At 40.4% G+C, this 72,089-nt stretch overlaps 5 protein-coding genes across 5 annotated transcripts; all 5 read right to left on the reverse strand.

Annotated features, from left to right (window-relative positions):
- Window positions 1-171: 171 nt before the first annotated feature.
- Window positions 172-2,587, reverse strand: LOC308374416 (cathepsin L-like peptidase; the record flags this gene model as incomplete). Its single annotated transcript, XM_080850193.1, has 7 exons — window positions 172-271; window positions 412-517; window positions 723-888; window positions 1,367-1,558; window positions 1,820-2,026; window positions 2,170-2,312; window positions 2,488-2,587. 7 exons carry the CDS (start codon window positions 2,585-2,587, stop codon window positions 172-174), a joined length of 1,014 nt encoding a protein of 337 aa, XP_080706319.1.
- Window positions 2,588-4,470: 1,883 nt separating this feature from the next.
- On the reverse strand, window positions 4,471-9,289 carry LOC308373943 (digestive cysteine proteinase 1-like; the record flags this gene model as incomplete). Its single annotated transcript, XM_080849618.1, has 7 exons — window positions 4,471-4,570; window positions 4,683-4,788; window positions 5,001-5,163; window positions 8,200-8,391; window positions 8,533-8,739; window positions 8,854-8,996; window positions 9,190-9,289. The coding sequence occupies 7 exons, from the start codon at window positions 9,287-9,289 to the stop codon at window positions 4,471-4,473; spliced, it is 1,011 nt and encodes a 336-aa protein (XP_080705744.1).
- A 21,944-nt stretch (window positions 9,290-31,233) lies between these two features.
- On the reverse strand, window positions 31,234-37,494 carry LOC308373944 (cathepsin L-like peptidase; the record flags this gene model as incomplete). The annotated part of the gene is made up of 7 exons (XM_080849619.1): window positions 31,234-31,333; window positions 31,451-31,556; window positions 31,752-31,914; window positions 36,428-36,619; window positions 36,740-36,946; window positions 37,061-37,203; window positions 37,395-37,494. The coding sequence occupies 7 exons, from the start codon at window positions 37,492-37,494 to the stop codon at window positions 31,234-31,236; spliced, it is 1,011 nt and encodes a 336-aa protein (XP_080705745.1).
- A 6,391-nt stretch (window positions 37,495-43,885) lies between these two features.
- Window positions 43,886-46,817, reverse strand: LOC308373942 (digestive cysteine proteinase 1-like; the record flags this gene model as incomplete). Its single annotated transcript, XM_080849617.1, has 8 exons — window positions 43,886-43,897; window positions 44,397-44,498; window positions 44,615-44,720; window positions 44,888-45,050; window positions 45,555-45,746; window positions 46,026-46,235; window positions 46,384-46,526; window positions 46,718-46,817. 7 exons carry the CDS (start codon window positions 46,815-46,817, stop codon window positions 44,399-44,401), a joined length of 1,014 nt encoding a protein of 337 aa, XP_080705743.1. The 3' UTR covers window positions 43,886-43,897; window positions 44,397-44,398.
- A 17,615-nt stretch (window positions 46,818-64,432) lies between these two features.
- LOC308373945 (procathepsin L-like) lies at window positions 64,433-67,644 on the reverse strand (the record flags this gene model as incomplete). Its single annotated transcript, XM_080849620.1, has 7 exons — window positions 64,433-64,532; window positions 64,967-65,072; window positions 65,282-65,447; window positions 65,785-65,976; window positions 66,410-66,598; window positions 66,847-66,989; window positions 67,545-67,644. 7 exons carry the CDS (start codon window positions 67,642-67,644, stop codon window positions 64,433-64,435), a joined length of 996 nt encoding a protein of 331 aa, XP_080705746.1.
- Between the last annotated feature and the right edge of the window lie 4,445 nt (window positions 67,645-72,089).

Genomic DNA, 72,089 nt, shown 5'->3' on the forward strand with positions numbered 1-72,089 from the left:
TGGACTAGTCGTTGAACAATGTACATCATCTTCACGTGTCTCAGACTTACCCAAAGACATTCTCATAACCAGAATCTAAATTATTCTTCCAGTGTATTCAGTGGGTTTCTCCTCTTGTGATTTGACAACACGACAACAACCTCCAAGATGCAAATCCTTATCTGCTCACCATCAGAGCTTAGGATAGAAGGCATAGGAAGCAATGCCACACTGGTTGTCCCGATTCCGGGACATCTTGATGTAGCCTTCCTCTCCCCAAGAAGCACTCCAGCTATACAAACCAATATAAGACAGCAAATATTATTGCCACCGGTTTATTACAGTAACAGGTTTATTACAGTAACACAGGAATGAAGCACTCCATCTTGTATGGATGATTGAAATATGCGGATTAGTGTGGTTCCTGCTCACCTGTTTTTCACCAGCCAGTAGTCTTGGCCATCTTCAGTTCCGTAGCCCACCACCAACATTGCATGATTCAGTCTAGTTCTGCTGCAGGATGGCTCATCATAGACACCTTTGCAAATCAGTCAATTAGTGAGATGGACAGTCAGTCAGTCAGTCTATCACCAATCAATCTATTACTACTATTTCTATCACAGACAGACAGGTAGATAGATACTATGCATAGATAGTCGATAGGTTGTCAAAGCCTTTACATCAGTCAGACCTTTACCATTTCAATATGATCTACATGGACAAAAATGTACCCCAGAACCCACCAGACTCATAGGACCGGAAGTCCCGCTCAGCATCAATGGCCACAGACACGGGCCCCTCATGGGCCACAGCCTCCTCAAGGGCAGATTCATCTCCTGGAGGTCTCACCTTGGTGTATGTCTTACATAAGGCGCCAACATCAGAGCGTTTGAAGCGACAATTGTCATCCTGAGAGGCATTTATATTTGTGTCATTAGCACATTGTCCTGTCTTAAGATTGTCTGCACTTGCACTGTCTATGAAAAAATATTTAGCTGTGAAAAGAATAGCATTACTTACTAAAATAATACAATTACTTTTAAAACTTTTACATGTTTATAATGTATTGTTTATCCAAACCTACTCACACTTCAGACAAGGTATACTTTTCATTAGTATAGGACCCTGATTTAGGGAAATGCATGTTAATGAACAGTTGAAGAGATACGCGGGATTAGAGAGATGGGCATTATTCTGTATTGGCTCTTCATCAGCATTTTACTTAATTGTTTTTCTTACTCAAACAGATGGATACTACAGAGTTGGATAGACTGAAAATCAACTTCGATCTCACCTTACCTACAGCTGTCCAAAATAACACAGCCATCTACATTACGTCTGTCTATAGAAGAGGATTGTCTAAGTGTCCAAGTTAAATGTAAAGCACCTCTGCCTGATAAGGATATGAGTCCTCAGTGTCCACTCCTCCACTCTCGATGACGTACAGATAGGCCCGGTCTATGTAGCCTCCATTGCAGCCCTGGTTTCCATAGGACCCAGAGCAGTCAACCAGCTGCTGTTCACTCAGAGAGGGGAGACGTCCATATTTGATACAGGTGTGAGACTCCAGTGCACCTGTCTGAAGAAGAACAGACAAGACAGACTCTGAGCTGTTGAGGCATTGTATAAATAATCAGGTACATTTCCTCTTTACACAAACACAGTTGGAGTGGCTCATTCAATAGTGCAAGCGCTAAAAAACCCAAGGTCATGGGTTCAGTACCCAAGGAACATTCATACTGATGGTAATGTATATCTGCACTGGATAAAGTTGTCTCAGCATGAATAAATGTAAGCTCACACACATACAAACTGTGACTCCTCTATGCCTGTAACCTACTGTACTGAATGCCCAGCAGGATCCACAGTGCTGGGTCTGGTCTTTGACGGGGGTCACACACGCCTTTTTTCTCCAGTCCACCGAGTCAGGAAGTTTAGCGCCCCCTTTCTGTCTGGAGTTGTTTATACCTCGCTGGTCCAAAGTTTTGGTGTCGTTGGAAAGGAATGTGCTTCTGAGGAGGACAGTGTTACGGTATTCCTCATTGTCCTGTAAAAGAAGAAGAAAACTGTTTGGAAAACACTCCAAAAGATAGGAATATACTACATGGAATGTAGTGTTAAGGTAGATGTTGCCTTGGTAGGCATTTTTTGTCATGTGCATTACATTCTACAATTAGTCAGTGATCCTACCATGTCAGAGAACTGGTTCATGCCCATGCGGTAGGTCTTGATGCCCTGATCAGCCAGGATGTTGTGGGCCAGGACCCTGAGGCGGGTTGAGAGCCAGGTAAGTTTGCGCTGGGCCTCCTCCTTAGGGGAACTGTAGGACTTACCTATGGGGTAAACACAAGGAGAGAAACATCACAGTCTTTCTTTGTAGTTTTGTGTGTCTACAAGTAACAACAAGCAGTAATTAGGAACAAATGCTGTGACAACCAATTACACCTAATTAATTGTAATTTCCATGTCGTACTATAGAGAATAGAAAAGTAACGAGAGTCCCCTTGCCAAACTTGAGTTTCCATGCGTTGAACTCCAGGTCCTCCAGAGAGAGGCTGGCACAGCTCACCACTGCCAGAGAGGCAGCTGCAATGATCAGCAACCTCATGCTGCCACAGAATAACACCTTCAGCAACGAGAGTTTAAACTTTCCTGTAATTTATCACAACATTATATGAATCTGTGCATGGGTGTGTGTAAGAGAGAGAAAATCTGAAACCCTTTACCTTTTTGAGAGTAAAACGTTCTGTAGACAATGAGGTGTGGTTAGATTGACAAAGGAGCAAACTTACTTCCTCCTCTACCTAGAGAAAAGAGAAGCTCTAAATCATCTGCATTCACGTGACCACAACTTTCAGTTCTGGAGGGAAGATCCAACAGTGCCAGAAAGGGCTGAAATGACCATATAAGTTGATATCTCCTCCTCCTCTGCTTACGTTTTGGTAAAGATATAATAGGCAACACTGTATGTCAGGTTTTTATGTGTACTTGATACGTGATCAATGTACAGATCATTACAATTTATACTTGGTGTTTTGCTAAGGGTAAGGTTTAGAGTTTGGGTTCGCAACATACAGTGTATGTAAACAATATATACATATCATTTATTATGTTAAATTATAACAGCTTATTGAAATACATTCATTTTAGAGCACATTTTGGGAAGCGGTTCCATGTTCTGATGTCAACATGAGCAAGAATTTATGGCTGAAAAAATCATGAGATACAAAACAAAACACAAATTCATGTTCTGAAGATGATATTTTTATTTAGGTAAAATATATAAACATCACCTTAAATCATAAGTCATCTATGCTGTATTTTGGTCAATTGTATACATGGCTGCATGAAGAGGAAACTGGACGCCACGTATCAAACATGTGAGCACTGTGGTTTTGTATGTGGTGCTGAGATCACATGGAATACATAGCCTGACATGAAAAAGACAAGGATATACTTTAAGTCAGCATTTGTGACGATATTCATATATTTGTACAGATATACAATCAGTGAATGTCTAACCCTCAGGGAAGACCTCTCAGCTGAGAAAAACTGTGCTAGGACAGGTGAAGAAAGACTTTTATCACAAATCTCATGATTTTCTTCATGTCAAATATGAATAAGATAAGTGTGAAGTTTATCTAGAAGAACCTTATCTAGTATCTGGCTCCCCTCAACATTAGATCAGCTGGTAGGTTAGATAATGATATTTAACTCCCAATGATGTCAGTCATTGAAATTACAGATAATTTGCAGATCAAATATCAGGGTCACATATTGCTTCCATAACAGGCTACAGACCTAGAGAAAAGCTATTGCTAAGTTATGGGAAAACTTCTTTTACTACATGTTTACTACACTACACGTCTTTTAAAACATTTTCAGACAACATCATTTGAGAGCTGAAATTTGAAGATATAAATGATAAATTATAACAGTAACCATACTCTGGTCTAATTAACTATCTTGTCTTGTTTTGTTTTGGTCTCTCTTGTCCAAGGGCGTCTAATGTCTAATTGAGGCAAGATGAAAGTTGACATTTGTTATTTTCATTTGCATAGTAAGACAAGATCAGTGAGGTTTCTTGTCGTATTGTCGTCTTGTTGTCTCTGATTGACCTCTGTGGGATAACCAGACAGTGAAATATTAGGATTGTCACAGAAGACTCTCACTATGAGCCGCCACCTAATACTTTTTTTTTGCCGCCACCTAATACTTTTCAAGTGTTACTTATATGAAATAAAGAACATTTTATAAACTTTTGACTTGTTAGATTTTGGTGGCCTCATACTGAATTACTCATGTAATAGGCGCTATGTCCTACTTCCTTGGCCAGAAAAGTTTCATTGAAGGGAAGGAGTATAAATCTGGAAATTAAATCAATAATGTGTGCATTAAATCAATACTGTCCCTAATAACCTCTAAATATAACCTGGAGTGTTTCAAATCTTATGTGATCCGAGTCATACAGTACGTGTCACCAACTCACCATCAGACTGAAGGATAAGAGGCATAAGATGCAATGCCACACTGGTTGCCCTGATTCCTGGACATCTTGATGTAGCCTTCCTCTCCCCAGTAAACGCCCCAGCTATACAAATACATTCAAAAAAGACTGTCACCACTACTGTTCAGACGTTTATTTAGTGCACCACCATTAGATAGACAAATCTTATTTGAGTTATGATGTGATGTCAGCCTACCTGTTCTTCACCAACCAGTAATCTTGACCACCTTCAGTTCCATAGCCCACCACCAACACAGCATGGTTGACATAACTGCTACTGCAGTAAGGGTCATAGAAGACACCTTTGCAAAACAATTACGAAAAAACACTAAATGAAGCAATGAGTAATTCTGTGTATCCACTATCCAACTATATATCCCAACATTCTTCTCTCGGACTCATAGTGGTCCCTTTACATCCAGTCAATCAATCAATCAATCAATCAATCAATCAATCAATCAGTCAACTGATCAATAAATGCAAAAAAAGTACCATAGGTGTAAGAAAAACCCACCAGATCCATAGTTCTGGAAGTGTGCTGAATCAATGCTCACAGACACGGGTCCCATATTGGCCACGATCCACTGTAGTGCAGATTCATCACCTCTGGGCGTCACATCATAATATCCACTGCAGGTGGCACCAACACCAGAGGGATTGAAGCGGCATGATCCATCCTGATAGATATTGAAATGAGGGCCATTAGAACATGCTTCTGTCGCTACTTTTCCCATGGTCAACAATCACCAGGTCTAAAGTAAAATAAAACTACATTTCTTGATACCATCTCAGTACATACCGTACTGTTTCTTTCCTGTGTGTATACTGGCATGACATTATTCATCAAAGCATCAGTTGGAATATTTAAGTCTCAGGCCTTGTAATGAAGTTTGCACACCTAAACCTATGGTTAGATGTAAATGCTGAACAAGCACTGTATTTAAATTTAAATACTTTTTTAAAAAAGGATAAGCCAAAGCCATTTTTCAGTTCCCTCCTAGAGTCAAAGTACTGCACTTTGAGTCAATGTGTGTAAACGGCCAGCTGTGACCACAAGCATGGCTGCAATACAAACATGGCTGCAAAAAAGAGAAAGTATAATCAAAATGTGAGTATATTCTTAATCATGTAAGGATGGTCATCATGGCACAGTGATGGTTTGGAGAAGGCAGCCCAGTGATGGCTTTATACTTCCTCAGTACTGTCATTACTTCATCACATTCTGGGCCTCATTTATAAAACGTTGCGTAGAAACCATCCTACATTTTGTCTAAGACATTTCCTGAAATGAGCGTAAGTGAGATCCACAGTAAACAGACGTACACACAAAAAACACGTGTACTCCAATCCTTCGGTTATAAATCACAAATGGTCGTGAAATTGTGCGCAACTGAATCTCCGCCCTCAAAACGCCCCTATTTAATCTAATCAGCATATTATCAATGCACAAACAGAGCGCATCCTCAATGCACAAACTCTCTGTGACAGTGGCAAGCAAGAAAGAAACATGTAAACAGAAGAATTAAAGTGAGGCTGACATCGACGTTCTGCTGATGGAACAGCAGATGCAGGCCAAAACATCGTTAGAAAAGCCTGTCTGGTGGCGTAATGGCAAAAGCAAAGTATTTGACATGTAGAAGGCACGTCTCCGAAGCACCAGCGGCCGCAACTGTCGCACTGCTGCTCCAGCATCGGAGTCTCGCTGGCTATCGCCACCTTCCCTTAGGCATGCCTTTGCTGTGCTCCACTACCAACCGCGCACGGGCATGTGCTGTATTAAAGTGGTCTTCCTAGGCTGTTTGAGTGTGCGCAATCTGGATGAAAATACATTGGGAACCTTGTTTTACGCAGGAAATCCTCTTACACATTTTGCTTTTCCTGGGCACTGTATGGAAATCTAATACATTACGGGCATATAAAGTGATAATACTGCGAAGAACATCGGGCAAAATTCTGCTAAATGAATTCCAATTTCTCATCGGAACGTTCCTGTAGCCAGGAATCCAAGAACAGACAAAACCTGAACGTGTATGGCCTGGTTGCATCTGGTGCGCCTCTGTAGACGAGAGTCTATTTGGGCACAACGCTCTCGACAAGCTGTAGGCCTACCTGCTTATCAGCCATACATCATCCTGTGTCAAAAAGTGTGCGCGATCACGAAAAAACCCTTTCTCTCCTTATTGCGCAGTTGGCAATATCCTCTAACAACGCCAATGCAGCTATATCTCCTAATGAAAACTAAGCCACTATTAGACTTTCTATAGGCTATAGATTGAGCGAAATGTTTTACACTTGTGAAATAAAAACGGAATACCTATTAGACGTGAATCTCATTCATGTGTGAATTGTTCTAATAGTTTAATTGATTTTATTGAGCGAAACATAAGCCCTAATAGTGACGGTGGTGCACGATGATGATAATGAAACTGCGTGTCGGCGCTTTGAGTTCTAAATTCCTGCAGTACTCCAGTATTGCCACAAGGAAATGTACTTACACGAACTAAAACCAGACGTAGAGATACGTCCTTTTCTACGTCTAAGACGGTTTTTATAAATCTGTACTTAGACGTGGATTTGATCGCACGCACAGTCTAAGATCAATTCTGTGCGTAAGTACGTTTTATAAATGAGGCCCTCTGTCACATTTCAAATTGGCCTTAGATTTAGAATAGGCCAAAATAACACCACCATTAAAGTCATTTTTCTCGCCATTTGGCAGCCATCTTGGCAGCCATCTTGGCAACGCTTCCAGAGAGTTAGGCCCAATCTCAATACTTCCGCTTACCCCTTATCTTTCCCCTTACCCTTGAAATTGCGCGTTCATGTGAGAGCTAGTGGTGTCTCAATACCCAATTTGATTAAGATTAAGGGATAAGTTTGAGGGCTATGTACCCCTTGGTTTTAAGATTTTTGGAGAGCTCACTTGCTCCTCCAAGGGCAATCCCAGAGCACACAGCGAAACCAGCTCGGGAATTTTCAAAAAAACATGGCCGCTTGAAGCGAGGAATATTTTACATGAATAAAGCTATCTACACAACTTTTTATATGTTTATAATGACTCGGTTTGATCTGAAATGTTCTACACGAACGATGCATAGTATTGTAGGTCTTAACTGAAGCTTTCAAACGGTAGTTTTAGGGTACAATTAGCGCTTATACCACCACTCCATTGGCTTATATGGTAGCTTGCCAGCTAGATGCTACATATACTACATGTAAGTATTTTTGGCTTATAATTAATTTAAAAATGACGACAGTCTTGTTTCGTGCTCTACACAGTTGTAAACATATAGATTTGCAACCATGTTCTTCATTGAAACTTTTTTTAAATCGCTAGTTTCATAGCTCATACAATCACGCATGACGTACCCGAAACCGAGTGGCGTCTCATTTCATAGGGGAACGTTTTCAGCCCTTGGCCCTTACACTTGCAAGTGCTATGGTTAAGACAAAGACAAAGACAAAGCAAAAGGGGCAAGGGGAAGAATCGAGATTCGGCCTTATTCTGGGTTGTTAAAGATCAAACTCCCAGATGAATGAATGTGGAGAGACACATAACCCCACATACCACGGCCAAAGAGACTTTATAAGTACATAGCTACACAGTTACAGATCCACCATTTGAGTTTCCACTCATTGGTTTGTCTCTTTCTATAATATTTCTACTGCCTCATGATGCCTGCTGAAGAGATGATTTGAATAGTTTACAGTACCTTTCCCTCATAGGGGTAATAGTCCTCTGTCTCTATCCCCCCGTTATCAATGACATACTGAAATGATGGATCCATCCAGCCTCCTCCGCAGCCGTAGTTTCCATAGGACCCAGTGCAGTCCACCAGCTGCTGTTCACTCAGAGAGGGCAGGTACCCATAGTTTATGCAGGTGTGGGACTCCAGTGCACCTGTCTGAAATGCATGGTAATATGAGAAGGTAGATTATTTACACACAAATGCACACACACACACACACACACACACACACACACACACACACACACACACACACACACACACACACACAAAATGATTCCTCTTTCAGTAACTAACCGTGCTGAAGGCCCAGCAGGATCCACAGTTCCCCTGGTTTTTAACAGGTGTGACACAGCCATTATCCCTCCAGTCCACAGAGGCTGGCAGCTTAGCAGCGCCCCCTTTAGGTTTGGAGGTTATTGTGCCTCGGTGGGGCATGGCTTTGGTCTCATTGGAGGGGATCATGCTTCTGAGGAGGACAGTCTGACTGTATTCCTCACTGTTCTGTAAAAGAAGAGGAATTGTTTCTTTTAAAACATGCAAAACACCTTGAAACCCACCACAGTCAAGAAGACAGCCATATTGAATACACCTAGTAATTCAGCTAGACCCTCATACCATGTCAGAGAACTGGTTCATGCCCATGCGGTAGGTCTTGATGCCCTGATCAGCCAGGATGTTGTGGGTCACGACCCTGCGGCGGGTGGAGAGCCAGAGGTTTTTACGATGGGCCTCCTCCTCAAGTGAGCTATAGGATTTCTCTGCAGGACAAATAGGACAAACATGGAGAGAGAAACCTCAACATCCTTTTGTCAGGAAACGTTTTAGGCAGAAGGAAAGATATCCTGGTGTATTTTGTTAAATACATAATTTTACTTATTTTTTGTTATATGAAGACTTCACAGAAATATTGATTTCAAGAATATACAATGACATTTTTGTGAGCCTCCTCACCAAACTTGAGTTTCCATGCGTGGAACTCCAGATCCTCCAGAGAGAGGCTGGCACAGCTCACCACTGCCAGAGAGGCAGCTGCAATGATCAGCAACCTCATGCTGCCACACACAAGAACAAATAGGTTTTGACAATCACTGTCTCTGACTTTTTTAAATGGTGCAAAAAACACAGGATGTGTGTGTGTGTGTGTGTCATATGAACATATGAAAGTTGGACATCATTCTGCAAATGTCTGATATATTAATAGGCCAGTGTGTTGGCTATGAAGACTTACTGCATGCCCAGTCTGAGGGAAAAGAGCTGCCCCTTATAATCTTATAGACACTGTGTGGTGTCCTCGCTGGCTTTTGGTCAAATAGATTATTTCATTCTTTCTTTCAAAGATTTTGTGTAAAGGTACATAACCTTCATAGACAAGATTATCAATTCATTTATTATAAAATACATTACTTTATTTCCTTTTTTCCCTTTAAGTGATATGATGTCATCCTCTTTATTTGCAGTATATGTACTTACACACAGATGAGCATTTGTGTCGCTTTTCAACAGTAGTGCATATGGACAATCATTTTTGAATAACAGATAGTTCACATTCTAAAGCACAGCGGGTATATGTGTGTATTTCAGAGAGAGAGTTTGAATATTTTTTACCTGTTTGAGAGTTCCTTGTAAGATCCTATGGATGGAGATGAGAAGCAGTTTGACGGATAAGTGTTCAAACACTGACTCTTCTGCCCTTAGGTGAAGGATGCAGATGCTCTTTTAAGCTCTCCGCTCTCCTTAATCATCTTTGTCCACGTGACCTCAAGTTCCTGTTCTGGTTCTCAATTAGTTCCTGTTCTGGCTGTGATGATCACACTTCACAGAGACAGTTCACGTCAGTATTTCTCATTACACCCGTGCTTCGGGTAAGGTGACCAGATCTCTGAAATTATAACGGGACATTTTCAGTTTGGCAGTCAATATTTCATTGAAATATCAAATGTTTTATCTATGTAATAACAAGGGGAACAGTTCCAGTTTCATGTATTTTGACCACGGTAACTGTTGCACTGTAATAAACTACTACTAAGGCCAAGTCATATTCCACAACTTGAGTTGGTAAAAAACACAGCTTGGCTAGCTCTAGTTCTGGAGAAACATGTCTGAAAAAGGGAAGCAGTGAAAATAATTAAGCCCTGGACTACATCCAAGTAGATTGTATGCCTACACAAATCAGCTATCTTTCACCTGGTAGTACGATTCCTAAATCACGTTAGCCTGTCCCTGTTTTAATCCATGGGTAACCTCCTTCCTTGAAAAGATGGTTGATGCTATGGTGATGTTGTGGATTCACTTGACACTTGCTAGCTTCTGGTGGAGTTTTACATCTACAGTGATGTGGTTAGTAACATGGAATCACATGTCCAATGCATTGTGTTATGTATAACCTACTTTAGTGTAATAAGACTAATATATCAAGTAGGCTAGTTAAATAAAAATAATCAAGAATCCATTGCAGACAAAATCACACCAAAAGTTTTCTGACCAATATCTGAGGGTGAATGAACAGCCCTTGTGGAGGAGGGTCCTGCATGTAATGATTAATTTGGACAATTTTCGAAGTGTTGGTGGACTGGGTCAAAATATTCAGCATAGATTGCCATCATGGACTTCTGGTAAATTATCAGAATGGCTAAGGAAGTGGAGATTCGATGTCAGCATTGGTGATTTGTGTGTTTGCGATAGGAATTGCATGGCTTTCATGTGATCATTAGGTTTAGGGGAAGCAGAGTTAGCATGCCTGTACTCAGTGTTGCATGCGTGAACATTGGATTTCAACTCAAATTCTCAATGGATCATAAACCAAAGACAATCACAACAAATAGTAATCCCACAGTTAAAGAGTCCCTTACTGCTACACCATAATAAGGTGTTTCTTAAATACCTACTATATCCACATCATGATATGAACACTGTTTCTTTAACAAGTAATGACATCTACAGTGGCATATGACATATACAAAATATCAGGGTATAACAAGATGTCTGTATGATACCTTTATTATTCTATTATTTATGTTTTCTATTTATTTATATTTTCTATTATATATGTTTGGGGGGGGGGGGGGGGGTGGTGGGGGAGGGAGGGGGGGGGTGATATGGATAGATGGGTAATGTATACAAATGTCACAAATGAAATGTGTCCACAGGCATAGGCTATACAGTATGCTATTTTATTTATTGACCCTTAAGAATAAGGTGCAGAAACAATACTGCCTCAATAGACTATTGGCCTTAGCAATAGTGGCCAGTATAGGCCTACTTTGTACTTTTCCACTGAATCTTTAAATAGTAAAAAAAAAAAAATCCCCTTTTTCAAATTTTCTCACCAGGCTCCTCACTGACTTCTTCATACCAGTCAAGGCCCTGTGATGTGCTGCAGTGTCATTCTTCATGCCCTCCATGTCAGTCTCAGTGTGGATGCCAGTCTCTCAGTAACTGACCTCAGATCATCTGTCTGTGCTGCAGCTTCCCTCCTTAAATTCACCAACTTCAGTCTCACTAGCAGCCAGTCTGGTCTCCACAGTGGCAGCTCTATAATGAAATCCTCCTTGTTAGCCACCATTTTGTACAGCTCCATCTTGGTGTTCTGTAGTTCATTCTGGGTGTCTGTCAACAGCCCTCTCAGCTCCAGCACTATGTCTCTGAGTTCCCTGAGCTCAGCAGAGACGTCCAGCTGGGTAGGGACTGCAGCAGCCCCAGTGCTCTGGCTCTCTGCGTGAACTTTAGTCAGGTTGCTCCAAATCTGAGCTCCACACATTGAAAGCAGCAGCAGTGTAATAATAACCATCTTTGACATTCGTCCTTGTCTCACTCTGTAGAAACTGTAGCAGTAGTTTCTGAGCCTCAGTCAAAGTGCGCGCAAGGTGAGAAAAACATTGTCTAAAATTTGGGGACAGAGTTTCGGATATTGTAAGGAGGATTATATTTGGAAGCAAAAAAGTCGAAGATGATTGCCTGTCGAAGCGTCCTTGAGCAAGACACTGAACCCCTAATTGCTCCTGATGTGCAGTGTAAAATGTAAAAAAAATGTGTTTACATCCTTGTAAGTCGCTCTGAATAAAAGCGTCTGCTAAATGACAAAATGTAAAATGTAAAATGCAATCAATAAGCAGTGGTGCTGGGACACTTGCCTACCTGTAACCTGTCATTCTTGTATCCTAGCTAAGGCAGGCAGCAGCACCTGTGTGTCCGGGGATAACACTAGAGGGAGAGTTTCAAAACATCCAAATGCTGCCAAACCACTGGTTATACTTTGATATGTGTGTGTTTAACTTTGATGGTTAATTGTACAAGATACATGAAAACATTGCATACATGTCAATGTCAAATGATAAACACATAGAAATAAAAAACAAAACAACGAGGACCACAGAGGTATCAGAGAGCTAAACAGATGATTTGATTGAGAAAGTAAGAGAGAGCCAACCCATCACATCACAGTATGGACTTCAAGTGGGTTGTTAGTAAGACAGGAGAAGACAGAAGACAAAGACTAATGAAAAAAAAACTTTTCCCTTTTTTAAAGTTTTGTTATATTTTGTTACACAAATCATTGACAAAGACATACAAACTTCACAAGGACATACATAGAAAAAAAGGCCTGGCCAGGCAAATCAGGCACCTTTTGTCAGTATTTGGACTCTGTTTCTGTTTTGACATGCCATGTGTTTTTGTTTCGGTAGCCATGTGCCTGTGTTGTGGTAGCCATGTGCTAGGCCCCTTGTCCTGTCCTTGATCTGTTTCCACCTGTGCTGCTCCTCACCTGTGCCCAATGATTACCCTGCCTATTTTAACCTGTCTTGCCTCATGTTCCCTGCTGGATTGTCGCTTCTGTTGTGTTACCCTGTTCCGTGAGTTGTCTGTATTTTGAAAACGTTACCTGCCTGCTTAAGTCTTTTTGATAGAATACTTTTTGAACTATTAGCTTTGAGAAGCTTTTTGTGTTTTTCGGCGTGGAAGCCTACAGGTGTCGTGTGCCCTGTTTTTGTGTTACCTTTTTGATCCTCTGAGTTTTTTGTAAAATAAATCCTGCTTTAATCGATTTGCGCTTGGGTCCTCGTTTGCATTCCCGACACCTTTAGTTTGTTGCTAGGTTGAGCTTGTGATATTTATCACTTAGCCTAAACAAGAGACCATCGCCACAGAAGCTTCAGTGAAGACAATGTTTATCTAATTATTCCCTGTACACCTCCCCTACCTCCTGCAGTCTTTCTGTTGCTGAGAGGAACGATGACCAGCACTGACCACCTGTTAATTACTATGGTTGAACTAATAAGTGTTCATTGTCTTGTTATCCCCTTCTTTTCGAATACAAAGGGACATTGGAGATTAGGAAGAGAACATGTCAATCAACTGAAGGAAAGTTACACTGATGTTTGGCAATAAATATGTTTTGAGTTGTTCCTCATTTGACCTCAGTGCTATACTGATTCATTAATGCTCAATATGTTTCAATAATTCTCTGCAGGACTACAGTTAGAAGTGGTGTATTTGCTTTGCCTTGCTTCCATTAAGAGAACAAAGACTAGGATGCCACTGAAGGTGCTGTGGTTACTAGAGCTATCATCTACCTGGAGCCTGCAGGGAGTCATATGTTTCTCCACCTCAGTCTCACTGGCTGCTCAGTCTGCCCTTCACAGTCCAGCTGGGTAGTAAATGCAGCAGCAGCAGCAGCCCCAGTGCTCTGGCTCTCTGTGTGAACTGTCTCTGTTTATTATGAGGCTTACAGCACTGTTATGTTTGTTATCTTGCCATGGGTTAAGACCCATTTTGAGGCCCATCTGACAGTGAATGTGCAGCCCCTGTGAAGGAGGGTCCTGCATGAGATGATTCATATGGACTGGTGGACTGTGTCACAATATTCATCATAAATTTGCCATCATGGACTTCTGGTTAATGATCAGAATAGCTAAGGTAGTGGAGATTCGATGTCAGCATTGATGATTCATGTGTTTGTGGTAGGAATTACTGCACATGGCTTTCATGCAATCATCAGGCTTAGAGGAAGCAGAGTTAGAATGCCTGAACTTACTCAGTGTTGCATGCATAGAGATTGGATTTAGAATTTGTATACATCCACCTCCTTATCATGAATACTCCTAATGTGTGTCCTGTTCCTGTAACAAAAAAGGAATGACATCTCCAGTGGGCATGTACAAAATATCAGGGTATAATCAGTATGCCACCTTTATTAAGGTAACATATTACACAAGCGTAGACTAGTGTAATATGTCTGTCACATGGCGCCGCCTCGAGTGGCAGCCTGTCTTAGCAGCACTCCGTTTTTTCTTCTCTTTTCCCCTTTATTTTCACGACTTTTTTCGTGACTTTAATTTTTCTACGTTTATTAGTTGTTTGTATTGGGGTATTGCGCAGCTCCCTGTACACCTCCCCTACCTCCTGCAGTCTTTCTGTTGCTGAGAGAGGAACGATGACCAGCACTGACCACCTGATAATTATTACGGTTGAACTAATAAGCGTTCACTTTCTTGTTATCCCTTTCTTTTCAAAAACAAAGGGACATTGGAGATTGGGAAGAAAACATTTCAATCAACTGAAGGAAAGTTACACTGATGTTGTTTGGCAATAAATATGTTTGGAGTTGTTCCTCATTTGACCTCAGTCTCATACTGATTCATTAATGCTCAATATTTTCCATGATTCTCTGCAGGACTACAGTTTAGAAGTGGTTTATTTGCTTTGCCTTGCTTCTATCCAGAGAACAACGACTAGGAAGCCACTGAAGGTGCTGTGGTTACTAGAGCTCTCCTATACCTGGAGCCTGCAGGGAGTTGTATGTTAACTACATCTCCCACCTCCAGCTGCAGAGTCACACCACTAGAGAGATAGCTAAGGCAGAACAAACAAAAAAAGATAGGCATTATTCCCATCACTACTTCAGTCTCAGTGGCTGCTAGTCTGGTCTTCACTGCTGTCAGCTCTGCTTCTTGCACTGTATGCTCCATTTTGAGTTTCTCCACCTCAGTCTCCCTGGCAGACAGTCTGCTCTTCACATTAACCACCTCTGTATTGCCAACATCATTGTCAGCCTCCATTTTGTTAACTACATCTCCCACCTCCAGCTATAGAGTCACACCACTAGCTCACTAGCACTAGCTTCCCTCTCAGCTCCAGCACCTTGTCTCTGAGTTCCCTGAGCTCAGCAGAGACGTCCAGCTGGGTAGTGAATGCAGCAGCAGCAGCAGCCCCAGTGCTCTGGCTCTCTGTGTGAACTTCAGTTTCACACCAATGTGGGCTTCTACGGCAATACACAGGGTCGAAGATTGTCGTAAATCCCACATTTCATGCAGTGTTTGTTGTTTATTATGAGGCTTACAGCACTGTTATGTTTGTTATCTTGCCATGGGTTAAGACCCATTTTGAAGCCCATCTGACAGTGAATGTGCAGCTCCTGTGGAGGAGGGTCCTGCACGTAATGATTCATTTGGACTGGTGGACTGTGTCACAATATTCATCATAAATTTGCCATCATGGACTTCTGGTTAATGATCAGAATAGCTAAGGTAGTGGAGATTCGATGTCAGCATCGATGATTCATGTGTTAGGACTTAGAGGAAGCAGAGGAAGCAGAGTTAGAATGCCTGAACTTACTCAGTGTTGCATGCGTAGAGATTGGATTTAGAATTTGTATACATCCACCTCCTGATCATGTTCCTGTAACAAAAAAGGAATGACATCTACAGTGGACATATACGAATTATCAGGGTATAATTAGTATGCCACCTTTATTAAGGCAACATATTACACAAGCTTAGACTAGAAGGTGAGAGTATAGATGATGACAGGAAGACCAATCTTATATTTTGTGGTGGCACCGTTGGCTGTCCATGGCCGTGTCTATTACAGCGCACTTTACGAAGTACACTGCAATACATTGAGTAGTGGACACTAAGCACTTACATCTGTAGTGCGTTCTGTTGCTGATTAGTGTTGTCTCAAATGGAACACTGACGGACACAAATGTGTGTGCCTTTTACCCATAAATCTGTGCGCCAGCTTCCTCTGGCCAACCGGAAATTTTAAACAAAGATGGCAGACCAAACTCCGCTGACGGCCGTGTTTTGTATAAAAATGTACATCTTTTGGCGTTGTCTCGCCTATATTTTTCAAAAGTTACAAATAGACACTGTACTATCAGATAACACAGGTATTGTAACTAGCAATAATGGTTAAAGTGATTTGCGAGGCGTCAGTCAGCCAACTTTCCAAACTGAAAAGCTGCCGAAAGGGCTCCTCCTCTTCCGCTATATAGCCAAGATGGCGCCCGTTTAGGGCGAGTAGTGTCCATCGTTTCACACTGCAATTTTTGACTGTTTGCAGTGCGCCATCTGGGTACTTTCAGTGCCCTGAATTCTGCTGATTCTGTCAGTGTGAACGCTCTAAGCAAAGTCAGTGTTTGAAGTGTGCAAGTGCTCGTTAATAGACACAACCCATGTGAGATGAGGTACATTCCATCATGTGAAGAGGGGAAACCAGAAATATTTTTAGTTTGTTTGGTTTTGATTTGTTTATTTGTTGTTGCTGTTTTTCAGTTTTACAAAAACAGCTTATGTACAATCCTAGGCTATCTGTATCAGTTGGAAAAAACTTTTTCAAGCTTCTTCCTCTGGGTGTTAACATCCAGACTATTGGAGTAAGAGTGATGTGAGGTTAATGAATACGGCCAAGCAACAGAATAGAATAAGGACAAAAACAAGTCTCAATACAAGGAGTTTTGAATAGAACCAAAACCAAGAATAGACTTTCTTCTGATCTCCAGTTTGGTGGATTTAGGAAAACATTTGCCATTCTCGATAGTTTTCTCATCTGGAATTTCTTCTGCACTTCAGAAGACTTTCAGAACGCAAAATAGCAGTCGTAAGTTTGCCGGAGTCTTCTCAAATGCGATTCCTCAATGCGATTCCTCAAATAACCACAAGATGGCCCACGGCCCATTAGTGCTTGACTTGCACTTACAGCAGTTGCATTCCTGCACTTCTTTTTTCTTTTCTACCCCGTTTTTCTATTTCTTATGTAAAGTAGTATTTATTGTTACACTAGGTCTCTATTGCTCGTAGCTTGACTTTTCTCTCCCTTGTACGTCGCTTTGGACAAAGGCGTCTGCTAAATGACTGAATGTGAATGTAAATGTACACGAACACTGCAAATGTAAGTGAATAAATAAATAAATAAGTACTAAACCCAATCGCGTTAAAATAGCCATTGTGGAAAAGAATGGACACATATACATCCTGCAGTACCTCCACGTCTGCACCGTTTAAGTTAGATCTGCGGTTTTTGCTCGCTTTCCGCTTAGACATGACTCGCCTTACAAGGTGCTTTCGTGTGGATTCGGGAGATTCCGAACACCATTGGGGCTCATTCTCGTTCAATTTCGGAAATTCTTCTAAAATGTATGTATGCAAATCCACTTTCACGAAAACGCGCATCAATTTAAGAAACTAATCTGGGGGAACACAGCTGAGAAGACTTCAGCTGCTTATGAATGCCTTTTCAAGTGTGCAGGAATGTGGCGGAAGTGTTTCCCTTACGTTGTTTTTACAAAGTCGTGTAAGAAGAATTTCAGAAAATGATCATGACTGAGATAAGTTTGCCTTTTCATGTGGATATATAGCACTTGGCACTGCAATGTTCAAAAGCAGCTCATATCTAAACATAAGCATATCCGAGAACATTTGAAGCTGTACTGAGACTGAGAGTAGGCCGTCGAACGATACCTGTCACAGTACTTACATCCCACGGGCCTCAGCTTTACACTAGGGGGTAGCTGGAGGCTGTGGCGATGCCGGTTGTTCTTGTTCCTGGTCATCTTGATGTAGCCCTTATCACCCCAGTCCAGACCCCAGCTGGAAACAAGACAAGAAGACAGTGGAATAAATAAGTAAATAACATTTACATATTTTTAGGTATACACAGGAGAGGGGTTTGGTAGCTGTGCATCAGGTTTTCTATTCAGTGTAAAACAATGACTTGGCTGTGCGATAATAAAAAGAGTCAGGTAGTCCATGCACCTCTCCCTACCTCAGTACAGTAGTCTGATTTTACATAAGAGATACATCAGTTTTAAGGGTCTCTTCTGAAGTATACGAAGCGCAGATCGTGTCCATCATGTACATGCTAAGGTGGATTACTTCTACTACTACTACCCCCCCCCCCCCCACACACACACACACACACACACACACCCCAACACACACACACTAGCGTTTATGTTGACTTTGTCCGGGAAAATAAATAAATGTCCGAATTCACACACACACACACACACAACTAATTTCTGATCTGTCCACTACCTGTTCTTTACCAGCCAGTAGCCCTTTCCGTCCTCTGACCCATAGCCTACAGCCAGAACACTATGGTCAAGGTCCTCACTACGGCACTCAGGCTCATCATTTACCCCTAAAGCCATAGGCACCACTAACCAATACATCAACGGATCACTGTAGTAAGTTAAGACAAATCACACAGCATTAATCAGCTCTTAAGGAAATAAAGCTCTTACTCTGTGACTGAGCTGCTCCTGTCTGTGTTTGAATATTTTTTTGCACGATAGCTAGTACTGTTTGTTTGTTTTTACTGTCGAAATATGGATCAGTTTCTGTGTCAAACCTACCGATGTCACTTTATTTGCGTCTGTGCAGGCACTGTCTAAAACTGAGATAAGGTAAACTGGCTATGCGCTACCTGATTCATAAAGCAGAGCGTTCTCATCACCGCTGGTCATATCCATGTAGCCGGTGCATATGGCGCTGATGCTGTCAGCCTTGAAGCAGCTTTTCTCGTCCTCTGGTGATGAAAAGATATCCGGTGTTAGGTGTGTTAAAGGTGCATTATGCAACAATTAGCTATTCGCTAAAGGTATGCTAGCAGCTAAAACTAACTAAATCTCTTGAAATGTCCTGACTTTGACATTATGACAAACTAGTTACTCAACGACTGTCCTTACATATTCAAACATCAAGCAAGTGCAACACAAGACTAAGCAAGACGGCAAATAAGCTACTTACTAGATCGGCAGAAGGTAAACAAGTCAGGTCGGCGGGCTGCGGCAGACAAAACTACAGAACGCAGTTATATGCCTATCGACCCTGTTATGCCAATGGCACGGACGCGATTCTCCATATTAAATGTCATTGTAGCGCCCCAATTTTTTTTGAGCTGTTATTTTAAGGTTAAACTGCTTATCCTAACCCTAATCCTGAAGCATAATTGTGGCATAATGCACCTTTAATTGGCTGCTGACTTGAATTCTGTTCAGAATTTTACTACAATATGTTATAGCTCTTTATATTTAATGCAGTCATACATTATTCTTATGTCATATATCTATAATTATAATTATTATTCTTAATTTATATTTATTGTGCACCTTTGGTCCTTGGCCTACTTCACACAAGAAATCGCCAGAAATCAATTGCTTTTTCAATCGGATGGCAGTAACAAACATTGTCCACTAGAGGTAAGTGTTGTTCTGTCTTTTAATCCTAACTGTATCCACAGTGCTGCTGCTTACCTGAGCCTCATAGGGATAGGAGTCCTCAGTGTCGATTCCTCCCTTTGCCTTGATGTACTGGAAGGCCTGGTCCAACAGGCCGCCCATGCAGCCCATGTTGCCAAATTTACCGGAGCAGTCCATCAGCTGCTGTTCGCTCAGACCAGTTTAATGTAATGGGTCATGGGACGTAATACACTCATGTATCCATCTTGATTTTTAATGACAACAATTAGTCTGGTGATCTAAGTTCCAGTTTTTTACCAAGTGTGGCATCATCAATCACACTGACAATTAGATATTTATTAGATATTAGATAAAATGAGATATTTTCCAGGCGCTATATTAAAGCATCAGGGGCCGTATTCACAAAGCCTTTTATCTTACCACTAGGAGTGCTCCTAACTCGCGCAAAAACCTTTTACGTAGGAGTAATTTCTTAAAAGTGATTCACAACGGCTCTGAGACCTACTCATACTAAGGATAATACCAACTCCTAAGCTTAAGATAAAAACTCCGTGGCTATGGATGACGACGATTCTCATGCACGAGTTTAGAAGGGGTGAGGACGGTGATTGGTTGTTGACAGGCTCTCTCATTAAAAACTCATTTGTGACGTCCCTCTAACAATCCCACTATATCAACTGAAAATAAGAGAATAATCTAGGCTTCAAATTAAGTCATATTAAATAGTTATGGACAGTGCAGTTAGCAGAATGCACACGCATGATGACAAGTTTGTGCATCCAACGGGAATGACAATTTGCACGATAAGATAAATAGAAAGCGATCAATATATAATATGGCAATTGCATGTAATCAAGGCAGTAATAATTAAAGCACCCAGCAAACTGTTAGGCTATTATATTTCCAGCCCTTGACCACTTCAAATATCAGCACATACGGCCCTTCAAGCCCTCCAATCTTAATTGATCAAAGCGAAACGAACGTGAACCGTAGCCTAGGCGAAAGCCTACTGGTCCCAGGACCAATAGCCACTGTCACCCCAGTGGCATCCAGCTGGTAAGTTCTCAAAAACCTGCGACCGCTCTCCGTTGAAATGCACGAGTCATCGGTACATCCAGGCCACGGTGGACGAATTATTGTAATGTGTGTCCCGTCACTGGACATTCCTGCGATCGCCATGGAATTTACTTTGATATTGTGTAATAGGCGATTGTCCAAAAGCAACTGGATAAACTGTTGGATGATGTGGGGTCTACAGTGCGTTGATAGTTTGATGAATTAAACGGCTGACTGATGATTCCCAGTGTCGTCAGTTGCGTTTTCCGCGAAGCCAAATAGGCCATCTTTATGTTTCCAAACATTTCACTTCGGGACACATCGTTGTTTAAAGGCGTCATTGCATCCCGCGCTAATTCTACGACAATATTAATACCTTCGCGGTTTAAGCAATGTCTTTTATCAATTCCAAGTCGGCTGCAGCCATCTTACGATTTTTGTGAATAGGTCTTAGTGATTTAGGAGTCCTCATGAGGAGTTTTAAGCTGTCCTAGACTTAGGTGCTACTTTTAGGGATAAAATATTTTGTGAATTGCTCTTAGTAAAAAAAAATAGGAGTCCTACATTTAAGACTGACACGCCCATTATTTTTAGGAGTTTCTCCTAAATTCGCCACTTATGACCTACTTTTAGCCCTAAGATTCTTTGTGAATACGGCCCCAGATGTGCAGTATGTAACTTCTGAATGGTGTGACACTAGACTGGATTCTGGAAATTACCATAATCCAGACCCCCCAGGATTTCGCGATGTTGCGATCACAACAAGTAACGCAAATTCAACCAATCCCTGTCAATTCAACGCGGCGTTGCAATTTTAACCAATCACCGCAACTTTCCGCAAATTTCACCAATCATCGTCAATTCCCACAAGTCCTTCCCTACTGCCTTACTTCCATATTATGTTCAAGAGCAGCAGCATTTTGTTACCAAAATAACAGCAAAAGCAGCACCCTGGCTTTCTACACGAAAGCGTTGGGAAAATATTTTGCACCGGATGCCACATTGTGGTCGAACATAAAAGGAAATCGTCAATTGATAAGCACTTTGTCACCGCAAAACATAGAATGAGAACAGAGGAAATGCAGGCAGGACGTCAGACGACAAGACAGATTACAGGCTGTTGCATCCAACAACTAAACTAAACCCAACTAAATAAAATCGTTTTGTATCATTCAAACAAATATAAATGTATTGACACCTTTTGAATTTCGATTCAGTGTATACATAGGCTTAAGTTCTGTGCACTGTTAATGAAGGTGTGTTGTGTTTCCAGTGAAGAACTGTGCACTTTACATTATGTTTACATTAATTTATGTATTCAAGACATTAATGGATTCAAAAAAAGAGTACTTGATTTTGCATTGTTTAGGCGTCCTCAGCATAAATTATGCTTAATTTTGCTGTGATGTTCTGTGCACTTTAAATTTTTATATGTGATGGCTGAGACATTTATAACATTGTATTCAGTCTTACTGAGGGTCCCTTTGTAATATCAACAGTTGCACCTCGTTGTGGATAAGTAAAGCCTAGTTTGCCCCATACGCGCATTAATTACTTATTCTTCAACAAATTACTCAATTATAATTACACCTAAAAAACACAGCAACTTTCATCACAATTTTGGGAAAAGCTCCCACAAAATCAGGCATTTTAAGCCGCAACTATCTCAAAAAATGCCCGTGAAATCCTGGGGGTACTGATAATTTTGGAGAAAGTGCGAGCAACATAAAAGATAAGCTCATGACAGTCGACTTTGTGTCAAGTTAGTAAGTGATGTGAGTTACTGCCTGGAACCGTACTGAACACATAGTGTATAACCGCATGGATTAGTGTCGACACCAGTATTGGGCACTTCTAAGCTCTGAATCTTTCATTGTTTCTTCAAATACTCATTCTAACTTATTTCATGACAATCACTCAATCTTGGCCATTTCAAACACAGTCTATAGGCCTACTGTGATTGCGGACATAGGCTGTGGTCAAACAAGGGTGGCCTTTTCAAAGCAGTATTATTATCTGTACAGATATTTGGATAGGGAGAAACTATGTCACATTTGTTTGATGCAAAATTCGTGCTGGAATATAATGAAACTCATTGGGGTACTGAGTGGATTTTCCAGAGAACTTATCTATGCAATACAGGGTTTACTTATCCCTTTTAAACACCTTTTTGAATTGAAATTTGTTCAAATGTATTTCAGTATCCCATTAACAGGTGTACAAACCTGTAGAGCAGCATTTATTAATGCAAGGGGAATTCCACACAGCCAGCCATAGTAAACCTTTATAGCACACTATTATGTAAGGGATAACGGCCGACGAGCTGTCCAGTTCTACGAAGTTAATGGACGCTGCGGGGCAAAGAACACCACGACGCGGAGTGGTGTTGGTCCGCAGAAGTCCATTAACTTCGTAGAACTGGACAGCTCGGAGGCCGTTATCCCGCTTATCTCCCGTTTACAACATCCCAAAAAGTTTTTATTATTATTATTATTATTTAGAATTTCCTTTATCTTTAGGAAATTTAATATGGATAATAACCTGATGAATTCTTGATTTGAAGCCTAGTGCTCCCGTTAGAGAAAGTAGTGAGAAAGTAGTGCGTGGAACTGGACCTTTAGTTTCCCCGGGCGTTGCTGCAAAGTGACACTCATGAGCTCACTTCTGTAAAGTAAACGGACACACGGACACAGGTATTGTTCATAAGGTTTTACTATTTACAGTTGAACTCCACGTTTCCGTTGATGGTGAAGTTGGACAGAGCAACAGGGAGGTCAAGTTTAGTAATTTTGGTCGAAGGCTCACAATCGAGCCGGCTAGTTAGCCGTGAGCTACCATCTGTTTTAATGGGGGTTTTTTCTAAGCGCTAACAGCCGCCTACAAATAATATTCGAGACTTTCAGTTAAGAATTACAATATTATACAACATTCGTGTAGAACATAAACAACTAACCGAGTCAATTTAGACATATAAAAAGTCGTGTAGACAGCTTAATTGACATAAAACATTGCCCACTAACTTGTCCTAACACGCCGCCATCTTGGTTCAAATTATCCTAGCTGTCAAAAAATAAACGTTACGTTGGTTGTCAATGGTAACCATTCAAGAGCATTGATATGGAACGGCGATTTAACGTTTCTACTGGGACTACGTCCAAGGTGTCCGGTTATACGAACTTAATGTACACCCCATTAGCCAATCAGAAAACATTATTACGTTCCAGAGGGAGATAATCATGTGTTAAAGAAGCTACATTGAAAACATTTTAGAATAATCAACATTTTCAGTAACTATCAGTTCCCCATATGTTCATAAAGGTTTAAAGTTAAAATTCTTCTTTTCATGTCTAGTACAAGCCAGATACAAATTTGACAGATAAAGCTGATATTGAAAATAACAGTAATAATTGCTCTCAGACACACAGACAGAGAGTTAGATAGATGCATAGATAGATAAATAGATGGATAGAACGGTTGTAAAAGCATTTACGTCAGTCAATCTGTCATTCCACCAATAAACCAATCATTTAACCAATCAATCAAACTCTAACTTCATAATGTGATCATACCTTTACCATTTCAATATGACCTACAGTGACAAAAATGTACCCCAGAACCCACCAGACTTATAGGACCGGAAGTCCCGCTCAGAATCAATGGCCACAGACACGGGCCCCTCATGGGCCACAGCCTCCTCAAGGGCAGATTCATCTCCTGGAGGTCTCACCTTGGTGTATCCTCTACAGCAGTGTTTTTCAACCTTTTTTGCATCAAGGCACACTTAAGACACAGAAAAAAATCTCACGGCACACCAACAACCGGAAATTATATGAAAATCAAACCCAAACATCGTTTCAGCCTGAGCATAATATACTCTAAGAAATAAGGGAAACGCGTGTTCTATTTGTTGTATTTTATTAAACGTAACATCATGCTAATGCCTATGGAGGATTATCGGGGCCAAAACTAAATAAATAAATAAATAAATAAATAAATAAATGAATGTTTAAATACTTGGATAAATACATAATTAGATTTATGTATACCTACATTTATTTATTTATACTTACATATATTTATTTATACTTACATATATTTATTTATACTTACATTTTGTCATACATTTTGTCATACATTTTGTCAAACATTTTGTCATACTTACATTTTGTCATACATTTTGTCATACATTTTGTCATACTTATTGTCATACTTATTGTCATACTTATTGTCCACGGTGTAACTTGCTTGCAGCAAAATAAATCCGTCATCCCCCGTCACCAAGTCAGGGGGCGGGTTAAAGCCTCTGATTGGTGAATGAACAGTATTACACACCAGGCAGGCTCAACCAGTCGATCAGGCTCGAGGGATACTGAATTTTGGCGTTTATGGATGCCAAGCGCCAGATTTAGTTTAATGAAAGTTATTGAGCATTATTTAAATAAATCAAGATACCAGAATGTCCCAGAAGACATACCCTCAGCTGCTGCGTGAGGCTGCATCCTTAATTTAAGAGGCCCTCAACTCGTCTACTAGTAGTAGTATTTCTAGTAGTGTTATGAAATGTTGGGTCTTAGCCATGGGTGCACTGGCCGTAGTAGTCGTAGCGCTGTCGTTACCCCATCACGTCTATCTCTTCTTCCATAGTTTGCATCAGGCTGCTATTAGAATGTTACGCTGTAGCATGGTTCTTATGTCCTCAGTTTTTGAATCACCAGTGATGAAGAAAGTGTTTTGTCCGTCTCTTCATAAACGGAGTGACTAAGAGTAAGACCACATTTACACATAGCCGGGTAATTACAGAATATTTCTGCCCTTCCGTTCAAAAATAACGTCGTACACACAAGGTCTTTTTCCAAAAAACTTTCTGTTTACATGAACCCGCATACGCCCCCAAACGCCATCATAACTATGCCAAACCTGTAGGTTTGCATAAGTAGGCTGCTAATCCATTAAATTGGCTATGAGTCCTAGATATGTGGATCCTTTACGTTTATTTGGCTACAACAGGTAGACAAGATGGAATGTAAAACTCGTAGTCCACTGGTGGAAGTGCAGGGGATACCATTGTTAAAGCCAATAGTCACACACTGGGGAAGGGTTGAGAGATTCAGTTATAGGGTTGAAAGACTGCAATCCTGCGTTTGCATTAACGTATAAATGAGCACTACGTTAACAGCATCCATGATCAGTAAACTAACTGTAAATATAGGACGCTCACATCACGAATGCATTTTTAGGCGCATATATGACGTTTAGGCGCATTAGTGACGCAAACTCCGTTTGACCCAGTGCACACGCAAAAACTGATTTTTCCTGAAATCTCCACTTTGGCCTTAGAAATGATCGTTTCCCGTGATAAAACCTCAGTTTTTTCTCGTAAATGAAAGGCCAAACCGCATGAAAATATATACTTTTTCCCACCGTATAAACGGGGTCTAGGTTCAGTTGAGTTCTGGATTTTAATACGTTTATCAATCTGTAGATTGGGAGAGAAACCAAGACCTCTGAAAATAAAAAACAACACAACACCAGGCTTAGGTCTCAATCATGTCTCTCTCCGCTCTGAAGGCCGGAGGACCATCTTTGATAGGGCACAATAATGTAAACATAGTGACAGTCAAGCAGTAATGACGTTACAACAGTCTCAGAGAAAGAGTCTCACAGCTCCCCAACAAATGACAACTCTCAGACTAGAGAGTTAATAGTTGGAGCTCTCCTTTTAGTCATGACAAGGGACGTTTACCCATTACTTTCTCCAGATCCCGAACATCTATACCCCTGACACAGACACAGTCTACTCTTATTAATACCTGATACCACTCTGCTGCATTTGTCGCTTGATAGTGCGCTTGGACACTCGAAAAAGGTTCGCCATATCTTGTATTTTCAGGCCAGAGAGTGCGAAGTGTTCAATTGTGCCAGCCGAAGATCAAACAGAGTACGACCACTTCCAGGATGTATGGCCTGTAGGCTATCACTCAGTCTCATCTGCTACCATCTCGCTGAGGATCGTGAACACATTTTCATCTATGTCTGTGTCAGTCAGGGCCGATACCGTTGATATAATCTCAGCGAAGCCCTCAATATGATTTTAAAAACAATGTGAATTGCAGTTGCCTCCATCTCCTCAGCTACAGCCAACATTTCGACTACTGTAGCATGCAATATTCCATTTATTGAATCCACACCGGGTGCTGCCATCTTGAATTAGTCAAAAGCAGTCAATTCAAGTTGAACCACCAATCAGAGGCTTTAACCCGCCCCCTGACTTGGTGACGGGGGATGACGGATTTATTTTGCTGCAAGCAAGTTACACCGTGGACAATAAGTATGACAATAAGTTTGACAATAAGTATGACAAAATGTATGACAAAATGTAAGTATGACAAAATGTTTGACAAAATGTATGACAAAATGTATGACAAAATGTAAGTATAAATAAATATATGTAAGTATAAATAAATATATGTAAGTATAAATAAATAAATGTAGGTATAAATACATCTAATTATGTATTTATCCAAGTATTTAACCATTCATTTATTTATTTATTTAGTTATTTATTTATTTAGTTTTGGCCCCGATAATCCTCCATAAATGCCAAGATGGCACGGGCTTTATGCCCAGGTACAGATCATTTTAGACCGGCTGCATTACCGCCACACACCTGTAGAACAAAATGCAGGCAATTACAACGACAACTGTCATGGTATATGAACATCGTTAAGCGCTAATACTTTCCAAACAGAACATTGTGCACCCGTTGCGCAGAATAAATTATGGGAATTACTATGCCGCCACGTGACAATACATTTATTATGAAATGACATAGTACTCACTTATTGCGAAATCTGGGCCTGTTTAGATGCACACAATAGTGGTGTCCGGGCAGGAATTGATGAGAGGCACACACGTAATTCCTCATCAAGGGATCGCAGACGTTCTTTATGTAGCCTAGTCTTTATCGCTGTTTAACTTGAAAAGCCAAGATCGCACAAGTATATACTAGAACTTTTCCCCGTGACAACCAATCGGACCTCTGTATGGAGCAATAAGGCACTATGTTCTGCTCCCATCTCCTCACATAAAATTGAAAACAGGCGGCTTTTTAGTGGTCTTGTTTTAATGAAGTTAACCATGCTCAAGACTCTTTCCAACACATCGGTAAGCTCTGCTGGTAGCGTTTTATCAACAAGTGCCTCTCGGTGTAGAAAGCAGTGGGTGACCACCACAACATCAGGGTTTTTCTCTCACTGCTCACAAAGCCTTTGATGCGCCCGACCATGGCTGAAGCTCCGTCGGAGCACAGTGTGTGGCTTTTTTGACTTAGCTATAAATTCCGCTACTAAATAGCTAGCTTCCAGGGCTCTCTCGGACACCTTTGTGACCTTGTCATCATAGTAGCCTGTTTGACAGTGTTGTCACGCATACGAACAAAATAGTTAAGGTCCTTGTCTTGGAGCGCATGGTGTTTAGTTTGCAAGTGGCGTTTAAGCTGGCTAGGGACCATGGCACTGTTAGCTAGCTTTTCTCCACACTCAACGCACAACACTTTTTTTAATTGTCGCCTCAGTAAATCTGCCTATTATTTACGCTGCGTACCACCAGGGGTGTATTGAGTATTGAGCCTTCATACCACCAACAGCGCGATGTCACACACACACACAAACACACAAGTTGGCTCTTCTCGCACATAGTGATTTTGCTCACCAATGAAGTGACAATATGTAAAAAATGATTGTTTTTCACGGCACACCGGACAGCCTCTCGCGGCACAGCAGTGTGCCGCGGCACACCAGATGAAAAACACTGCTCTACAGGAGGCGCCAACATCAGGAGGCATTTATATTTGTGTCATTAGCACTTCTACATTACGTCTGGAGTTGTTTATACCTCGCTGGTCCAAAGTTTTGGTCTCGTTGGAAAGGAATGTGCTTCTGAGGAGGACAGTGTTACGGTATTCCTCATTGTCCTGTAAAAGAAGAAGAAAACTGATTGAAAAACTGGAAAACACGCATTTTGCAGTCATTTGTATTGCATTCTACAATTAGTCAGTGATCCTACCATGTCAGAGAACTGGTTCATGCCCATGCGGTAGGTCTTGATGCCCTGATCAGCAAGGATGTTGTGGGCCAGGACCCTGAGGCAGGTGGAGAGCCAGGTAAGTTTACGCTGGGCCTCCTCCTTAGGGGAACTGTAGGACTTACCTATGGGGTAAACACAAGGAGAGAAACATCACAGTCTTTCTTTGTAGTTTTGTGTGTCTACAAGTAACATCAAACAGTAATTATGAACTAATGCTGTGACAACCAATAACACCTAATTCATTGTAATTTCCATGTCGTACTATAGAGAATAGAAAAGTAACAAGAGTCCCCTTGCCAAACTTGAGTTTCCATGCTTGGAACTCCAGGTCCTCCAGAGAGAGGCTGTCACAGCTCACCACTGCCAGAGAGGCAGCTGCAATGATCAGCAACCTCATGCTGCCACAGAATAACACCTTCAGCAACGAGAGTTTAAACTTTCCTGTAATTTATCACAACATTATATGAATCTGTGCATGGGTGTGTGTGTAAGAGAGAGAAAATCTGAAGCCCTTACCTTTTTGAGAGTAAAATGTTCTGTAGACAATGAGGTGTGGTTAGATTGACAAAAGTGCAAATTTACTTCCTCCTCTACCTAGAGAAAAGAGAAGCTCTAAATCACCTGCATTCACAAGACCACAACTTTCAGTTCTGGAGGGAAGATCCAACAGTGCCAGAAAGGGCTGACATGACCATATAAGTTGATATCTCCTCCTCCTCTGCTTACGTTTTGGTTAGGATATATTAGGCAACATTGTTTGTCAGGTTTTTCTGTGTACTTGATACATATCATTGATTCATACTTTAAATTATAAGCAGCTTATTGAAATTCAATTAATTTTAGAGCACATTTTGGGAGGCGGTTCCATGTTCTGATGACAACATGAACAAGAATGTATGGCTGAAAAAATCATGAGATACAAAACAAAACACAAATTCATGTTCTGAAGATGATATTTTTATTAAGGTAACATATATAAACATCACCCTAAATCAGAAGTCTTGCTGTATTTTGGTTAATTGTATACATGGCTGCAGGAAGAGGAAACTGGACGCCACGTATCAAACATGTGAGCACTGTGGTTTTGTATGTGCTGAGATCACATGGAATACATAATCTGACATGACCAAGACAAGGATATGAGTACTTTAAGTCAGCATTTGTGACGATATACATACATTTGTACAGATATACAATCAGTGAATGTCTAACCCTCGGGGAAGACACCTCAGCCTCTCAGCTGAGAAGAACTGTGCTAGGACAGGTGAAGAAAGACGTTTATTACAAATCTCATGATTTTCTGCGTGTCAAGATAAGTGTGAAGTTTATCTAGAAGAACCTTATCTAGTTTTCACACTGGCTCCCCTCAACATTAGATCAGCTGGTAGGTTAGAAAATGATCTTTAACTCCCAATGATGTCCGCTATTGAAATTACAGATGATTTGCAGATCAAATATCAGGTTCACATATTGCTTTCATAACAGGCTACAGACCTAGAGAACAGATATTGCTAGGTTATGGGAAAACTTCAGACTACACGTCTTTTAAAACATTTTCAGACAACATAATTTGAGAGCTGAAAGATATAAATGATAAATTATAACAGTAACCATACTCTGGTCTAATTAACTATCTTGTCTTGTTTTGTTTTGGTCTCTCTTGTCCAAGGGCGTCTAATGTCTAGTTGAAGCAAGATGAAAGTTGACATTTGTTATTTTCATTTGCATAGTAAGACAAGATCTATGAGGTTTCTCGTCGTCTTGGCATCTTGTTGTCTCTGATTGACCTCTGTGGGATAAACAGACAGTGAAATATTAAGATTGTCACAGAGGACTCTCACTATAAGTCCTAACCCATTTAGCTTGTTATGCCGCCAATACTTTTCGTTAGATTTTGGTGGCCTCATACTTAATTACTCATGTAATAGGCGCTATGTCCTCTCCTACTTCCTTGGCCAGAATACTTTCATTGAAAGGAAGGAGTATAAATCTGGAAATTAAATCAATACTGTGTGCACATCAGATAATTTCTCCAATTCACATTTCAAATAACATTGTTAAACCGAGTTGAATTTCTGTCATCGACAAATTAATGTATTGTAAATGTATTGAATGAATGAATCACATGTACTGTCAAATGTTGTTGTTGTTATTTGCCTTCTCACTCCATAGTGGAGCATAAGCCATTCTAACAAGTTTCCACCAGATTTGGTGTCCACTTCTTCTCGATGTTTCAGTAAATCCACTGAGCGAGGGATTGGCCCAACCAGAAACTAGTACTGTCAAATACTGACCCTAATAACCTCTAAATATAACCTGGAGTGTTTCAAATCTTATGTGATCTGAGTCATACAGTACTTGTCACCAACTCACCATCAGACTATAGGATAAGAGGCATAAGATGCAATGCCACATTGGTTGCCCTGATTCCGGGACATCTTGATGTAGCCTTCCTCTCCCCAGTAAACGCCCCAGCTATACAAATACATTGAAAAAATGACTGTCACCACTACTGTTCAGACGTTTATTTAATGCACCACCATTAGATAGATAGACAAATCTTATTTGAGTTATGATGTGATGTCAGCCTACCTGTTCTTCACCAACCAGTAGTCTTGACCACCTTCAGTTCCATAGCCCACCACCAACACAGCATGGTTGACATTACTGCTACTGCAGTAAGGGTCATAGAAGACACCTTTGCAAAACAATTACGAAAAAACACTAAATGAAGCAATGAGTTATTCTGTATATCCAACCAAATATCCCAACATTCTTCTCTCGGGCTCATAGTGGTCCCTTTACATCCAGTCAATCAATCAATCAATCAATCAATCAGTCAACCGATCAATAAATGCAAAAAACAGTACCATAGGTGTAAGAAATAACCCACCAGAATCATAGTTCTGGAAGTTTTCTGCATCAACGGCCACAGACACGGGTCCCACATTGGCCACAAACCACTGTAGTGTAGATTCATCACCACTGGGCGTCACATCAGAATATCCACTGCAGGTGGCATCAACACCAGAGGGATTGAAGCGGCAGGATCCATCCTGATAGGTATTGTAATGAGGGTCATTAGAACATGCTTCTGTGGCTACTTTTCCCATGGTCAACAATCCCCAGGTCTAAAGTAAAATAAAACTGCATTTCTTGTGATAGTTAATTTACATCATTGCATTAAGCAAACACTTGTGTCTGTAGATGTGCTTCCTGGGAATCAAACTCATGACATTCATGTTATTGGCACCTTGCCCTAGAAGTTGAAGAACTGAAATCAATCCTCACAGTAATTTCAAATTTTTGCAGTAATCGTATGTTTCTTTCCTGTGTGTATACGGCACTACATTATTCATCAAAGCATCAGATAGGAATACCATAGATATCATATATAAAGGCTAGATGTCTCGCCCGCGTTTCTGGCGAAAGTCGAAAGTCCGTACATGGCTGCCATCTTGCAGCAGGTCTGGTATCTGATCTGATATTACATTGTGTTGGTAGTGGTATATACTTTTTAAATAACCACAACTTGCTCAATTTTCAACCGATTTTTAAACGGATTGTTTTTTTATAAACATGAGAGATGTAGTTATGACACTGGATATTTATGTTATTTTCAAAAAATATCCAAAAAGCATCCAAAATTATAACCACGTTAATAACGTTTGTAAGAAACCAAACAATTTGTAAATCTGTCATGATTTCAGCGAGATAAGAGTATTAGGGCCTGATTTACTAACAGAATTGCGCCCATTTCAGGCGTAAAATAGCGGTCGTAAACATAAAACGGTATTTACAAAGGAGGCGCATTTGAGTAGAGGCGCATTTTTACGCTTTGGGGGTGTGAAGCGCAACAAGGTGGGAGGGAATAAGAAACCTGGGCGTGAAGCGGAAATATATGGGAGCAGAGAAATTAAGTGTGCCTAATGATGTATTGGGTGGTATTTACTAAAACTGCCTGGTGAGCGCACGTCTCTAATTTGCGGGCTAATTCTCCGCCTCATAAAAGCACGTCTTAACCAGGAAGCGAATATTGGCCTCCGGATAATTTCAAACAGTTATAGCATCTGCAGTTGGTATATCTCAGCCTTCACTCTCTCAGCCAAATCTTCACCCAGGTACTCAACGCATTGCTATGGCACATTGGTCAATACATTTCCCCACTGCCATAGCTGAAATTAGAGACATCAAACAGGAGTTTTTTGAAATTGCAAACTTTCCGAATGTAATTGGAGCCATTGATTGCACCCACATCGAACAGAAATTAATAATCTTGCCATGTACACATCTATATTGTTATAATAGACAGTTTATGCATTAATGCCACCAATAGCATATTCTTTATAATCGTGTTCTTTTAAACATCTTGCTGTAGGTGATGGCGGGCAGTACAACAATATAACAGCGCGCACATTGAATCAGGTTCAGTGAATGAGCGAACGTGAACCAATATATCTATCTCCTCTCCGCTGAACCTTCATTTTCTCTTCCTCGAATCTCCATGGTGGCAGTAACTTGCAGGCGATTTCTCCCGTCTTTTAACGGTGCGCTAAATAATGAAAGCCAAGCGCGGATCTGGTTTGATAAATACCACGGAAAATGCGGTAAAACACCGTGCGTTAATGTGCGGCCGCAGATTAAGCTGCGGTCGCAATGTTAGAAAATTAGGCCCTAAAGGGCGGAGTAAGCACAGAGTTCCCAGCGCGGATCTGGTTTGATAAATACCACGGAAAATGTGCAAAAACACTGTGCGTTAATGTGCGACCGCAGATTAAGCTGCGGTCGCAATGTAAGTAAATCAGGCCCTAAGTGTTTGGGCAGATCACTGACCTTTCCTCAGGTACCACTTATCCTGCCAGAGCGCTTCCCTGACTCAAGATGGCCGACCTGTGTGGACGTTCTAGACTCCGCCATAAGACATCTAGCCTTAATATATGATATATATGGTGTAAACGACCAGCTGTGACCACCATGGCTACAATACAAGCATGGCTGCTAAAAAGAGAAAGTATAATCAAAATGTGAGTATATTCTTAATCATGTAAGTAGTGGTCATGGCACAGTGATGTTTTGGCGAAGGCAGCCCAGCTTTATTCCTCAAGTTCAAGTTCAAGTTCAAGTTTATTTATATAGCACATTTCATATGGTATACATAAACACAATGTGCTTTGTGCAGAGAAAACATTCAATAATCTAAAATAAACACACAAACAAATACACTTAGCAAAATATGTATATACATGAAACAAAAGAAAATATATATAAAAAAATAAGATAAAAAACAATAAAATAAGTGTTAAAAACTAGTCATGAATAGGCTGTAGAAAATAAAAAAAGTTTTAATTCCCTTTTTGAAAGAAAGCACTGAGTGAGATGACCTTAACTCCAAAGTTAGGCTATTCTAGAGGATTGGGGCACAGTAGCTAAAGGCACCGTGTGCAGCATTGGTGTTAATTCTTGGGGTCGTGAGAAGACATTTATTGGAGAATCTTAGGTAACGCGATGGATCATAAAGAGAAATCAGATCGGAAATATAGGGTGGGGCAAGACCGTTTAGTGATTTATACACAAGAAGGAGTATTTTAAACTCAATTCTTTGTTGTACAGGGAGCCAGTGAAGTGATTTAAGAACAGGGGTGATATTATTGAATTTTGAAGTTCTAGTGACTATTCTAGCAGCTGCATTTTGGATAAGTTGTAGTTTATTTAACATCTGTTTTGTTAGACCAGCATAGAGTGCGTTGCAGTAATCTAACCGACTTGAGATGAATGCATGAACACATTTGTCAGAATCCTGTAAATTATCCTCCTCAGTACTGTCATTACTTCATTGGGTACCACTTTACAATAAGACTCCATTATAAATGGTTTATAAATGGTTTATAAATAGGTTATTATTTAGGTTGTAAACCCTTTGTAAGTCATTAACAAGCCCTTATAAATTAGTTATAAACACAGTTTTTATACATCGATGCAGGCTCACTATTTGGGAAGATCCCCATCTTGGCAACCCACTGTCTATCCCTTAACTTGCTATACTAGCCCAATTGCACACTCCCTACCATTCTTGTATCTGTTACTAGAGATTAAACCCCAGGAGGGGGGGGGGGGGCTCACAACGTGTCGTCCCCCCCCCCCCCCCCCAAAAAAAAAACTTTACAATAAAGCTCCATTTTGCCAGTTATAAATGTTTGTAACTGATTACTAGATGATGATGTGTTTCACACTTTACAATAAGGCTCCGTTTTGCCAGTTATAAATGTAAGTAACTGATTATTAAAGGGTGATTTGTTGTGTAATGAGTAGTAAGCAGTAACTTGATCTTGGATGGATGGATACTTTATTAATCCAGATGGAAATTTTAGGACACCCAGTAGCATCCAGACACAACATCCATTTTTTTTTTCAATTTGAATTTGAATTACATGGGATGCACACTATGGTCTTATCTGGTTTTCCAGAGCTGATGTAGAACAAAAAAATATATATTTAATTGTGCTTTCTTTGTTAGCTAGTGACGTGACGACATAGGTCAGAATGTCACAGACCAGCGCGCCCACGGCAAATAGGGAGCTTGAGTTTTATATCTTGCCTATATGGTCGGGGGAGGGGGCTTCTTGTGTTTCCGTTCCGTTCCGTTCCCACTCCTTTTGAAAGTTTTCTCCCTATGTGGATGTGATTTGTGGATGTTGTGTCTGGATGCTACTGGATGTCCTAAAATTTCTCTCTGGATTAATAAAGTATCCATCCATCCAAGATCAAGTTACTGCTTACTACTCATTACACAACAAATCACCATTTATAAATCAGTTACTAACATTTATAACTGGCAAAACGGAGCCTTATTGTAAAGTGTGAAACACATCATCATCTAGTAATCAGTTACAAACAATTATAACTGGCAAAATGGAGCCTTATTGTAAAGTTGTTGGGTTTTTTTTGGGGGGGGGGGGGGGGGGGGGCACGTTGTGAGACCCCCCCTCCTGGGGTTTAATCTCTAGACAGATACAATAATGGTAGGGAGTGTGCAATTAGGCTAGTAGAGCAAGTTAAGGGATAGACAGTGGGTTGCCAAGATGGGGATCTTCCCAAATAGTGAGCCGGCATCAACATATAAAAACTGTGTTTATAACTCATTTGTAAGGGCTTATTAATGACTTACAAAGGGTTCACAAGCTAATTAATAACTTATTTACAAACCATTTTAATGGAGTCTTATTGTAAAGTGGTACCCTTCATGGTGGTACCATTCTGTCACATTTCAAATTGGCCTTAGACTTAGACTAGGCCAAAATAACACCACCATTAAAGTCCTTTGTCTCGCCATTTGGCAGCCACCTTGGCAACGCTTCCAGGCAGTTATTCTGGGTTGTTAAAGATCGGAATCCCAGATGAATATTGTGGAGAGACACATAACTCCACACACCACGGTCAAAGAGAATTTAAAGGTACATATCTATACAGTTACAGATCCACCCTTTTCCACTCATTGGTTTGTCTCTTTCTATAATATTTCTACTACCTCATGATGCCTGCTGAAGAGATGATTTGAAAAGTTTACAGTACCTCTGCCTCGTAGGGGTAATAGGCTTCTGTCTCTATCCCCCAGTTATCAATGACATACTGAAATGTTGGATCCATCCAACCTCCATTGCAGCCCTGGTTTCCATAGGACCCAGAGCAGTCCACCAGCTGCTGTTCACTCAGAGTGGGGAGACGTCCATATTTGATGCAGGTGTGAGACTCCAGTGCACCTGTCTGAAATGCATGGTAACATGAGAAGTTAAGATTATTTACACACAAATGCACATACACACACACACACACAGACATACACACACACATATACACAAAATTATTCCTCTTTCAGTAACTTACCGTGCTGAAAGCCCAGCAGGATCCACACTGCCCCTGGTTTTTGACAGGTGTGACACAGCCATTATCCCTCCAGTCCACAGAGGCTGGCAGCTTAGCAGCGCCCCCTTTAGGTTTGGAGGTTATTGTGCCTCGGTGGGGCATGGCTTTGGTCTCATTGGAGGGGATCATGCTTCTGAGGAGAACAGTCTGACTGTATTCCTCACTGTTCTGTAAAAGAAGAGGAATTGTTTCTTTTAAAACATGCAAAACACCTTGAAACCCACCACAGTCAAGAAGACAGCCATATTGAATACACCTAGTAATTCAGCTAGACCCTCATACCATGTCAGAGAACTGGTTCATGCCCATGCGGTAGGTCTTGATGCCCTGATCAGCCAGGATGTTGTGGGTCACGACCCTGCGGCGGGTGGAGAGCCAGAGGTTTTTACGATGGGCCTCCTCCTCAAGTGAGCTATAGGATTTCTCTGCAGGACAAATAGGACAAACATGAAGAGAGAAACCTCAACATCCTTTTGTCAGGAAACGTTTTAGGCAGAAGGAAAGATATCCTGGTGTATTTTGTTAAATACATAATTTTACTTATTTTTTGTTATGAAGACTTCAAAGAAATAAGAATTGCAAGAAAATACAATGAAATTGTTATGAGCCTCCTTACCAAACTTGAGTTTCCATGCGTGGAACTCCAGGTCCTCCAGAGAGAGGCTGGCACAGCTCACCACTGCCAGAGAGGCAGCTGCAATGATCAGCAACCTCATGCTGCCACGCACAAGAACAAATAGGTTTTGACAATCACTGTCTTTGACTTTTTGAAATGGTGCAAAAAACACAGGATGTATCTGTATGTGTGTGTGTCTCTCTGTGTGTGTGTATGTGTGTGTGTGTGTGTGTGTGTGTATGTGTGCGTGTGTGTGTGTGTGTGTGTGTGTGTGTGTGTGTGTGTGTGTGTGTGTGTGTGTGTGTGTGTGTGTGTGTGTGTGTGTGTGTGTGTGTGTGTGCGTGCGTGCGTGCGTGTGTGTGTGAGAGAGGTTCCTGTTTGTGTGTCTTGAAGTCTTGAAACTTTCAATGGCATAGATAGAACACCCACAGCTACTTCCAGTCAGGTGATTGTCACAAAGCAGTCATAAACAGGAGTGAAACACACTGAGAGTGCTTACCAAAAAAAAATTCTGATTGTAATCGGAAATTTACACCAGAGCATATTTGAACGACTTAATACATAGGAAATGATCAACGATCTCCCGTACTGCAATCATTGTACAGCTACAACAGCTGCATTGCTTTGAAACACACACACACACACACACACACACACACACACACACACACACACACACATACACACTCTTGACTGAACTACAGTATATCTCTGAGACTGAAGGAACAATGCTGCTAGTGGCATACTGTATATCCAAGTCAAGGATTATTGCTTAAGTGTTAGAATGAATGTGTAACACAATTTTAAAGCTATAAAGATGGCATGATCTGAGTCATTGGAAGTCATCAAAAGGATTGTAAATTGTTAAATAGTGTGTGAGTCATATTGACTTCTTAGACACCCCTGGTTCCACTCTCAATTTCCTTTGTTTTCGGTTTCATTTCCTATCTCTCAGGCCTCCAATGCCCTGGTGTTTTTGGTACTCTTTACTGGAGTCAGTGTCATATGGACAATCATATTTGAGAAATTCCTCTTGCACCACAAAGATTGTGAAGTTGGACATCATTCTGCAAAAGAGCTGCCCCTTATAGTCTTATATCCATGCTGAACAGGCAGCTTTATTCCCAAATACTGTTTATTGACGGGGAAAAGATTGTGTGTCTGAGAAACACAGTGGATAATTGCATTTAATGTATATTCAAACATAGTGATGTCCTCGCTAGCTTTTGGTCAAATAGCAATTATTTTAATAATTCTTTCAAAGGGACATTACCTTCATAGACAATATGACCAATTTTTTCATAAACAAATATATTATTGTATTTCCTCTTTTCCCTTTAAAGTGACACAATCAGAATCAGAATCAGATTTTATTGGCCAAGTAAGTTTAAACAAACAAGGAATTTGACCTGGTGAACTGATGCAATTATTATGCAACAATAATACTTCAGGAGTAGGGTTAGGATAAGCAGTTTAACCTTAAAATAACAGCTTGAAAAAAATTGGGACTCTACAATGATTTTTAATATAGAGAATTGCCTCCGTGCCATTGCCATACCAGGGTCCATAGGCATATAACTTTGTTCTGTAGTTTTGCCTGTGGCCGCCCGACTTTCTACTGTCTGCCGAACTAGTAAGTAGCTTATTTGCCGTCTTGCTTTGTCTTGTATTGCACTTGCATGATGTTTGACTGTGTAAGGACAGTTGTTGAGTGAGTAGTTTGTCATAATGTCAAAGTCAGCGCATTTCAAGAGATTTAGTTAGTTTAAGCTGCTAGCATATCGTTAGCGAATAGCTATTTATCCGTTGTGCTGCTTTAAGTGATATGATGTCATCCTCTTTATCCCTCATTTGCAGTATATGAACACAGAGCACTTGTGTCGCTTTTCAACATGTAGTATATATGAACAATCATTTTAAAATTACAGATAGCTTACATTCTCAAGCAAAGCGGGTATATGTGTGTATTTCAGAGAGAGAGCGAGTTTGAATATTTCCTACCTGTTTGAGAGTTCCTGGATGGAGATGAGAAGCAGTTTGACAGATAAGTCTTCAAACACTGACTCTTCTGTCCTTAGGTGAAGGATGCAGATGCTCTTTTAACTTCTCCGCTCTCTTAAATCAGCTTTGTCCACGTGACCTCAAGTTCCTGTTCTGGTTCTCAATTAGTTCCTGTTCTGGCTGTGATGACCACACTTCACAGGGACAGTTCACATCAGTATTTCTTATTACAAGATACAGTATACTTCGGGTAAGGTGACCAGATCTCTGAAATTAAAACGTGACATTTCCTGTTCGGCAGTCAATATTTAATTGAAATATCCCATGTTTTATCTATGAAATAAAAAAAGGGGACCGGTCCAGTCTTATGTATTTTGACCACAGTAACTGTTGCACTGTAATAAACTACTACTAAGGCCAAGTCATATTCCACAACTTCAGTTAGTAAAAACACACCTGGGCTAGCTCTGGTTCTAGAGAGACATGGCTGCAAAAGTGAAGCAGGGGAAAAAATGATGTACCGGGTTACATCCAAGTAGATCGCATGCCTACACAAATCAGCTATCTTTCACCTGGTGGTACAATTCCTAAATCACATTATAGCCTGTCCCTGTTTTAATTCATGGGTAACCTAATGCCTTTAAAAGATGGGTGATGTTATGGTGCTGTTGTGGATTCACTTGACACTTGCTAGCTTCTGGTGGAGTTTTACATCTTCAGTGTTATGGCAAGTAACATGGAATCATATGTCCAGTGCATTGCATTATATATAACCTACTTTATTGTAATAAAACTAATACATCAAGTAGGCTAGTCAAATAAAAAAGAATCCATTGCAGACAAAATAACAGCATGATAAGAAAAACATGCCAAGATCTTTGTGTTCAGTTCTGCAGTTTTCTGACCAATATCTGAGGGTGAATGAACAGCCCTTGTGCAGGAGGGTCCTGCATGTAATGATTAATTTGGACAATTTTCAAAATGTTGGTGGACTGGGTCAATATATATTGCAGCACAGATTGCATCATGGACTTCTGGTAAATGATCAGAATGGCTAAGGAAGTGGAGATTCAATGTCAGCATTGATGATTCATGTGTTTGTGGTAGGAATCACATGGCTTTCATGCAATCATCAGGCTTAGAGGAAGCAGAGTTAGAATGCCTGTACATGTTACATAATTAAACAAGCCTAGACTGGAATCTGGTAAGAGAATAGATGACTACAGGAAGACCAAACTTCTTTTGTGGTGGCCCTGTTGGCTGTCCATGTGAGTTGATAAATGAATCACATGGGTAACATTCCATCATGTGAAGAGGGGAACCAGAACTCTTTTTTGTTTGTTTGGTTTGTATTTGTTTATTTGTTGATGTTGTTTTTCAGTTTTACAAAATCAGCTAATGTACAGTCCTATATCGGTATCAGTGATGTGCTGTTAATGAATATGGCCAAGCTTCAGAACCAGACAGAATAAGGACAAGAACACCTATCAATACCAGGAGTTTTGAATAGAACCAAATAGAACAATTTTTCTCAAAATGCAAGTTATATGTTTCTATTCTATGTATAAAACAGAGAGAAGAACTCACTGCAACACATCACTCAAATATTCTTGGCGGCACGACATATGGTCATGCACCGTTGTGATTTATCAGTGGGTCAGATAATCTGCTTTGATAGCATGTTTATTATCTTTTATTGTATTTATGTTTGACCTCACATCAGTCGCATTAGTAATGTTAAGATAATGTTATCCACTGAGGCTAATGGCTGTCTGGGAAAACAACACTCCTAAATTCACTCCACACATCCTAACCTTTCGTACCAAAAGGTCTCACTTCAACATAGCAGACAAGTGTATATAGTACATGATGTATTTGGCTTTTTTGGAACAGAGGTTCCATTGCAACCTTCACTTCACATAGTACCAGTCCTGGACAAACATCAACATTCCTCTTTTACAAAATGGTCTGAAAACCAGACTTGAGAAAACATCTTACTAAGAAATTGACTCTGTTACGAACAGGGGTTTTCAACTGGTATTGTCCCAGGGACCACCATTCTGACTGGAGAGTAATTTGCGGCCCACTGATGTGCCTGCACGCGTGTGCATGTTTGTAACCGCCGCCACCAGGCCCCCTCCCCCCGCACAGATATTCCGCCTGTAGCACTTGTTAGTGTATTTTCTATAAATATTTTTTACGATATTCAATTAAAAAAATGTTAACAAAAAATGCATGCAAGTATGGTGGTAGTATAAGTATTGAGCCTAATTACAAAATGGAAGTGGCAAGGTCTGAGCAGGAACGCTATACCATCAAAGCGGTGTCTCAGAGCAGACAGGGGGGCTGGTCATCATGGGACAGGCCGATGTCATGGCCCGACCTGTGGAAGATCCCCCAAGCCAGGATCAGCTTCTAGATCCGAGCAACCTACAACACCCTACCTTGTCCCCAAAATCTCCACCTGTGGTTCGGCACTGAAGAGATCTGCCCCCTCTGCAAATGTAAAGTCGACCTCGGAAAGCAGCTGCAGTTCCCCAGGGAGATCACTGAAACATTGCTACGGCCAGACATGGTGCTATGGTCCGTGGCCATCAAAACGGTCCTCTTGGTGGAGCTCACTGTTCCATGGGAGGGGGGACTGGAAGCTGCGTATGAGAGGAAACAGGCAAAGTACTCGGACCTGGCAGCTGAGTGCAGGAGGCTGGCTGGAAGGCCACTATATGCCCTGTAGACGTGGGGTGTAGGGGCTTTGTTGGCTCTTCAACCTCTCGCCTGGTCCGAAACCTGGGGTGCACAGGAGCTGGCCATCAGAGAGCGACAAAGGAGCTGGCGGAGGAGGCAGAGAAGGACAGCTTCTTGTTGTGGCTGGGGGCCGAGTAACACCTAGGGCATCAGTGGGGTTGGCAGGGAGAATTCCCAGCCATCGCTCCGCCACCGGTCGATGTCCTGGGGTTAAAGGAGCGAAACATCAATGACCGGTGGTCCCCAGCTGATGACCCAAGTAGGCCCAAAATGATGTTCAGGTATACCTGATTTCCAACAGCACCGGAGGAGGTGCGTCAGGCAGAAATGCTCGGCAGGAATTCCACCAATCCTGTATTTCCAATTTGGTTTTCTACAATGAATTGTTTATCCAGACTTACTCACGCTACAGACAAGGTATACTTTTTATTATTTACCCTCCTCTATGCCTGTAACCTACTGTACTGAATGCCAAGCAGGATCCACAGTGCTGGGTCTGGTCTTTGACGGGGGTCACACACGCCTTTCCTCCTCCAGCAAACTTACTTCCTCCTCTTCTCTGAGAAAAGAGGAGCTTTAAATCATTTGCATTCACTTTCAGTTCTGGACGGAAGATCCAACAGTGCCAGAAAGGGCTGACATATAAGTTGATACCTCCTCCTCCTCTGCTTACGTTTTGGTAGAGATATATTAGGCAACACTGTAGGCTGTCAGGTTTTTCTGTGTACTTGATACGTAATCAATGCAGCCCTTTTTTAAGAACAGATCATTACAATTTATACTTTTTTTTGTTTTTCTTAAGATAAGGTTTACAGTTGGTGTTGGAAACAAACGTTAAATATCATTCATTCATATGTTAAATTATTAGCAGCTTTCTGAAGTACATTATAATAAGAGGACTTATTAGGATGCTCTGATGTCAACATGAGCAAACATTGTATTGCTGAAAAAATCATGATACAAAAAACAAATTCATGTTCTGAACATGTCAATTTTATTTAGGAAACATATATAAACATCACACTACATCAGAAGTCATCTATGCTGTATTTTGGTTAATTTTATACATGGCTGCAGGAAGAGGAAACTGGACGCCACGTATTAAACATGTGAATACTTTGATTTTGTATGTGGTGCTGAGATCACATGGAATACATAATCTGACATGACCAAGACAAGGATATACGTACTTTCAGTCAGCATTTGTGACAATATACATACATTTGTACAGATATACAATCAGGGAATGTCTAACCCTCAGGGAAGACACCTCAGCCTCTCAGCTGAGAAGAACTGTGCTAGGACAGGTGAAGAAAGACGTTTATTTAGTTTTCACGCTGGCTCCCCTCAACATTAGATCAGCTGGTAGGTTAGATAATGATCTTTAACTCCCAATGATGTCAACCATTGAAATTACTGATGGTTTGCCCATCCCATATCAGGCTCCCATAATGTTTACATAACAGGCTAGAGAACAGCTATTGCTATGTTATGGGAAAGCTTCAGACTACACGTCTTTAAAAAGCCACATATCCCTGAAAACATCAAACATTTCCAGACAACATCTTTTGAGAACTGAGGTGAAACTGTAGCAATAACCACACTCTGGTCTAATTAACTATCTTGTCTTGTTTTGTTTTGGTTTCTCTTGCCCAAGGGTGTCCAAAAATTGAAGTCGTTGTTACTTTCCCTTTCTGCATAGTAAAAGAGATCAGTGAGGTTTCTAGTCGTCTTGTCGTCAGTTGTCTCGGATTGACCTGTGGGATAAACAGACAGTGAAATATTGGATTGTCAAAGAGGACGCTCACTTCTAGTCCTAACCCATTTAGCTTGTTTGACGCCACCTAATACTTTTCAAATGTTAAACATACTTATATGAAATAAAAAACATTTTCTAAACTTGTGACTTCTTCAATTTTCGTGGCCTCATACTTAATTACTCATGTAATAGGTGCTATGTCCTCTCCTACTTCCTTGGCCAAAGTACTTTCATTGAAAGGAAGGAGTATACATTTGGAAATTATATTAATATTGTGTGCACATCAGATCATTTCTCCAATTCACTTTTCAAATTACATTGTTGAACCGAGTGGAATTTCTGTCATCAACAAATTAATGTATTTTAATTATAATAAATGCATTGAATATATGATTTGAATGTACTGTAAAATACTGACACTAATAACCTCTAAATATAACCTGGAGTGTTTCAAATCTTATGTGATCCTAGTCATACAGTACTTGTCACCAACTCACCATCAGACTATAGGATAAGAGGCAAAAGATGCAATGAAACACTGGTTGCCCTGATTCCTGGACATCTTGATGTAGCCTTCCTCTCCCCAAGAAACACCCCAGCTATACAAATACATTCAAAAAAGACTGTCACCACTACTGTTCAGACATGTGTTTAATACACCACCATTAGATTGATAGACAGATCTTATTAGAGTTATGATGTGGTGTCAGCCTACCTGTTCTTCACCAACCAGTAGTCTTGACCACCTTCAGTTCCATAGCCCACCACCAACACAGCATGGTAATGTTGACTACTATTGCAGGAAGGGTCATAGAAGACACCTTTGCAAAACAATGAAGACTAAATGAACCAACGAGACACTATGTTTATCTGTAGAACTAAATAGCCCACCATTCTTATCTTGGGCTCCCCTTAGATCCAATCAATCATTCAATCAGTCAATCGATTAATGCAATAAACAGTCCAGTAGGTGTAAGAGACAACCCACCAGATCCATAGTTCTGGAAGTGTGCTGAATCAACGACCACAGACACAGGCCCCACATTGGCCACGGACCACTGTAGTGCAGATTCATCACCTCTGGGCGTCACATCAGAATATCCACTGCAGGTGGCACCAACACCAGAGGGATCGAAGCGGCAGGATCCATCCTGATAAATATTGAAATGAGGGCCATTAGAACATGCTTCTGTTGCTACTTTTCCCATGGTCAACAATCACCAGGTCTACAATAAAATTAAACTGCATTTCTTGTGATAGTTCATTTACATCAGGAGTACCTCCTCAGTACTATCATAACTTCATCGCATTCTGTCACATTTAAAATTTGTCTTAGACTTAGACTAGGCCAACATAACACCACAATTAAAGTCCTTAGTCTCGCAATTTGGCAGCCATCTTGGCAACGCTTCCAGACAGTTATTCTGGGTTGTTAAAGATCAGACTCCCAGATGAATGAATGTGGAGAGACACATAACCCCACATACCACGGCCAAAGAGACTTTATAAGTACATAGGTACACAGTTACAGATCCACCATTTTAAGCAATACAGATTCTCCCATTCATTTTTCCCTCATTGGTTTGTCTCTTTCTATAATATTTCTACTACCTCATGATGCCTGCTGAAAAGAATATTTGAATAGTTTACAGTACCTTTCCCTCGTATGGGTAAAAGGCCTCTGTCTCTATCCCCCCGTTATCAATGACATACTGAAATGTTGGATCCATCCAGCCTCCATTGCAGCCCTGGTTTCCATAGGACCCAGAGCAGTCCACCAGCTGCTGTTCACTCAGAGAGGGGAGACGTCCATATTTGATGCAGGTGTGAGACTCCAGTGCACCTGTCTGAAATGCATGGTAAGATTATGTCCAGAAAAATGCACATTCATATACAAACACACACACACACACACACACACACACACACACACACACACACACACACACACACACACACACACACACACACACACACACACACACACACACACACACACACACACACACACACACACAGAGAGACACACACACACACACACACACACACACACACACACACACACACACACACACACACACACACACACACACACTCATAGAAAGATTCCACTTTCAGTAACTTACAGTGCTAAAGGCCCAGCAGGATCCACACCCTCCCTGGTATTTGACAGGTGTAACACAGTCATTTTCCCTCCAGTCTACAGAGTCAGGCAGCTTAGCAGCGTCCCCTTTAGGTTTGGAGATTATTGTGCCTCTATGGGGCATGGTTTTGGTCTCATTGAAGGGGATCATGCTTCTTCTTCTGAGGACAGTCTGAATGAATTCCTCACTGTCCTGTAAAAGAAGAATAATTGTTTCTCGTAAACTAAACATGTAAAACACTTAAAACAAATTGAAACACACCACAGTGATGAGGACAACCATACTGAACACACCTAGCTATTCTGTCATGAGTTACTCTGTGACAACTAGACCCTCTTACCATGTCAGAGAACTGGTTCATGCCCATGCGGTAGGTCTTGATGCCCTGATCAGCCAGGATGTTGTGGGTCACGACCCTGCGGCGAGTGGAGAGCCAGATGTTTTTACGATGGGCCTCCTCCTCAAGTGAGCTATATGATTTCTCTGTAGGACAAATAGGGCAAACATGGAGAGAGAAACCTCACTACCTTTTTGTCAGGAAACGTTTTAGGCAGATGGAAAGATATTCTGGTGTATTTTGTTCAATATATGATTGCATTTATTTTTTGTAATATGAAGACTTCAATGACATATTGGTTACAAGAATATAAAGAAATTGTTATGAGTCTCCTCACCAAACTTGAGTTTCCATGCGTGGAACTCCAGATCCTCCAGGGAGAGGCTGGCACAGCTCACCACTGCCAGAGAGGCAGCTGCAATGATCAGCAACCTCATGCTGCAACACACAAGAACAAATATGTTTTGACAATCACTGTCTTTGACTTTTTGATATGGTGAAACAGGATGTGTGTGTGTGTGTGTGTGTGTGTGTGTGTGTGTGTGTGTGTGTGTGTGTGTGTGTGTGTGTGTGTGTGTGTGTGTGTGTGTTTGCGTGTGTGTGTGTGTGTGTGTGTGTGTGTGTGTGTGTGTGTGTGTGTGTGTGTGAGAGGTTCCTGTTTGTGTGTCTTGAAGTCTCGAAACTTTCAATGGCATAGAACACCAACAGCTACTTTCAGTCAGATGACTGTCACAAAGCAGCCATAAACAGGAGTGAAACACACTGACAGTGCTTACCAGTAAAAAAGGAAACATATTGTAATTCATAAATTTGAAGGGAATGACCAACAGTCTACTGTACTGCAATCATTGAACAGCTACAGCAGCTGCATTGCTGTGACAAACACACACACACACACACACACACACACTGCACTTTATCTCTGAGACTGAATGAACAATGCTGTAAGTGGCATATATCCAAGTTAATGGAAATTGCTGAAGTGTTTGAATGAATGTCTAATACACGATTTTAAAGCTATTAAAAAGTAAATTAAAAAAGTATTGTTTTATGTTGAAAAGTGTGTGAGTCATATTGGCTTCTTAGACACCGGTGGTTCCTCTATTTTTCCCCCTTTGTTTTCTGTTTCATTTACTATCTCTCAGGCCTCCAATGCCCTGGTGTTTTTGGTACTTTTTACTGGTATGGAGTCAGTGTCATATGGACAATCATAGCTGATAAATACCTCTGACACCACAAAAACCACAAAGATTGTGGAGTTGGACACCATTCTGCAAATGTCTGATATATTAATAAGCCAGTGTGTGGGCTATGAAGACTAATGCATGTCCAGTCTGAGGGAAAAGAGCTGCCCCTTATAGTCTTATAGACAAGATGTACAGGCAGCTTTATTCCCAAATACTGTTTATTGACGGGGAAAATATTGTATGTCTAAGAAACACAGTGGATAATTGCATTTAATGTATATTCATTTCAAACATTGTGGTGTCCTCGTGGATTTTGGTCAAATTGGTTATTTCATTTATTCTTTCATAGAATCTGTGTAAAGGTATATTACATTCAAACAAGATTATCAAATAATTCATTATCTAGTACATTATTTTATTTCCTTTTTTCCTTGTTGAATTACAGATAGCTAACATTCTCAAGCAAAGCGGGTGTATGTGTGTATTTCAGAGAGAGAGAGAGAGTTTGAATATTTCCTACCTGTTTGAGAGTTCCTTGTAAGATCCTGTGGATGGAGATGAGAAGCAGTTTGACAGATAAGAGTTTAGACACTGACTCTTCTGTCCTTAGGTGAAGGATGCAGATGCTCTTTTAACTTCTCCGCTCTCAGCTACAAATCAGCTTTGTCCACGTGACCTCAAGTTTCTGTTCTGGTTTTCAATTAGTTCCTGTTCTGGCTGTGATGATCATACTTCACAGGGACAGTTCACATCAGCATTTCTCATGACAAGATACAGTATACTTCGGGTAAGGTGACCAGATCTCTGAAATGAAAACAACATTTCCAATTCGCAGTCAATATTTAATTGAAATATTGAATGTTTTATCGTAACTGTTGTACTGTAATAAACTTTGATGAAGGCAAAGTCATATTCCACATCTACAGTTGGTAAACACACACCTGGGCTAGCTCTAGTTCTGGAGAGACATGGCTGCAAAAGTTATGCAGTGAACCTATCACCTGGTAATTTGATTCCTCAATCACAATATGTTTGTGATGATGTTGTGGATTAATAGTTATAATTTCATACCATATATTTGGAGACTATTTACTGACAGGATTGCGCCCATATCAGCCGTAAAATAGCGGGTGTAAACATGAAACCGTATTTACAAAGGAGGCGCATTTGAGTAGAAACACAGATTACCGCTGCTGGGAGGGTATAAGGAAAAGTGGGTGTGTGCCGCAAAGAGATGGGAGGAGATATTTACTAAAACTGCCTGGCGAGAGTGAATCTCAAATTTGCAGGATATATGCGCCTCATAAAAGCAGGTCTTAACCAGGAAGCGCGTTTTGATTGAGTCTGAAAACTTCGATATGGCAGCAGTTATTAGAGCAAGGCGAAGACACAGACAAAGACAACGCAGAAATAATTTTTTCAACACGACTATCACTTTTCCAATTTCCAAATTGTAGAGCCAGAGCAGCATATTCATTTCACCTTCCATGTTCATTTTGACATTATAACCAAAAGAAGTGCCAACCGAACGTCTGAACTTCAGTTTCCCTTGCCCTGTCCACACTAAAAAGTCAAGTTTTCAAATGTATCCGCCGAGGGCAGCGTTTTTGAAAAGCATGGTTTTCAGTGTTGGAATACACCGTTTTAAAGTAAGGGGTGTAGTGTATTCCTACCAGACTATTTAACGGGATGCTATGGGCAGTTAACCTGGCTATTAACTATCCTAGCTATCTCCAGCTTAGAGAACCATCTTAATTGTTTGCAGTTGCCTGTGTGTGATAAACTCATGTTAATATGTGTGAATATGAACTGGTGAACATAAACTTGTTAATATAAAACTGCACAGGCACACTCAGGGGTAGCCATAGCAACCCAGAAACTCAATGTTCATTGAAAAGTTTAATTTCCCAAAATCAGCTCACCAATAAAGGACAATCATGAACTTAAAGTGATCACAACTTTTAATGTGGATGGGAGGGCTAAACGCAAGGGCGTAGGTTTGGTCTCAGCATTGGTAGGGACACTCACAGGCAGACCCCCCCACCCCCACCCCCACCATAAATAAAACAAATGTAGTTGATGTTAACAGGCAAACTTTATTAGAATATATTAACATTTGTGTACTAACTTGTGGAACTAGGAACTGATTTAAACATAATAAGAATAAAAAACCATTAGTTTAAATACAAAACTAAACCTTCACATGTTTTTTTGGATATCTCAAACATGAGTTACACCTCATCTGAAGACCTGATGGTCCAGCTGCTTCTTCCTCAACCTGCACTACATCTGCACTGGATTTCTTAGTTTCCTGAATGCAGTTCAAAATATTGTCCTAAACGGAAAAATATTTATGAGATTCTATATTTACCCGGGTTAGTTTGCTGTTACCTCATCAACCAAAAGCTCTAATTTAATTTTAACTCATCATCCATGGTGGCAGAAAAAAGGCAGGCTCTTGCTTCCCTATTTTAGCGGCACTAACACTGATGGGCGGTGTTAGGCGCAGATAACGCAAAGAGGTTCTTGTTTGATAAATAGGATGCAAAATACCGTGAGCTATTTGCTATACACTAATCCCCATCTCCCATTGGCAGTAGGATGATTGGATGAAGATTGGGACGATGTATGTCATACATATTAATGGTGTTTCTGCCTATGGACATATTCAATAAGTGTGGAGCTCATGTGCATATTCAAATTAATTTCAAAAGAAACTTGTTCAAAAGAAATGTTACTTTTCATGGGTACTTTCAATGTGTACAGTTTCATTTTGATAGAAGTAAAGGAAACATACATTTACATTTTTGAGGTGTATTTTTGCCATGCATTATTAGCACACATCTCAGATTGATGAGAATTAAACACATTTCCTCAACTAGGATTTCTTAGGACTATGTTGTTCTGGACACCTCATAGAAATTATCTATGCTGAAAAAAAATATTTTACAATTAGTCTGTCGTAAAACGCTATTTTGCCTGGACTATTAACTGTGGCGATTGCGAAGACAACGCTGTTGTCGTTGGTCGGAAAACACAGCTTCTGCGTTGATGAAAGCAATTACTACTCAGACTATTATAGACAAAACAAATATACTGCACATACAATTTTTAACTGCCGTACAATATTTGGGCCTGTAGAACCTGATAATGTAATAATTTCCTGATAACGTAATAACCCAGATAATGTAATAAAAAATCCCTCATAAGTCCCTAAAAGATTTAATAAAACCTGATAATGTAATAATATCCCAATAATGTAATAAAGTGCATTTCCCAATAATGTAACAATCGCCATACCAATAATGTAATAAAATGTTACATTAATTGGAAGTTATTACATTATCAGGTTAGCCTCAATTTTGCAGAACCTGATTATGTAATAAATTCCTGATATTGTAAAAACTTTGGTCAGTGCTGAAATGTTGGGACACCAGTTATTCAGACCAAGTAGTGATGCTGTGTAGACAACCACCCACTATTGTTTTGCTCATATTTTGATCCCAATGGTATAGGCCTTTAGCCTCGCAAGCCAAACCTGTACAGCAAGAAGCTGTACAAGGGTCTGGCACAACACGATTTTCAGTGTGGGCGAGATTAACGGTTGTCTGTTAAGTTGCCTCTGCACGCAATGCCACGCAATAGGAATGGCGCTACAACCAATCCGAGCGACTGACGAATGACAAAAGACGATTTGATTGGCCTGGTACAGTGTAATTTTTAAGGGACATTGCCACACAAAATCAAAAGGGAATTTTATATAAATCAAATAGCGAAATGTCAGCTATTGATGATCAATGAGGACTTAGAAACTCAATGTTCTATGTGCCCATTAGCTGCCGGTCTATAACATACCAAAATGTTCTTATTTTTTCTCTATTAGTTGATTACCACTGAATATCCCTTTCACCATTGTAAAAATTGTGCATTCGCAATCATATAAAATATATACTGTATCTGCTAATAGTGAAGCAGCAGGTCTCTGGACAGCTCCACTGTTTGGACCTCTGAAACTGGAGACCTGATGCTACAGCACCAACCAAAGTTATTACAATATCAGGTAATTATTACATTATCAGGTTTTGCAAAATTATTGGGAAATGCACTTTATTACATTATCGGGGTATTATTACATTATCAGGTTTTATAACATGTTTTAGGGACTTATGAAGGAATTTGTATTACATTATCGGGAGTTATTACATTATCGGGAAATTATTACATTATCAGGTTCTACAGGGCCACCTACAAGTTTCAGTCTAAAAATGAGCTGCATTATCTCTCGGCCTTTCTGGGATACTTACTCAAAGTGGGAAACTAGTATTTTACAAGAAATGTATAATCTAACTTCTAATTGGCTTATACCCAAACACTATAAAATGAAAGGAAATAAGAATTGGTTCTTACATAAGGTTAAAATAATAGGCTACATCATAGCTAGAAGCTTAACTAAAGGATTCCGGGAAACTGAGTCCTCCTGACACTAAGTTATAGCTTAGTAATGAAGAAACGGTATGACTGCAATAAAGCACATTTCTAGAGAGCCCTACAGTTATTTTACTAAACATTGATCTGAAGCACAAATATGAGGCTGTTCTCTAATTGTCTAATAGACAAAATATAGCAAAGAGCAAATGTTGGTCAACCCATACCAATCTCAGGCTTAAAATACCAACTTCCAACTTAATCAATCCATTTTTATGTTTCAAATGAAATTGCAAAAATAAAACAACTGCTGTTTTAAGCCACACCCACGTCTGATCTAAGGACCACCCACTTCTGATCTAAGACCCACCCATTTTATGTCTAAACCCTGTCCCTGCAAGGGTATTGTACACTGTACATTCTTTGTAAAGTGGTTTACTTGCCACACACAGAGCAATTCAACAAGCAGTGTCAGTGTTATTCAGTTTAATACTGATGGTTTTGTATCTGTTTAATGACCATTTCAATCAATTGATAACCTTTTTAAATTAGTATGTGAACTATAGCTGTGCTATAGCAATACTGTATAGAAACAGAAATGCGATCTTTGCCCTTTGCCAGCTTGCAAGAGGGGCATTTATTAGAGGTTAACTCAAACAGTACTGTTCAGTTTGATGAAAACCAGAACATATCTTTCAGGATCCAAGTATTTGTTCTATGGGAAACAGCTGCCCTGCATTACTGGTACTAACCTTTCAGGACCTACTTGGGAAACAGACAAACACTGCCATGTTTACATTTTTAAGCAGACGTGTCAGGTTCCCCACTGGCCAATTACAGAGCCATAGAAGAGGGAAATGAGAACGCACACACACACAACTCTGAAATTGTATTCATATTTAAGTGGCACTTGTTTCCCTAAACTCTGAATGCTGTGCTTGATAATTAATTTGTTTAATGTACAGTACTTGTCACATGTATGTTATGTTACGTCATTATAGCCTATAAAAGTCATTTTTGTGGTTATGTGCTCATGGTTAAGCATTAAGAAAGAACACACCACCATATAATGGTTTATTCATTTTTATTATTTTTATGAATGCATTGTGGGAGGGGATTGGTAGAGATGGGAAGTGATGAGGGAGATGAAGATGAAACTGAGGGCAGCAATTTCATCTTCTGTTCTTCATTTCACAAAAAAATTTGCAAGGTCATAAAAGTGTCCCTTCATGTACCCAAGGACATCATCTGCTAACTTTATCTTCACTTCATTATTTTTTTTCTGCAGTACTGAAATCATAATGTATGTGAATTAGCTAGGCATGGAAATATTGAGCTCCCTCCAATTGTGAGTATCTTAATTATAATGAATTATTATTAGAAACACAATATTAGACATGATAATATATTGTACATACACACATCTACAGTCTTTACTGATACATACATTCTGAAATCATCCGCAACAACCCCTCCAACTCCCCACTTTTTCTAAGAGAAAAGTTGCAAGGATGAATGAATGCTGCACACTGTACTTACGAGGATTGGGGTAAAGCTCTTGTTCATGCTCAACGTGACATTCGGTACGTCCATTGTATTTCTTTTCAGGATTCATTCCACTCAGTCTTAAGACCTTATTGCTAACATACTCCTAGATAAAGACATTTATGTAAATGAATTATCGAAATTTAGTAAAACCACCTGCTACCACTGTGTTTTCCCCTTCATTGAGTCACATGAAGGTGGATTGACAGTTAAAGGTATGTGTATCTTAGTGTTTAATAATTTGAATTAACTGTTATATAATGTCCTTTATAAGAGTTTTTTGTGTTTCAGTTGTCCTGACTAAACAATACTAATTAAATCTGGCATCGATGGGACCGTGGCAAATGCAATGCTGAAAAGCAATGCTGAAAAGCATCAATCATTCAGCCATTTGTGAAATTTTACCTGAATCTTGGAGAGGTCACTAAAGGCATTAAATTGTTCCTCAGGCCGAGGGTCTGTCCAAGCAGGTGATGCGCCAGGACTTTTGGGATAGATACCCTGAAGGATCTCCCAGCAGAGTTTAAATTTATCCTTCACACAGAAGACAAAAACATTGTGTTAATGTTAAAGTGGTATTATTTTGTAAATGGCTTATGTTGTCTAGACAACTGACTTGATCACTTTCGTTTTGAGCCATATTTTTACACTTTTATACAGTACACCTAGTGGCCAAACCTTGAGGTAGCTGTGCCCGTCGCTTGGCTCGATGAGGCCCGCACAAGTTAAGGTTTGCATAAAGAGTATAGATGGACTCGGTGTAGGCATTGCTGATAAAACCTTTGGGCCTTCTTCAAGGTCATATATCTCCCATATCTCCTTGACCACAGAATAAACCAGCTGTTGCAGTTGAAGATGAGGCTCTTTCACAGTCTCTTCATGCCCTTGTTGCTTTTTCATGTTTTGTTGCTTTGGTGTTTCAAGATGAGGCACCTTTGAGAAAAAGGATAAACAATAGGTGGTTAATTAAACACTGCTTCATCAAGTGAAGCTTATTGTATAAATGGATGCAGCATGTGACCCTGAATGTTTAATAAGGGTTATATCAACTGGTATATTGCGTTCATTATGCCACACAGATAAGAAGTTAAATCAGATCTATGAGGTGGGTCCCATTCTATAATTCGGGCAGACTAAGAGCAATAGGATATCCAGCCGAGCTGCCATCTCATGTCATATGTATTTTGTAATGATGCAATATACTGTTAGGTCTTCTGTTCTGGGTAAAGCTCTAAGGCGCTTTACTCACCTGTGCAGCCGCATCTTGGCCCCTCAGAATCAGGCCATCACAAATATTTGTGTTTCCCTTAGAGTAACTTCCCTCAGATGAAGACATTTCTATAAACAAGACATGCAGGGAGGCTTGAGGCAACATGTGTCTTAATTCTATGATTCACCCAAATCAATCCATATCTCTTTGGAAATGCTTTTACACATAAATGAATGACACAATCACACCTGATGAGCGGCTCCATGCGGTCACAGCCTTGCGGTCTATTTCCTCTGGTTTGTTATTCAAAGGAACATCCTCAAAGTCGTCTAAGCCAAGGTTAGTTTGGTTTACCTTATTTTCAAAAAATGGCGGAGACGCCTCCGTATTTAGCTGTGGGCAATCATTAAGATCCTAGCAAAGAAGAACGGATTTTTACTAATTTCATGAAGGTTCCTTAAACTGTATTACTTTTGGTTCCTAAAAGTTCATTCTGCCGACCCAAATATGTCTGTTTTGGGAAGAATATTACTAGAATCTTTTTATTAGGTTACCAAAACTTTCCCCAAAAATATTTGTCCCACATTCAGAGAAGCAAACTTAGGCACTTCAAATCTCAAAATATAATGGTTGCCAAAAGGTGATTCCTACCAGTAGGACTGCAGAGGACAGGTTGGCATCAGCTGAGAGCACTGTGGACACAGCCGCCTCCATCAGAGCAAATGTATTGGCGCTCACATTAGTCAGAGGGTGCTGAAGAACATCTTCAGTTTTATCCAAAGTGTTGCTGCCTGCATGCTGCGGGTGCTGCTTGGTGCTCTCTTGGGGGAACTCCAGTTCAGCCACTTCATGATGGAGTTTCTCAGAGTCATAGGATGGGTCTATGCTGTTCAGTTTCAGTTCATGATCTTTTATCTCAGAATCTATCTCAATACCCTGCTCATGAATCTAGTAAAAAGAGAACAAATAATGGTCAATGAATGGAAGACCAATGTGCAATATAAGTACGTTGTTGTTGACATTTTACAAACAAAATCATGAAATCAGTTACCCTTATAGTGCTTAATATCCGCAAACATTTTGTGGTGTAATGAATTACAAACCATGTACAAGGGCTGATTTGCATTTACAATTAAGATGGAGGCAAAAAATGTGTAATGTCTTGTCTGTATGTTTGTATGTCCTCTCTGCTGTGCCTGTGAACTTATATGTTTCACCGTAGGAGAGTGGGAAACGTTTTTTCGAATACTTTGTATGTCATGACATTTGAAGTAATTGACAAATAAAGCTACTTTGACTTTGACTTTGATCTCCGTAACAATTCCAATGCTCTGATCAGGGACCTGGTTAAAACAAGGAATAAACCGAGAGCAATTAATAAAACACCTATGTACAATACCATATACGTCATTTACTTTTTCATTTTGCAAGTATAAAAATATATATTATCTCTTAATACGGGCATAAATGGACTTCATAAGGGACTATGAATTCTATACTGACAGATGGCTTTAGATTAAAACATTCCTACCAGTATAGCTGCTGAATACGGTAGAGCTTCATTTGAAAGCAGTGCCCTTGTGCTCATCATCTCAACTTTTGTGCCATTGCCAACACTCTCAAGATGCTCAAGAACATTTTCACTTTCATCAGAAGAGCCATCACCTGTATACTGATGATGGGTTGGCTGTGAAGAGAGAAAACCATCCATTATGAAGGCTTATAGGCACCTCACAAGCATAGGCAACACATCAGAATCACAGTGACATATCTCTCTTAGAATATGATTTACCAGTCATGTCCATGAAGTGCTTTGCATTTAAAATACAGCTGTGGAAAGTGCATACTCACCAGTATGGCTACTTGGGGCAGTTGGGTATCATGTGAAGGCAGAAGGGACACATTTGCCTCCTTCTCTTCAGTCTGAAGAAGAGAGAATAAATTTGGTCAAATTGAAAAGTGATTCAGTACTACACTATGTAGCTGCCACGACACCCCAACATATTGTCAGAAACAAATTAAATGTTTTCCCCCCCCCCCCTTTTTTTCAGCAATATAGAAATGATACATTAACCTCACAAACCTGCACAGCAGAATCTCTGAATCTTCTGACATGATCACCATTGATGTTTGTGCACCTTTCTGTGCCATTGCCCTCCAGTGAAAACATTCCTATGATAAAAAAAAATATGTAATATAATGTCATGACTATACTTCTGTTTGCTGACCACCGCAAAGACATGCTTGTATCTTATAGTTTAGAGCTTCCTCTTGTTGTTTCCCTTCCCTTTGTGCCACACAACATTCCCCCCATCCCCCGCTTCCTATCTCCTCCTGGCCGACCTCAGGCAGATGGGTCCCCCCCTTATGTGCCGTGGTTATGCTAAAGGTTACTTCCTGATTTACAGGGAGTTGTTCCTTGCCCCTGTTGCCATTGTGCTTGCGCTAAGGGGGTCCCAGGCACTGGGTTCTGTAAAGCGCCTTGAGACATTTGTATTGATTTGGCGCTATATAAATACAATTGAATCGGACAAGTATGTTGATTCACAAAATACCTGGTGATGGCTGGGATTTCCTCAGCATGCACTCATGACAGAGCTTGGCCTTACACTTGTCCAAAGCCATGTCTACCTTCTGATTAGGTTGATCCACAACTCTTTCCAAATGAGACCCACTGTCTTTAACCAGGTCCTTGAGGCCATACCTGGACGTAATCATGGCAATCTTATAAATTATTACTTAAGAGAGAGAGCTATGTGTTTTGTGTAAGAGGCTTATGCAAGACATACAGAGCACAATAAAAGTAACAGTACCTCTCAGTATCAACTTTAGTCTCATCCAAATGTGAAACCAGAATAAGGGGGTTACAAGTAACTGCCTCCTAGAAGAGAATTTTAGGTAGAACATACATTTATGAGGATTTTACAGGTTATTAGAACAGCAGAGTTGGCAGATTTCTGAAGAATCATCACCTCTCCCTGAGATTTCATTTCCTTCTGCAGGCGGGATGCAGTGCTCAGTGTCATCTCTATGATCTTGATCAATTGGGTAACCCACTGTCTATCGCTTGTGGCCGACTGGAGGATTTTTTGATAGCTTTGAGTCAAATTCTAAAGATAAAACAGATTCACAATCAATATCTCAATAAAAACCATACTCATGACAAAGACAGAATTTCTATCAGCTCTATACTAGGAGTTCATCTATAGAGAGAGAAGGATCTTTACAACATCATCTTTCAATCATTATCAGTCATTTACAATTACATTTTTTACAATTGTAGTTAACATGATTTGGTTTAGATATCCAAGGTGTACCTGGTTCTTCTTGAACTCGTGTGTGAGGTGATCCATCTGCGTTTGGATGACTCCTTCATCTGCTCCACTTTCCTTATGATATCTGCCAGTGAAGGGGGAACAGTTACCAGCAGGACCACGTAGAACTATAAGTACCGCACAGTGGTGCAGAGCATTCGATACCCCTCACCCCCCTGGAAACCGATTCTTGATGGTTGGGGTGTTACACCAAAAACAATTGAGTAAGAACACTATAACCTGCAACTGCAAAACAAGTACAAATCTGGACCCTAAAACATAGAAACAAAACCTGGTTCTCCCTTAATTCTGTGATTTTAAATACCCATTATTACAAGCTTCAGTCTGAAGCAGAAAAAAAGGTGGTTAATCGCGAATCCTCACAGTAAATGTTTTAATTAATTAATTTGTTAGCCTATTTTTTTTACCTACAGCATTAATACATACAAACATACATGTTAGCTTATATATATTTTTGACAAATAAACCACCAACTTTTTCTTCCTGGCTAGCCGACAGAGTTTGGCCTCTGCAATCATCCTCTTAGCTTTTTCTTGACGCTGGAGTACAGCCCTCCAATGGAGGGCACGCGATTCATCATCACGTACCATCTTCTGCAGCATCTTCAAGTGCAATAGGTTATCTTCATAACTGGTATAAGAGCCAATAGCAACTTCATTTCCCTGAGGAGTAAAGTTGTGGAGGTAAGGCTACAGGCTTTTCTGTAACGCCACATGAACACACATTTTGGAGTGTTCTGTGAAACCTCATTAACTGGACAGTGCTGCTCCAGAAGTCATCTGCTCAAATTTTATGCCTCAAACATTATTTTCTCTCTCCTGTTTTGGCCTGTGTTGTGTAGTAAATGCTTCTTTTAAAAATCTTTTTATACAAAAATCTTGATTTTGAATGGCCATTTAAATCTATCTCATTGCATTTCTATCTCTCTGATCGGTCCCTTTCCCAATATTAGTGGCTTAGCACCCTTTGTTCTGATGGCCAACATTGGTATCAGTGTTTTCTTATTATCACCGTTATGGGCCAATCACTAAAGGTTGTGGCACTAATACTAGTTTGCACACTTTCTTATGTAAATTGAGACACTGATTGTGAACAGTAAATTTAATTCTTTCACAGTTTTTGGACCTCAAACATCAGTCCCTCCACCACCAACAACAAACCACAGACAAACGGTGAAGCATGTATCTACTGGCACATGGGTTAAAAACTATTTCCCCCCCTAAGATTCCTGGGGTCATGCAGAGTTTAGAGCATCCCAAGTAGCATCCCATCCTTCTACAAATTTGACCTCATTTTCAAAAAGCTTGACTGCTAGTAGGCTGTTTTAAAAAAAAGCCCCACAAAAGGGGCTACACGTAACTGCCTCCTGAAAGAGAATTTTAGGTAGAACATACATTTACAAGCTCCATACAAGTAGTTCATCTATAGAGACAGAAGGATCTTTACAACAGCATCTTTCAATCATTATCAGTCATTTACAATTACATTTTTTACAATTGTAGTTAACATGATTTGGTTTAGATATCCAAGGTGTACCTGGTTCTTCTTGAACTCGTGTGTGAGGGGATCCATCTGCATTTGGATGACTCCTTCATCTGCTCCACTTTCCTTATGATATCTGCCAGTGAAGGGGGAACAGTTACCAGCGGGACCACGTAGAACTAATACCGCACAGTGGTGCATAGCATTCGATCCCCCTCACCACCCTGGAAACCGATTCTTGATGGTTGGGCAGTTACCCCAAAAACAATTGAAATTGGTCCAGTATTGAGTAAGGACGCTACAACCATATTTTGCAATGTATTTCTTAGCCTAATTTTTTTTTTACCTACAGCAGTAATACATACAAACATACATGTTGCTTATTTATATTATTGATAAATAAACCACCAACCTTTTCTTGCTGGCGAGCCGACAGAGTTTGGCCTCTGCAATCATTCTCTTAGCTTTTTCTTGCTGCTGTAGGAAAGCGCTCCAATGGAGGGCACAAGACTCATCATCACCTACCATCTTCTGCAGCATCTTCAAGTGCAATAGGTTATCTTCATAACTGGTATAAGAGCCATTAGCGACTTCATTTCCCTGAGGAGAAAAGTTGTGGAGGTAAGGCTACAGGCTTTTCTGTAACGCCACATGAACATACAAGAACACACATTTTGGAGTGTTCTGTGAAACCTCATTAACTGGACAGTGCTGCTCCAGAAGTCATCTACTCAAATTTTATGCCTCAAACATTATTTTCTCTCTCAAAATTTCATTGTATGCAAATACAATGACAATAGAGGCTTTTATATTCTATTCCATTCTATATTCTTACCTTCTGTGCTGTAGACAGGTTCTTGATATTGGCCCCATTTTCAAGGCTTTCCCATAAGGGTGGCTTTAGAGGAAGTTTATCATGTGGCTCACCTGAAAGCAAAAAATATGAGAAGTTGTAGGTTAACACATGTAGACATAGAATATAATTGCTAATGGTCAACCTAGTTTTAGACCTGAGGTTTCATTTCAATTTTAAAAATGAAAAAAAGGCTGTATTTTAACCTACTTCCAGCCCATTGCTCCATCCTGAGTGAAATCACTCTAGAGGAGTACTTCAATGAAACGTTCCGTGTAAAAGTTGGTATGTCCGATCAATATTTAAATCTTCTTATGAAAATTAAACAAGTTGTCTGACAGCAGGTTGCTCCAGAGTAAACTATACTTTCTCACTGACGTTTAGAGTGACGACATAATGAGAAAAATATGACATAGCCAGGTAACAATAGATGTCATCATTTATGCCTGGTAATTTGTGGTTACAAAACAATTGTGTTCTATTCTATCGCGTTATTTAGCTGTTTCTGATGGACAAGAGACGTTCCATGCGTTGGATTATCCCAGAACAACCCAACTCGGACTTTTCACAGCTAATAATAAATCACTCCGCGATGTGCGTTGATGATAACCGTTAATTCAAAGTTATTTTAATTCCAAACCAAGACGTTGACAATGGAACTATTTTTTGTTGCGGAGAAACAATGGCGAAATAAACATTTTTAAGTCAATAACTTCGTGTTGAATTGTTTATAAAAGCAATATAGTACTCGAGTGGGGTAGGTAAGGGATATTCCCACGGGAACACCACCCGTGGGAATATCCCTTACCTGCCCCACTCGCACTCGAACTATATTGCATCACAGACAGGTAGACCTCAAAGATGTGGCATCTACCAAACTGCTAACAGGGGACGCTAACCATGAACGCCTAGATGGGGTGGGTTTATTCTTGCCAAATAATATATTGTATTGGACTCTGAATTTAAATACATTTCACTTAGTTCAACATAAACGTTCAAATAGTGAAAAATGAAGCCAAAACTAATTCCGTGTGTATATTTATAACCCCGGGCCCTCCAACAATCAGGATGGATCTATATATACCTCCATCAACCCATGAAATTTGGTGAAATAGTCTGGACTGCACTACAATAAACTACAAAACGAATAAAAGAATCTTCACTGGGACGTCTCACTACATGTTGGTGGAATCCATAGATGTCATTTGGATTCCACGAGATGAAGTGTTTGGATGAAGGTGTTCAAGTTGGTGACTGCTGTTGTAGAAGATACTGTATAGAGTGGCAGGAGAGGGCCAGGGTTAGCAACTATGTTCCAGCTATACCTTTTGGGGATCTGAATCACAGCCTGCATCTTTAACACAAACATACATTGTTTTACATATAAGCATATCAATACAATTCACAAAACAGGAACGTTTTTCTTTCCTCCCCTACTCGCAATTGACATTCAACACCAGTGAACAGCACAATAGTATTAAACAAGTTAGAATCTTACGTTTTGCAGAATGTTAGATCTTAGACATGATTTATTGTAACTAGGCCAAAAGAAATATAATAAGTACAACAGATTTCAAATAATAATAGGGATAGTAACATGAAGTGACATAAAAAATGATTTACTTCAAGTGTTTATTATCCTGGTTGCAATTTTTTAGAAGGTTATGACAATCGTCAAAATACAGTAGCGTAAAGCCGCCTAGTTTGAAATAATGTCACATTATTAACCTGATGTTAATCCACTAAAATACTCTTTGCTACTACGTTAGGGAGCATAATAAGTAATGCTATAGGCCTATATCCTGCATCAGAGTTAGACTAAACTAAATCTGAGGTTGACAATTAAAAAACAGTGCCAGAGTAAAATGGGATTTACCTGTATTATGTGAAGGAGCCTGATGTTGCAAGATTTCTGGAAATTGGCATGCTGGCATATTTTGCCATACTTTTCAAATCTTCTGAATTGAAGCATACCTAGAGCCTGCATCAACGGGGCATGAGTATAGCTAAAGAGGTCCTACTTAGAGCTACCTTAATCTACAGGGCATAAGTGAGGCTGAAGATGGCATACTTAAAGCCACCAGCAAATGAGCCTTTGTATAAGTATAGCTGAAGAACCTTGTTGGACTGGCATTCGATCATTGCTGTTGTGGGGAAGTCTCTCAGTAATTCTTGGGTGTGTCTTGAGGTGTATCTGTTGTTCGGTCTGATATTGACAAGTGTCCTTTCCCATTGTGAGTATGGAGGAGGGTGGGTCTGGGATGCCAGAGGCCACTGATGAACCTTCTGAAGGTGTTGTAGGCTTATTCTACAAAACACTCATGAATGAAGGTGCCCACTTGAAAACCTCAATGAAATGGTCACAAAGGTATCTTTCTTGTTGTTGTTAAGTATTGGTAATTATTGGTATGATGGTAGTAGTGCACCCCTTTGTGTTACTTAAGCTTGGTTGTTGGGTATGTGTAGTTGCATAACAGGTTTGCCGGCTGTGGGAAGTCCCCAACCAAAAGCACAAGGAGTTTAACATCTTCTCCAGTGTATAAATAAAAATAAAATATGAAAAATTGGGACAGTGAAAACAAACTTTACACACTTATCTTGCACACCAAGGATAGATGACTACAGCCTGTTAATGTGGTTGTTTTTAATTTGTGCATGTAAGACGTGCTCCCAAACCAATGTCGGAATGGGTGTCCAAAGGTTTTATTGTGTGGGTCTCTGCGCTTTGCCGAAATCATAATATTTATTAAAGGCTGGAGGGCAATCCACCGTTGTATAATACAATTAGCAGTTCTCCTGTAGCATGTCTAGCCAAGTTGATTTAGCCAGTTACTTCCAGTCTTACACTTTACGTTGTTTTTTTTTTCTTGCTTTAGTGTGGGAGTTTCTGACTACAGAATCACTCCATGACCTTTGACTATCTTCCCCTTAAGTTCCCATTTAGTCCTACATCTGGTTTAATAGTTAGCCACATGGACGGTGGTGTTTTAACAGACAAATGAAGGGAGTTCTCACCCAAAGAGGGGGTTTGCTCCCTTCAGAGAGAGGCTACCTTACGACTCACAGAGACTAGAATTCCATGTTAATCTTAATCCATGTAATCCATGTTAAGGCTAATATATGCAGCTGTAGGACTGAGACAACTCAAACCATTCAAATAAGCCTGTACATGACAACAAAATCATCTTCCAATACAATATTTCACTTAGCATTCCTAAATTAATTTCCCTGTCCCTGTCACCATTACATGGAAAAGCACAGAAAACAGAGGTGGAAAATGTGAAAAATCACAAATGCATGCAACACTTAAGTATGGTGGTAGTAAAAGTATTGAGACTAATTATTCTCAGGTTTTATGAAGGAACTACCTTCAAGTAAGTGGCCTACAAAAGTGTCACCCATCTCATGAAAAATCCCCAAAAAAGTGAATATTTAAAAGTGAATGTCTTAAATGTAAGTGTTTTGAAGCAAAGGTTTAAGACAAAAAATGTCAGTAAAATGTTTTCTCATGATTTTTTTTTGTCATGCTTGTTGTCATGCAATAAGTGGATTCAAGTTCAAAGAAATTTAAGAATGGCCGGTAGTTTGTTTATTTGTTTGTCTGTCTGAGAAGGACAGAGGTGGCATTGCTATGGGAATACAGAATGTTGTGAAAAAATAAAAGCACAGAAAAAATCCATATGTAGTGTTACAGTTAGATATGATTTTCCCATCTACACGCAGCACACAAAACAGCTTCCTAGTCTCAAACGAGGTATCAAATCACAAGGTAAAGTCATGTTTTATGTTCATGTCATAATGTTATTATCCATGGAGCATTCATAAATGATGTCAGACTGCTCCTGTGCATACCTTCCCCCAGAAATAACTAATTACGAAATGAGGAATATCTTGGTGTCTAGGCTACATGGTGCACAACTTTTCTTTTTTTTCTGTGTCCCTGAATCGTGGTTGAGTGGATTGCAATAAAAAGCCCCTGTAGGAATCTTGCCCTAGCAGGGCCCAACCCTCAGCTCTACACTAGAGGGTAGCTGGAGGCTGTGGCAATGCCGCACTGGTTGTTCTTGTTCCTTGTCATCTTGATGTAGCCCTTATCACCCCAGTCCAGACCCCAGCTGGAAACAAGACAGACAGAATAAATACATAAATAACATTTCCACATTTATAGGTATACATACAGGTGAGGGGTTTGGTAGCTGTGCATCAGGTTTTCTCTTCAGTGTAAAACAATGACTTCGCACACACAAACACAAACACTCATACACACACACACACACACACACACACTCATCCACACAAACACTCAAACACCTTCATACCCACACACACACACACACACACACACACACACACACACACACACACACACACACACACACACACACACACAAACACACACACGCATACACACACACACACCCACACACACACACCCACAAACACACACACACACACCCACACACACACACCCACAAACACACACGCATACACACACATACACACACAAACACACACACACACACAAGCTCATTTCTGATCTGTCCATTACCTGTTCTTTACCAGCCAGTAGTCATTTCCATCCTCTGACCCGTAGCCTACAGCCAGTACACCATGGTCAAGTTCCTCACTACTGCACTCAGGCTCATCATAGACTCCTAAAGCCACAGGCACCATTACAGCAAACAATACATCAGCTTATCACTGTAGTAAGTTTCACAATAACAAGATAGCTAGTACTGTTTGATTGTTTTTACGTTGTCGAAATGGATCAGTTTCTCTATCAAACAGACCTACTGATATCATTTCATTTCAGTCGTGCAGGCACTGCCGTTAACTGAGATTAGGTAAGTGGGCTATACGCTACCTGATTCATAAAGCTGGAAGGAAGAGTGTGCGGCGTCGATGGCCACAGACACGGGTCCCACAGTGGCCACGGCCTCCTGCAGAGCGTTCTCGTCACCGCTGGTCACATCCATGAAGCCAGTGCATGTGGCGCCGATGCTGTTGGGCTTGAAGCGGCATGTCCCGTCCTTTGGTGATGACAAGAGATCCGGTGTTAGATGTGTTACATGTCTACTGACTGATGTGATTTGAATTTGGTTTAGAATTCTACTATGATATGTTCTTTCTATTTAATGCTGTCATGCTTCAATGATTCTTGTTATAACTATAGGTCTATAACTATAATTATTACACACCATTTATATTTGTTGTGCACCCTTGGTCCTTTGGCCTAGTTGACCTAAGAATTCGCCAGTAATCAATTGCTTCTTCAATCGCATGGCAGTAACAAACATTGTCCACTAGATGTCAGTGTTTTTTTTTTTTTTTTTTAATCCTTACTGTACCCACAGTACTGCTGCTTACCTCAGCTTCATAGGGATAGGAGTCCTCAGTGTCGATTCCTCCATTTGCCTTGATGTACTGGAAGGCCTGGTCCATCAGGCCGCCCCCGCAGCCCATGTTGCCAAATTTGCTGGAGCAATCGACCAGCTGCTGTTCGCTCAGAGAGACCAGTTTACCCGTCTTCTTAAAATTCTGGCCCTCCAGAGATCCAGTCTAACAGAGTTAAGAGGAGAGTGCGTAGTTTATACATGAACATAAATTGCAGTCAATTATCAGGTGCTGTAGTAATGTAATTTAATTTCAAAACTCATATTGTGTGTAATTAAACACAATGTGGCAGATGCGCATAGCCCACAAAATGACTACATGACTCAGCTGAAAACATTTCACCATTTCAACATTATAGGCAAACAACTCCATGTGGTAGGCCCTTTCAGCTTATATGTAGACACACATACATGCACAGCACATACACAAAACACACACACACACAAAACACAGAAACACAGACACAGACACAGACACACACACACACACACACACACACACACACACACACACACACACACACACACACACACACACACACACATAAACTATGTATCAGTTTTTTAAACTACATTTCCCATCTCCCCATATGACTCACTGCGCTGAAAGCCCAGCAGGAGCCACACTGCTTCTGGTCCTTGACGTCTGTCACAAAGCCCTTGTCCCTCCAGTCCACCTCCGTGGGGAGGTCCCCCAGCCGGCTCAGGCCCAGGAAGGTGCTGCCACTGCTGACGTTGGCTCTCTTCAGGCATCCGCGGAATACAAGGTCTCTGTACTCCTGGTTGTCCTGTGAGAGAGAGCTTGTGTCATTACATATTTAGTCAAACACACACAGACAGACATACACGCTGTCACAGTGGGGAGAGGGCTTGTGTCGTTGTATATTTTTTAAAGTGACAGTAGCAAAATACAAGTTAAAAGTTAAGGTACTTAGTCACTCACAATAGCAGTGCATTAAATAAAAATGTAATCCAATATTTAATGCTAAATCTCGAAGCTGAAATGCCATGGAACAGCCGTGGGTGAATGACGCACCATGTCAGCGAAGTAGGTCATGCCCAGGCGGTAGCTCTTGATGCCCTGGTCAGCCAGCATGTTGTGCACCAGCACCAGCTTGCGGTTCTCCATCCAGGTGAGTTTGCGCTGGGCCTCCTCCACAGGGGAGCCATAGGAGCGACCTGGCGCAGAGGGGGTGCAGAGAGACAGGTATGGACACCTTTGAGGAACGAGGTTTTCTCTACTAGGATTATACCGTGCAGATCTAGATTTGAATTGGCTGTCGTTTAAGATGGCCGTTTGAGTTCCTTATTACTTCATCCAATGGAACACTGTAACCACATGTGTGTGGTGGTTCCCCTCAAAGGTAAAACAGTAAAGTGTTATCAAGGTGATGTTGAACATATGTTTAGCGTCAGGACACAAACTAAGCATACACTCTGCCCAAAGGCAAAGTCATCATCACATACAGTAGCTCTTGTGATTTCCTGTACACTGCCTGAATTACAGTAATCCCCTGTGGAGGTACATCTTCACATTGATGCATGTCATTGTACATACACCGTCCTCTCTATCAAACGACGGGATCACTTTAAGCATCTGCTAATGCATTGTAACCACGTTTTTTAACCTTTCCCTTGCACACTTAAACATTACTATCACAGTCATTTGTAGGCACAAGGTTTTCCAAAGCATAGGTAAGGTAAAACAGAAAAATGAATTGACCGCTCTCTCACCAAACTTGAGTTTCCATGCATGGAACTCCAGGTCCTCCAGAGAGAGGCTGGCACAGCTCACCACTGCCAGAGAGGCAGCTGCAATGATCAACAACCTCATGCTGCCACACACAAGAACAAATAGGTTTTGACAATCACTGTCTTTGACTTTTTAAAATGGTGCAAAAAACACAGGATGTGTGTGTGTGTAAGGTTCCTCTCACCTGTTTGTGTGTCTTGAAACGTTCAATGAGAGATGGTTAGGTGTCACTCTTTCCTTTGGCTTATATAGAACACCCACAGCTCCTTCCAGTCAGGTGATTGTCACAAAGCAGTCATAAATAGGAGTGAAACAAACTGACAGTGCTTACCAGTAAAAAAAAGAAACATTGATATGTAAGGGATAATGTATTGTCCGGAGGTCATTCTACAAAAATAATTCCCGACGGGGCGAACAACACCCCGACGCGCAGCGGAGGGTGTTGTTTTGTACCGAAGGGAATTATTTTTGTAGAATGACCGACGGACAATACATTATCCCGCTTATTATACGGGTACTTGCCAAAAACGATAGAAGACATTCCTCCAACATATCTCTTTTTAATGATTTAGGTGCCGTTTCATGTGTCCCGTTTAGAAATAAATAGTTCTTCAAGCAAATAGAACTTTGAAGTTTCAGGTGTTGCATAGCAACCCATTACTTGCTGACTTCAAATTACTCTCTACTGTTGCGTTAAAATGACTGGACTTCTGGCGGAATGATATGAAAGATGTGAATTAGAAGTACAAAACCCGTTGCCAATGACAGCGGTGATTATCTTTCGCAGAGGTCTGTTAGCAGGAATTAATGTATGGGTATGACGTAGGGATGGTCCATTCAAATCAACGGTACTTTTTGGAACATTCTGAAGAGCCGTATAATAAGCTGCAGTAAATAACACCAGACCATATTTTAATGACAAATGTTTTTTAGGAAATGAGCAAAGAAGGTACTCCCATCATTGTACTGCTGTAAAACTCACACACACAAACACACAACCTGAAATGGCATGATTTGAGTCAGGATTGTTTAATTTCTCGCAAATGTTTAATTTCTCGCAAATGACATATTGACTTCTTAGACACCTGTGGTTCCTCTATTCTTTTCTCTTATTCTTTGTTTTCTGTTTCATTTCCTCTCTCAGGTCTCCAATGACCTGGTGTTTTTGGTACTCTTTACTGGAGTCAGTGTCATATGGACAATTATAGTTGAGAAACTCCTCTGACACCACAAAAACCACAAAGATTGTGGAGTTGGACACCATTCTGCAAATGTCTGATGTATTAATAGGCCAGTGTGTGGGCTATGAAGACTTACTGCATGTCCAGTTTGAGGGAAAAGAGCTGCCCCTTATAGTCTTATAGACAAGATGTACAGGCAGCTTTATTCCCAAATACTGTTTATTGACGGGGAAACTATTGTATGTCTGAGAAACACAGTGGATAATTGCATTTAATGTATATTCAAACATTGTGGTGTCCGCGCTGTTTTTTGTTCAAATAGATTATTTAATTTATTCTTTCATAGGTTCTGTGTAAATGTACATTACCTTCATAGACAAGATTATCAATTAATTCATACATTATTTGATTTCTTTTTTTCTCCTTTTAGTGATATGATTTCATCCTCTTTATCCCTCATTTGCAGTATATGTACTTACACACAGATGAGCATGTGTGTCGCTTTCCAACATATAGTGCATTAGACACAGTTTCATGAGGAAAGGCATAGGCGCTACCTCCCATCTGCTAAAAACAAAGTGTCGGAACATGTATTTCACGGAAATATGAAAGGGATTTCCCGTTATGTGTCCGTACTCCACCCAGCAGTAGACCATACATATGCATTATTCCCTCACATTTGTCAAACAAATACCTTTGCGTGTGTAAATATGAAAAAAGAAGCAGAATCTGCCATTAACCTTAATGAAGTGTGTCTGTTTCTGAATTATGCAAGATAGATTTAGGTGTGGGTAGGTAAGAAAGTTGTTTACTCAAGATGTTCTTTTAGTTGGCTCATAGGGGGAAAAAAACATTGCACATCCTGCAGCCTAGCCCACGTATCCTGTTTGCATCAAGTGTTAAGTCGTTGTTGCTGAAAAACACAGTGCCATTTCAAATAAGATCAGGAACGGTTGAACTTTTTATACTTATTTGTCCTGCATCATACCTTTACCCTCTTATCTAGGTTAAGATGTCTTGTGACATTAACATAAAATGTGTAGGCGTCAGACACAGAGGAATATAAAATATCTGCTGTGTCACTATAAAGTCACAAGACAATGAGCAATAAAATCAGAAGCATGGAAATAGTGCGTGAGTATGTTCATGTTCTAAAACGTTAAATGTTCTGTATGTTTGGTGGGATGGGATCCAATGTTATAAAACCTTTAAGCCTGAAGATGGCCATTAATAATTTAATCTTTTACTGAGCCAAAAAGGCAGTGTGCTCTAAAAATGCAAGATTTCTGTTCCCCAGTGCAGATGAAGAAGATCTTCCAAGGTCACCACAATGGACAATGAACCCTCTGCTCATAAAATGCGAGAGGTTATCGTCTGGTATTAACATTTCCCTTTTAATCACAAAACAGTATGCTGAATTACACAGAAGCTGAGATTTACATTGTACAGGTGGAGGCGAGAGACACAGAGCCCACCTTCTCTCTCTCTCTCTCTCTCTTACAGTGCAAACAGTGACACAGAGCCCACCATCTCTCTGTCTCTCTCTCTCTCTCTTACAGTGAAAACAGAGACACAGAGCCCACCTTCTCTCTCTCTCTCTCTCTCTCTCTCTCTCTCTCTCTCTCTCTCTCTCTCTCTCTCTCTCTTACAGTACAAACAGTGACACAGAGCCCACCATCTCTCTCTTTCTTACAGTACATATATTCACACAGGAAAACCACTGACACAGCACAAGGGTTGTCTGCTGATCTGCCAACCACACCAAAGTCAACGCTCCACACATGTGAGGGCAGGTCACTGAGTGTGTGGGTGTGGGTGTGGCTATGGTTTTAACTATGTTTTAACTATGTTTTTTACGTAACTATGTTTTTAAACTATGTTCTTAACTATGTTTTTAACTATGTCTTTAACTATGTTTTTTAACTGTTTTTAACTATGTTTTATTATAGGTTGTTTTTATCTATGTTCTTAACTATGTTTTAAACTATGTTCTCACTGTGGCACTCTGAGATTCATGTAAATGTAGAGTGCGCTATAAATTAAATTAATTATTATTATTATTATTATTATTGTTTGTGTGTGAGAGATTATATAATTCTGTCTGTGTGTGACATTATGCCAGTCAGTGTGTGTGTGTGTGTGTGTGTGTGTGTGTGTGTGTGTGTGTGTGTGTGTGTGTGTGTGTGTGTGTGTGTATGTGTGCGTTCATATTTTACAACAGTGGTCAGGTGATCAGAGCAGCGTGCATCTCTTAAAGACATATACTTTACCATCACACTGTACCCTAAAATGCTGAGTTTGCAGTTTGGTGTTCTTCTTTAATTTGTTTTGCAGTCATTTTTGGTTGCACTTTTTAGTGTTTTTGCTTTGGTAAAACATGTTGTTTTTTACTAGTACAATCTTTATTGAGTTTAACAGACTGTATTGTATCTATCATTTATTGGTTGGTTGGTTGGTTGGTTGGTTGGTTGGTTGATTGATTGATTGATTGATTGATTGATTGATTGAATGATTCTTGAAACCTTTGGGGAAGATGGGATTTCAAACAAACTTTTCCAATAGAAGGGACTTATGGAAACTGCAGTCTACCCATTCAAAACCAATCTGAGGCCCTGCACAACACACTCAAAAACACACTGTATTTTAGTTGTTAATGAGGTCTGCTAAGTAGTAGTATATGCTTTATGTGATGCTTTCTCCATTATCCAAGGCCAGTTGCATACCCTTGGCATAATTCTTGTCTCTTTAAGGGCAAAATGTAACTTGGGTAATCTTGATAGTTGCTGTGTTCTCCCACCCAGCGGTGAACTTTACAGTAAACTTTGTCTGACTTACATCAGTCAGCTGACCGTTAGTGTACTTTGACTGAGTACTGATAAAATTGTGTAGCTTATCACAAGTAGGGAATCTGTGTGAGAGATGCTAACAGCAATGACTAAAGTGAAACAGTGAGTAAGATATCACCAGTGTTTATCACCAGTGTTTATTATTAGTTTATCACCAGTAGTTGGTGAGAGGTCATAAGAAGTTACTGTAATGTTACTGGTGGTTATATTTAGACAGCAGAAGAGGTTCTTAGGTACAGAAAAACGATTAAAGCCTGGCTACCTCCTATTAAGTATACTAGCCCAGAAACCGGAGCTCTTCAAAACAAGTCATGCACTTCATTGTGAGATGCTATGCAGAGATCAGCCAAGTGAGGGCAGCACTGTTCTAGGCCTACCACAAATGAGAAGTAACTACAAGCACGTATTCACTTCTTTATTTCTGGTCCCCAATGTGATTCAAAGCTTATGTGCTTTGTTGGCCCTCTGACGTGTTCGGAAGGAGTGTAGAAAGTTGCAA

Source organism: Sprattus sprattus (genome assembly GCF_963457725.1).
Source record: "Sprattus sprattus genome assembly, chromosome: 13".
In the NCBI taxonomy this organism is placed as follows: domain Eukaryota; kingdom Metazoa; phylum Chordata; class Actinopteri; order Clupeiformes; family Clupeidae; genus Sprattus; species Sprattus sprattus.